Raw genomic sequence first — 58,760 nt, 5'->3', positions numbered from 1 at the left:
ATATGGTAGATAGGCAAGACGGAGGAGGGGAAAGGAAGGGAGAAGTTGTGGAAGACAGGTGGGCTAATGTTTTTAGGGGAAGGAAAATGAAGGCTAAGGATTCTCATCAGGGAGCGGGTTAAGAAATGTTGGTGAGGAATTGGTATGAGTCACTGCAGGTAGAACAGGAAAGGGAAGAAGGGTGGGGGTGAGTTTTACAAAAATGGGGCAAGGCAACGGGAAGAGAAACATAGAGGATAGGAAGAAAGAGGTAGAACAGGATCGTGAAAGAGAGAAAAAAGAAGTAAGTACATGCTGCAGCCATCAGAGAACTTAAGGATGATCAGGAGAGGAGGGGATCAGATCTTATGAGGTGGGTGGAGTTCAGGCTCTGGTCGTGACCAACTCTATTGTTAGGCATGTGGAGGAAAGGGAAGTTTAAAAGAGAATACTCCCGTCCCCTAGTTCTGAATCACCTGAAACTGGGAGAGAGTATTCATTTATTGCAATCCAATTTTTTGATACATGCATTTGATTTTCCATGTTACAAATATTTTGTATATTATACTTAAACCTAATAGTGTACATACCCATTATAAAAATTATATCAGAGGTTTTGTTATTTGTCCTAGGTGTTATACAGTGTTATGTACACTAGGACAAACATACCGTAATCTCCCTTCATTGATTAAGTTACTGCTTATTTTATTTTCTCTTATTTTTTTGCCACATGGATCAATTTTTTTTTTTTAATACAGAAAAATGTTGCTGTTCTTCCCAGTGCAATCCATTCTTTATTTAGTAATTTTACAGTTGTATGGAATTTTTTCTCTCTTCCTATTTTTGCTTTATATTCACTACCCAGATATTTAACCATAAGTGCATCAGTCTCCCTAAATACTCTCAATAGATGAGCCTCTTTCATTGTTTCTCCATCATGTTTCTTACTTTGACCCTTATTCTTATATATACCCAGCTTGTATATATATATATATATATATATATATATATATTCACATAGAATTCTAAATTCACTATTAGCTATACATTCTGGTAGTTCCATTATTATTATTATTTTTCAGAATTTGTTAGCTATTACATCTAGTTCTTTACTACCTTCTTGAATGACCCGTACTTCTGCCCCATATAATGCTCTGGATTTTACAAGTGCATTTAAAATATTTTTCAACTTGACACATCACTCTTCAAATATCTCATGCTAGATAGAGCAGCCAGCCCTTTCATTTTTAGCTCATGTTGTTTGTTCACTCCACTTTCCATTAGATGTTAGTATAATTTGTAAATATTTTATTGACTACTATTAATTCTACACCTTCTAACAACCACCTTTCTTTATTTTAAAATTTATTTCCCTATTCACATATCAGTACTTTTTCTTTCTTCATGTGCCCTGTGTCAGCAGATTTACCGACATGTAACAGAAAGTAAAAAATATTTTATTTTACTACTACCTATTCAATACAATTCAAAATGTTAACGTATGAATTAAAACATTGTTAAAATATAAGTTGAGACATGTTTTGCCCCTTCTTATGGGGCATCCTCAGTCAATATCAAAACCTCAATTTTACCAGGTACCTGGTTAAAAATTATTCTAAAGTATGCTGCAAAATAACATATGTTAAAGAAAAATTTACAGTTCATCACAAACAATGTTTCTAAATTAATTAAAACTCTAGTAAGATAATGAATACTTGTAAAAAATTCACTTGAAAAAGGTGGTGTCATGTGATTAAAAATAACAATATTGATGGTTTGAAGCCATAGTCGATGTTTGATATGGATAGAGAGGGTAAAAAACAAATGCAATGTTAAGTACAAAATGGTGAGGAAAAGCATTCCAATACTGTGCTGATGTCGTAGTATTTGACCTTGGCACGTTTTACTCGATACAGTCTATGTAAGATTAATCAACAAGTTCTAAAGTTTGTTTGTGATTAATGTCTAGCCCAGAAAAATGTTGCAGATTACTTATAGTTGGACCAATCTATTGAGTTTGCCGAAGTAACATTTAAACCATCCCTCGTTGTTGTGCATTTTCTTGAATAGACTATTGACAGTTCTCAAGAAAGATTTTAATGTTTACAGAAGAGATCTATTAATACTTCGACCATCGCATATCTGTTCAAATTTAATGTGAAACTTACGACCAATAATAGAACTCAAGACTCTCAAGATTCTTACTTGAATGCAAAGGTTTACGTTATAATTTTTTTTAAGTGTTGAGTGTTCTTCAAATAGTGGCTCACTAGACTTTTATCGTGTAATTATAAGAAGTTTTTCTTTTCTTATGGACGTCATAAACTCAATATCAAGAGTGTTTTAAAAGTGCAACGCTTTAATGAAATATGTTTTAATTCATTTATGTGTGATTGCCTGTTTTCATTAGTGGCTGAAGAAGACGCACATCAGCGTCGAAACTAGTCCCAAGTAAATGTTGTAAATTAATTAGTTCCAACGTTATTTTGTATTGAAAAGGTGGACTTTTTAATTTTAATTTTCTGTTATATTTCAAACTGATTGGCCTGTAATTATCCGCTTTATGTTTATTACCCTTCTTTCCCTTGGGCTACTATAGTAACTCTCCATTCATTTTGGTATAGCTCATTCATGCAAACAGTAGTCAAATAAATATAAGGTACTGTATAACAATGGGGTACACCCAAACCTTCAGGGCACATTCCTCACATGTAGAAGAAGAAAATATGTTATGTCGACATGGGTCTTCGTTAGCAACTTATTATACATTATTGTTATGCTTGTATGCATTCTTGGATCGCTTCAAACATTCTCTCCCATTCTGTCAATGCAGAATGAATGCGGTGCACTTAGTATAGAGCTTATTGTTTGCACATTCACCTTAGTTGCAGGATTGATTTCCTTTATTTATCATGTTGTCAGCAACTGATTACACCGGCCTGCGGAAAAAAGAAAGAAAAAAAAACACCTCTCCGGCAAAAGGTTGAAGAGGTGATTTACCCTAATTTAGGTGTGCTGATTTCAAATATGCAAGCCGTTTTTGCCTATCACGTACATTTTTTTTTTGCTATTTGAAATCCAAATTTGACATATTGCTGCTGTAATTTCGATAGAAAACACCATAATAGAGAATATATGTAATTTTAATGGGACGTTATCAAATCACAATGAATGTGCAAAAAAGTAACATGTTCATTGCTAGAATGTATGAATCTCACTACAAGAACACTATTGTTTGCAGCACTTTGATGTGAATGAACACCGTGTTGATTTGCATTTGTGTTCCTCAGTAGTGTTGTCTCGCACTAGACACCAACAGTAATCTGACATCATGGAGACGTCCCATCACGCCTGATACCTTTGTTCCATTTCTTTTAGATCCTGATGGAACCGCTCGCCATGTTCCTCGTTGAATGCTCCTAAATTTGCAGGAAAATAATCCAGATGACTGTGCAGGAAATGTAATTTTAAGCTCATGCAGCAACCAAATTTCTGAAAGTTGTACAAAATGGTTTCCACAATCTGTTGGTACCCATGAATTTGCTACAAACATCCTTGAATGATTCCTATGCCTGAAGCTGTTTTGTTCATCGTCGTACTGAATGTCAGATCCTTCATAAGCTTTCAAATTTGGGGGCCGTCAAAAACACCTTCCTTAATTTTGGCATCCGACAGTCCTGGAAATTTCCGACAGTGTTACCGAAAGCAGGGACTGCCTCTGTACAAACTCTTCATGTACTGCTTCATAATTCCCAATTTAATATTAAAGGGGGAAATAACACGCTTTGAGGATCAATTAATGGACGATTTACAATGTTTTATCTCCAGACACAAACTGTTTCCTCTTGAGCCACTCGGACACTAACCAGTGACGATCCCTGTCTCGAAAGTCCCACTCACACAGAAAACAGGGGAACTTTGTATATCGTCCTTGCTACCCTAATGTGATACCGCATACTTTTAAATCACAGCACAGTAACCATCTGTGTTCATTGTAGTTTAATTTCTGCAACACCATACATAAATTGTGATAGTTTTCATGAAGAGATGTTGAATGGGCGACTGGCACTGAAGCTAGTTTATTTCCATTGTACAGAACAATACCTTTGAGACTTCTTTTACTGGTATCAATAAATAGACACAAGTTATCTTCATGAACTGCCAGAATTCTTCCTCCCGATTTCGGTAACAATACAAATTTGTGCAAGGAAGTAAAAAATTTCTGTTTTAATCTCGATCCTAAAAGTTCACTCTTTTCCTTAGTGAGGCCTAGGTCATGCACCAAGTCATTTAAGTCACATTCATTATAAATGCGTGGAGTTTTATCCTCAACATCCGGTACAAAGGTATCATCATCACCATCCTCAGCACTTAAGATTACGAAAACACACTTTCTGGTAACTGCATTGGAGGTTTTAGGACAGGAATATCGGGTCCACGTGGTACGGGGGTTATGACAGATGGAAGGCAGGGATACACAATGTGCTTTTTGTTTTTCGTATTGAACCCGGGCACTTTACATACACAAAAATAACATTCGTCAAAATGATTTCTTTGTTCCCGCCAAGATATTGGGATTCCAAATGGCACTGATGGCAACAAGCCACTGTACCACCGCCACAGGTTTTCTACACGTTTTACACACAATATGGGGTGCGAAATTCTTGTCCTGATCACCTAACTTCATACTAAAATATGCTAAGTACAGGCTTTTTATAAATTGTGTAATATTTTGCTTCTGGCCTTTAATTGTATACTGGGCCGCATATATAACAGAAAGAGTTGGAATTGTTCACATCTTTTCACCTCCAAACATCACTCCTACTTGCCAATTTAACACAAACTAAATCACTTATTCACTCAACGACTTCAAGTGCACATTCTAACTTGTAGACAAAGGCGTGAGACACGTTCTCAGATTCTCCTCTCAGACTATGGAGAAACGTGATCTTTGTGTTTTGACCTTGTCTGACATTGCGCATGGGCGAACTGCAACTGTTCTTCTGGTGTTCCTGTATGATTACCTACTCCCCTCCAAAACAGAGCACATACAATATTTTCTCTCAGACATGTCCAAACCTCATTTACAACAACGAAGCTCCATTACCATAAACATAAGATGGACTTGTGACAAATCTGTACGTGATACGAAACAACTGGTATTATTTTTTACATAACAACACTAAATGTAACGTATACAATTACTTTTGCCGCAAAATCTTCGCAGGCCTGTGTTATCAGAACTATTCTCATCATGGTGTTCTATCCAAAGCTAACGTTAAAAAATATGACCTACTTGGAAGGTCAATAATAATAATAATAATGTTATTTGCTTTATGTCCCACTAATTACTTCTACGGTTTTCAGAGATGCCAAGGTGCCAAAATTTAGTCCTGCAGAAGTTCTTTTATGTGCCAGTAAATCTACCGACGCGAGGCTGTTGTGTTTGAGCCCCTTCAAATATCACCGGACTGAGCCAGGATCAAACCTACCAAGTTGGGGCCAGGAGGGCCAGCACCTCAACCGTATGAGTCTCGCGTCTAGTTAAATTTCAGAAAGCTATTCCCATATCAATTTTTAGTGAGGAGGTTATCATTTCTCCACATGCGTTTCAAATAGGTTTTCATGATGCATGTACAGTTAGGTTAGGTGACGCCGTTTGAAGAAGAGAACTGAAATGTTTGTTACAGAAGCCTCTGGACTGATACCGTATTTCTCCGAATCGAAGACGTTTTTTTCTCAGAATCTCATGTGAAAAATAAGGATCGTTTTGCATTCACGGCCTGATAGTAATGAACAACAATGGCAAGTAGTGCAGTAACCACGCTGTTTCTTTTCACCCCCCCCCCCCCCGCGCGCGCGCACACACACACAAAACTCGTTGACAAACGACCGCCTCTTTATCATACTTCGCTAGATGCGGCGACCGGTTGTACAGTGCCTATGTGTAATGTCACTGGATCTCAGGAAATAGTGAAGAGAGAATGACATTCTATTACCCTATTGTTCTCAAATCTGCAGAATGGCATCAAACCATGCGAGCCTTTCAATTCTTAGAAAGGCCACGGCTACTCAGTAGCAGAGTTATAACACGTCTGCTGTACCTGATCAATCAATCAATATTCTAAAGGCTAATGCCTTGTCGATGCAACCACTTTTTTCTTTCATTGGCTGTTCGTTTCAGTTCCATGTAGTTGACACAACCTAACCCCTCTTCTTGATGTCGTCCAAATACTTCATCCTAGGTCTTCCTCTCCTTTTCCTTCCCAGCACTTTCCCTTCAAGTATGTTAGTGATGAAAGTATTGTGTCTGATGACATGTCCAATAAATTTTAATTTCCTGTTTTCCATTTCGTTTAAAAATCTTCTCTCTTCTTTAATTTCCCTTAAGACTTCCAGGTTGGTTTTTCTTTCCATCCAGCTCGTTCTGGTCATTTTCCGCCATATCCACATTTCAGCAGCTTCAAGCCGATTCCTTTCTAATTTACCCGAGTCCAGCTCTCACTTCCATACTGAAGTGTACTCCATACAAATGATTTTGCAAAGGATTATCTGACATCTATATTCATGTATGTGCTGGATAAAATTGCTCATAAATGCCTGTTTTGCCAATGCTGTTCTTCTCTTTACTTCCAGGAAGCGTCTATTATCCTCTTATCATACTACCAACATAACAGAATTGTTTCACCTGATCAATCCTGACGTAATCAATTTTTATATTTCATATTTTTCCGTACTATCATTACTTTCGCTTTCCGTTTGTTTACTTTTAATTTCCATAGTTTAAGAGTGCCTGAGAGGACTTTCAGCATTCTATTCATTTATTTTTCTAAGTCTGCAATTAATATGATGTCATCTGCAAATCTGATACAATGTATCCTTTCACCATTGACTTTTATTCCCTTTGCCTTCTCCTTCATGATCTGAATAGCTTCCACAATGAACATATTAAATAAATACGGTGATAGGGGACAACCTTATCTAATTCCTTTCCTAATCCTGGCCTTTTCTTCTACCTGATTGATGATTATTTTTGTGCTTTGGTTCAGATACAGTTGATTAATCATTCTTCTGTCCCTCCAGTCCAGTCCTATTTTCCTCATAGCTCTAAACAGTAGTTCCCAGTTCACATTGTCAAAAGCTTTTTCTAAGTCAATGAAGGTAAGATAAGTCGTTCTATTTATTTCCACCCTTCTCTCCAATAACATGCATAAGGCCAGAATTGCTTCTCTTGTTCCTCTGCCTTCTCTGAATCCAAATTAGTCTTTAGTCTTCTCCAACATACTAATCTACTTTTCCTTTTATTCTGTTCTTAACTATGTTAAGGAGTATCTTGCTTTTTTTTTTGCTAGTTGCTTTACGTCGCACCGACACACAGATAGGTCTTATGGCAACGATGGGACAGGGAAGGGCTAGGAGTGGGAAGGAAGCGGCCGTGGCCTTAATTAAGGTACAGCCCCAGCATTTGCCTGGTGTGAAAATGGGAAACCACGGAAAACCATTTTCAGGGCTGCCGACAGTGGGGTTTGAACCTACTATCTCCCGAATACTGGATACTGACCGCACTTAAGCGACTGCAGCTATCGAGCTCGGTAGGGAGTATCTTGGAGGCATGTGTTAATATTGATAGTGTTCTATAATTGGTGCAGTCAACTGCCCTTTCTATTTTAGGTATGGTAATGGTTCTGCATTGTGTGAAGTCTTCTGGCACGATTCCTCTTTCGTAGCATTCATTTATTGCTCTGAATAACTGTTCTTTCATGTTGATACCTAAATTAGTAATTCTGCTGGGACATCATCTACACTGGTTGCTTTTCCTTCTTTCAGACTCTGAAGGGCATGTTCAAATTCATCTCTCATGATTGGAGGACCTTGAATTTCTCTTCCACACTCATTGATGTCTTCAATTAGCTTATTATCATTCTTGAAGTCCTTATCATCGCACAGTTCTTCTATGTATTCTTTCCATCATATCTTATCGTTGTCTATCAGCAACATTCCTTCTTTGTTCTTTACTACTGCAGATTTGGTTCTATTTTTGTACTGAAGGGCACTGATCTTATAAACTTGATCCTATTTTCCCTTTTTTATATCTTCTATCTCTTCAGCAATGTTTTTGGTTCATTTCTCTTTTTCTTCTCTGCATTTGCTTGTGATCTGATTTTTAATCCTTTTGTAGTCATCTACATTGTTTTCCTTCCTGAGCTTATTCCTTTCTGTACCTGATGCTTAGTAAAATCAAGTTTTATAGACAGCAGGAATATTTTTGTGATGGATCATCGTATTGTAAAGATACGTGGAACAGGTATTGCCGGCAAATTTTCAACGAGTTCTCACCAATGTTATGATGCCAATTTAATGGCTATTAAACACTTGGAAATGTATAATAATTGTGCAGCCGCAATAAAATACAGCATAGGCCTAACTAAAGCCAATATTCGGCATTACCGTGAAGATAAAGATAGCTTCAAAATGCATACTGCACAAAAAATGAATTCAGTGGCCCGCAACGAGGACGCTTTAAAGAAGTCGAAGATGAAATTGCGAGTTATGTGCACAAAAATGCAAGGGCAGAATTGCCATACCACGGCGCAATAAACTAGTTCGTTGACTTTCAAAGTCCGATTAAGGTCTATACATCGCTAGCCGCTGAAGTTGGCCGAATCCGGCAAGAAAGATGTGCGTGTAGCGGCAGCCTGTTATATCTCACGCTGAGTGAAAGTAACAGTTTTATAGTAAACAAGAATATTTTCCTGATGGATCGTCGTATTGTAGAGATACGTTGAATGTGTATTGCCGGCATATTTTTAACGAGTTCCCTTCGATATTATGATGCCAATTTTAAGTTAATGGCTATTAAACCCCCTGAAATAAAGCATAATTTTCCAGCCGCAAAAAAAATATGGCATAACTAAAGCCAATGTTCGGCGTCTACAAATAGTCTAAAAATGATTTTACAAAGCACTTTTTAAGCATGATTAACATTTTTAGAAGGAAAAATCGGGGGTCGTCTTGGATTCGGAGAAATGCGGTATTATATTTTTTCAGAATGAAATATAACACACACTTTCACGTAGTATCGGATTTCGAAAAAACAAACAAGTAAGCCGTAGTGTGGATATTACATGTTATGATTCTCATATTTTGGTCCGTATTGAAATGTACAATAAAGTCAAATAAATATGAAAGTTTATTTGTTCCACGTTTTCAGTACATAATACATATATCCTAGAAGAGCAATATATGTAAATTTGGCAACCAAAATCGCAATAAATACTTCAAGAGTCACGCACACAGTATTTACAATGAAACGGAGTTTAGCACTTTGCCGCCAAAACAAGGACAAAAGAACTTGCATACTTACATGGAAGTCTGATCATGTGACGAACAAAGACAACAACTCCGCCTCACAGGTGCCTATTTTTTTCGGTACTGGAAGCACACACTACATTCAGCGCGCGAGAAATCGAAATATTCTTAAACGAGGGACGGGAAAGGGGTATAAATGATTACTGAGAAATCTGAAAGTAATATTCTGATAAGTCCTTTTGGTCACTTCATATACTTCAACACAATCAACGGAAAATTGTAATTTGTTGCGTGTGATTCGTAAAGGAGTAATTATGATGGGCAATTCGTAATTATTACGATTGAATCGTAATACTTGGCATCTCTGATAATGCCTGGAAAATAAAGTTTGTAGTTTTGTTTCCTAGGGTTTGAAGAGTTACATCACATTCAAAGCAGTACTGTCGTGAAACTAGTTGTGATCCAAACCAAACCCCATGGCGCAACAACCCCGAAGGGTCTTGTGCTATGAAGAGACCGCTGCTCAGCCTGAAGGCCTGCAGATTATGAGGTGTCATGTGGTCAGCACGACGAATTCTCTCGGCCATTATTCTTGACCTTCTAGACTGGAACTAACTGTGATACAATAATCAAGTTCAGTCAGGTTTTTAACTAAATGCAAGGGGGGGGGGGGGGGGAAATCATTGTTACATTTCTCTCGAGACTGGTGATACTGAATAGATTGACAAATCTGAAGTGTTTTGCTCTCTCTGTTGTTCAGTTTCAGAGGTGAACTGATGTTGTTATTGATCGGTAACACTGATCTACACCTTTTACAGACAAACTTGCATGAAATATGTGTGTATATTACTCTTTGCATTCTAATGGGATTATAATAGAAGCCTACAGTTCACAGTTACTGGTGGAAAGACGTAAGTTCCACTTTGTCTGGAACATTTCCAGCCATAATACACACCAAAGGACTTCTAACGTAAGACTGTGGAAAATTTGAAGATTTTATACAATGTTTCATGTTTTAATTCTACTTATTGTTCAGTTAGTGTATTGGGATGAATTGTGTGGCATTTCTGAATAATATAAAATAGGTGCCATGATAATATTCACAGTAGATCACCCACAGTACTGTTTTAACTTAAAGCATGTAACACCAAGGCTGCATACTTGAAAGATGGTGGATTCCTAGGAATGTCAGTGTACATGACAGTTGGGTGCATGCGAGTTAAATATCAAGAACAGAAGGAATTTTTGCCAGTCTGTAGTGACGGCCAACATAACTGTGCAGCAAGGTTTTCTTGCACTTGTTTGCATTATGACATTGGGCACTCCCTTTTCACAGATTGTGGTGTTCCCTGGCATATCAAAGAAAATCAGCGTTTGGTCTGCATTCCCAATTTGCAAAAGCAGAAGGTTGTGTGGCATATAATATACTGGTGAAATTCGACAGCTTTTTGGGTATGGTCCTTCTGTAATCGCTGCCATAGAGATGCCTTCCTTCAGAACGAAATGTCATTCCTCTTTGTGAATCTACACAGTCCTCTCTGCTTGCTCTAAACTGTGATACCTCTAATTGCTTTTCTTTGTAATCTCCAGCATCTTTTAACTGTAACATTTCTTGCAAAACCAAGTCATATTTTGACAGTTCTTTTCCTATTTCTGGATACTAGCCAGATTTTGGTCCCAAAAATGATAAGGCATGCCACTTGCATACATGAGGCGGTTCTACCAAAAAACTCACAAGCTGCAGCACAATTGCCATTAATTTCTGTGAATGCAATCACTGTTAATTTAAATTATGTATTGTAGTTCCTGTTTTTCTTACCCTTCGCTAACCACTGTTCACTTGTGTACTATATGTAAAAACAATTTGCAGGGTAACTGGTATATTTTACAGAGCAAGTGTGCATCATTCATGTGGTTACTACAAGCATACTAGTGATGCATGCATAACGTAGGTTGCCGAGTGATCCCATTATTGCAGTGTTGCCACTTGCGCTCCTCTGTAGCCACCTACAAACTGATAATACACACATTTTGCAAATAAAAATAAAAGTAAAAATAGAAGATTATGGGCCATGATCCATTCATCTGCATTTGGACCCCAAGGACAGCTTTGTACTGCGATACTGCACAATATCTTCTAAAGTGTCTTACCACAACTTATTACACACTATGAAGTGCATATTCCTGAAAACTAGTACCGAGAGATCATATCTTTTAACAACAAAAATTACCATTAAGAGAAGTCACCGATGTTTAAAGATGCCCATAAACTTTTCACAACTGCACGAAAGCACAGATGATGGAAAACTTCACATAATCATGGTGGGAAAATGAGAATTTTCACTTTCCCCCAAATTCCCATTTCAAAATTAAGGATGGAAAATAATTAAAAGGGGAAAATTATGAAGGTGAATGTGGACAGTATGAAAGAGGGAGGGGTGTTTGTGTGTGTGATAATTTTTCTCGAGACAGATGACATTGAGTGGATTGATCAACAAATATCCAAAGTATTTTCTATTCCTGATCGTTATGGAAAACATTTACAAAAAAATGCCTTACTAAGAATTTAAATATTTTACAAGTTGCTTTACGTCGCAATGACACAGATAGGTTGTGTGGCAACGATGGGATAGGAATGGGAAGGAAGTGGCCGTGGCTGTTGTAAAAATGGGAAACCACAGAAAACCATCTTCAGGGCTGCCGAACATTGGGTCGAACCCACTATCTCCCAAATGCAAGCTTACCGCGACCCTAACCGCACGGCCAACTAGCTTGGTAGGATTTAAATAATGGATGACAGACGTTTTATTAGGTTTGTAACCTAATGTATTTTTGGTTTGAATTTTTCCCAATTAAACCTTTTTAAGTACCTAACTTGCCTAGGGTTGGTGTAATTTGAGTTCATAAGAACTTTAAAGCACCTTTTACTTCAGTAATATATTATAACCAAATTAGTTAAATTTAGGGTTATTTTTAAGACAGGAAGAGGTCAATACACTTGAAGTTACAACAAAATTATTCTAGGTCACAGTGCAATGTATAAAAACCTGATTGGAAAATATTACCCATGGCAACAAGTTATGGGTCTCTGAACTTATAAAAGGCTGTTTTTACATATAAATTACCCCAGTCCACCCAATATGATTTTAATTCACTGATATTTCCACAAAAATTTAGTAGTGGTATACCTACACAATAGTCATGGAAAAATAGTTTCTTAAACATCAGTGCAAATTATTAATTTCAATTGACACAAGTAAACAGAACTCTCGTTTTACATCCAGTTTGTTTATATCATCTTACAGATGACTAACAAGTACAGATCTAACAAATGTGCCACCAGGAAGATAAAATGTATGTTGGATTTTGTTATATAAGCAAGTAATTTTAAAAGATCAGTTTCACCATTACTTTCTAGGCATCTCCCTTGACTTCACTTGATTTACAAGGCGAATGTCTTATGAGATAAGGAACTTTGCTGTCAAGTTAATCTGAAAACTGGTAGAGAGAGATCATATCTCTTAACAACAAAAATAACCATTAAAAGAAAGTCACTAAAGATACTGAATGGTAGTGAACAGCTAATGGCAATATTTAAACTAAATACAAATTGCAAGTTAGTAGTTTCAGAAAAAACTGCAGCATGTACTCTATATAAAATAAAAACATTTTACACACAGCAAGTTATAGATAAAATATGCTGTACATAACATAATGATACAGAATCACACACACATGCCTTCTGCGGAAATCAAAGGTCCATTTAAAACAATGCTATACACATCTGTATGAATTCAAACTGTGTCCAAAGGCTATTTTAACAAAATACACTGCACATGTACTTTTTGTCCATTTTATGATTTAAAAACAGTCTTTTTTGAAGTACATAACACAGTTAGTCTCCATCATGAAGAAGCAAGCTGTCATCATCAAGATCATCGTAACTAAATGAACCCGATTCAGATGAGCCTGGGGTTCTCTTCACACGCACAACACGTGCTGATGTTGAGATGTCTGTTCCCACAGATATGTCGGGAAGAGACAACCTAAAATGTCAAGAGAGAATGTTGTTACAAAAAACACGTATTATATTCAGGAAATAAACAATGAATAGTGGAGTAAATTGAAAGCATGTAAACAATGTGGGCCATTAAGTCACCATACCTCTACACATGTGAGCTGTGCAATTGGAAGTCTCCAGGTCTTTAACAAAAGAGTCTATCTACCTGTCAAACATTTCTGTTCATGAAAGTGGATTTTATGTTGCACAAAGTGGGTGGGTCTATAGCAACTGAAAGAATACTACACCAAATTATTATTTAGCAACATTCTTTTTGTATGGGCAAGAACAGGTCATGTAATGGAGTTCCAGATGAGATCTGGGAAGTCTACAGCAATATAAGCACAAACTTAGCTTGAGAGAATCGAGTGTTTTCAAAGACAGTTATACAGTCTTAGAATGGAAATCTTTTCTTATAAACAACTAAAGAACAGGGGCCTCAATAATGAATCGGCATCCTGTCTTAAGAACCTTCCCAGAACAAAACTTTTTAATGCAATTTTCCTGTATGGCCATTTTTTGACCTGGAAAATTGCTGAAGTAATTAAGTCCCTAAAAGACAAAAAGTTCCCACAGAACTATAGGTCAGTTTCCCTTCTTCCCATAATTTTCAAGTCCTTTGAGATCCTATTCCTAACCCAACTGAATATTATCATAATCATTAAAAATTTCATTGCGATTTGTTTTGACGGTTTACAGTTACAAAATAAAATGTTAATTAAGTTCAACCTAATCAATACTTACATTACTCGTGATTAGTTACAATTGATCAGTACATGTTTCAGCTTGTTTCAAGCTATCATGAGCTGACAAACAATGGTAAAGAATAATCACTCTCTCTCATAACTAAAAGTCATACATAAAATATAGATTTAAAACATATGAAAACAATGAACAGTTCAGCTTTAGGCAGGGCTATTCCACTACCCATCAGCCAACTTGCTTAATGAAGGAAATAAGGATGGATTTTAATCGCTGTTGGCGAACAGGAGCCTGTTTTCTTGACATTTCGCACGCGCACAATAAGGTTTGATACATAGGTCTGATTTTTAAATTAAAGAGATTAGGCTTCCCCTCGTTCGTTCTACCTGGCAGACAGTAAATTTCAGGTTCAGGTTGGCAAGACTCGGCCAGACCCGTGCTCTATAAAGGTGGATGTCCCGTCGAGGCAATGTGATCTCACCAAAAATTTTCATCCATATACGACCGACATGCCAAAATCTATGCACGCAGAATCATATTTGTACATGGACGACACAGCAATATCTGTAAATTACAGAAAAGTCCCACCTATACAAGTTCATACTCTCAAACCCTGGTTAGAGAAGTTGAGAATTAAAATTAACATCTAAAAAAGTACCGCTATGCTCTTTACAAACACCATCCTGCCGACCCCATGTCCCTGATGTTTTTCGGCAAATGCATTAGGTGGACTAAGAAAAAAAATCTAGGTGTCACCCTGGACACAGGAATAAAATTTGCCGATCATATCAGATGTATTACAGCACAAGTAAATGTCCGCCTCTTCAAATGAATGCCAATGATAAGTACCACAAATTATAAACTTCATATTTTGTCTGTACTGTCAACCTTAACGGGCTTATACAATATTAAATAGAAGGAAGGATCCACCTTTCAATACTCTGTTATTAAGTTGAACAAAATAGAAGTTACAACCTGTTCATTTGGGACCGGTTTCAACACATTTGAAGTGTCATCATCAGCCAATTAGCAAAGCAGTGCAAAAATTACGTCATAAAGATCTAAAAACACATAACTCAATGATCACAGACAAAAAGAGTACGTAGAAAAATTAACTCTTTCGTGCCGAAGCAATTCCAGTTGATGTTCATAACACAATGATCACAGTCAAAAGAGTAAAAAGATCAACACTATTTTGTGCCGAAACAAATCCAGTTGAAGCTCATAAGCAGGCCTCGTAAATCTTGTTGTACCGCATTCACATATGAAGACGTATGAAAATGTTGTATATGAGGTTAATAACGAGTTAAAGGACGTGATCTAAAATGAAAACTTGAAGGATAACTCGTTATGAAATTGAACTTGTGATATGCAGTTATGTATAGTTGTTAGGTGTTGTAGGCATTTGTTTCTCCGGCCGAAGAGTAAAAAGCAACGTAATTGAAGTAATTCAAAGCAGATATATAAATCTTAAAAAGAATTTAAATCGTTACAGAGAATAAAACCAAATAAAAATATTTTTAATGAATTAAAATATGAGGCTCAACTCGAACACCTTGCCATGGTGATTGATAAATGAATGGGAGACGATAAAAGAGAAAAGGGTGAGGAATAATGAGCGCTTATTAGAGGGTGGGAGGGGAAGGAAAAATTGGGGGGGGATATCTAAGGAGGATCATGGGGGCGTTGCAGAAGGGGCAAGTAGCATGAGAGGGTATCGTGTAAATTGTGAAAGACTGATTGCTAGGGACCTGAAAAAAATTGCATTTGCGATAAATGCGAATTTTTGAATCTTATACTCAATCCAACCCTATGGTAATTCTAATGTGGAATAAAATAATTTTTACGCATAAATAGAAGTGCGACAAAATGCTAAGTTAGTATGAATATGCAATTTTGGTGCGAATTCTGTGAAAATGTGCTATTTTACTGGCGAAAACAACATATTTCAGCAAATCGTAAGAAATACTCAAAATATGATGCATAAATCTTTTGACCGTTCCGATCGATGAAGAAAAGTAGCCGATCGTTTGCTGCTTGCTGACTTTAATCGATACTTACAATAGGAATAGCAAGGGGAATAAGATCTCTATCGATAATTATCGAAAAGTAAACAGTGTCACGGAAATAACGAGATAGACGCAGCGCATGGCTTTCACCACAGAATTCGTCACCAACGAGGTTATCATCATGCTTCAACCCACTGTTCCTGTACACTCTGCGGCTTATATTGCCCTCAGTACCACTTGATTGATTGTAAGGAGAGATAAATTCCCTGAATTTCTATGCAAACAATGATAACTTTCAAGGGACCTTATAACCATTCTTTGTTAAAAGTACACAGTGTGTTTAATAAATCTACCGATTTGATTGTGATTAGTGATGGGAAGAATTGAATATAATGCATTTAAGAAATTTTGAGAATCGATACTTATATTCAAAATCATATTCTCGAGTTCAACATAACCTTTAAAAATCAATGTAGGCCTACCTGACGCCGTAGAAGATTTCCGTAACTGACTACAAACAATATATTGGTGACCAAATTACAACGGAAGATTTAAAAAAAGGGAATTCGCCATCATGTTGGATGCTTTTGTATCAAATGTACTTTATTTAATCAGATTAGAGAATTAAAAACTACTTGTGGCCGATTGTTGTTTGGTTTGGTGTTACAGGTATTAAGATTTTTCAGAGTTTGGCCGATCAAAGCTGCAGAACTGAATGAAGTCTTCACGGGAAACTGATCAAGTTTCCCCAGTAAAACTGAATGTAAAATTTCGAGATTGTTATGTCGCGTAACAGTAATTAACGTTTGAAACCGGCCCCACGGTTGAACTTGCCTGCCTCTCATCTGGAAAGCCCGGATTTGATTCCCGGCCAGGTCAGGCATTTTTATCTGGATATACCGTATTTCACGGCATAATCGTCGCACTTTTTATACCAAAATTTTCGAAAAAAATTGTAGGGTGCGACCATTATACGATGAATATTTAATACCAGTATTTGTATTACTCAAAAAATGTATTTATAACTAAATTGTATTTGATACAAATTTAAGATGCACGTAATACTCGCGTTTATACATCAAAATAATTAAAATAGTCTAAAACAAAATTAATAATTTTTCGCAACAATTCGGCGAACGTTTTTCCAACCTGAAAATAAAAATGAACGTATTAAGTTAATTTGTCATTAATTTGAGTATTAAAGTTAAAATATTACTCTTGCAAAAAATTATCGCTTTGTTGTGAAATGCGGACTTACCGGTACGCAATTTATTCCAAATCTTCGGTGTCGCTATCGCAGGTTTCGCTATCTGATGCGCCGTCCTCGCCTCTGTTAATACCAGTATCAGATTCTTCGTCTCCCTGCCACACTGCGTCATCTTCGGAACCGTCTAGTGCATTCGAAATCCCAGTCCTTTTGAAGCTCTTGGAGACTAGTTCAGGTGGTATAAGATCCCAACTCTTCTTCACCCACGAGCATAACAAGTCCAAGGGTGAACGCCTGATATTTTCGGCGGGCGTCAATTGCTGATCGCCGCTCATCATCCACTCGTAAAATCGACGTAAGTGGTCTTTAAAGGGTTTATTAACACATACGTCTAGTGGCTGCAAAGCAGATGTTAGGCCACCAGGAATGACTATCTGTCGTGTCTTATTTGTAGTGAGAATTTACTTAACTTCGTTCACGAGGTGACCTCGGAAACTATCTAAAACAAGCAGAGCTGGTTGTTTTAGTAGTGCACCAGGTCTTCTATTCCACACAGTTTTAACCCAGTCCAGCATGAGTTCTACGTCCATCCAACCCTTTGGTTGCACTCGTACATGAATTCCACGGGGAAACTGTATATTCTTAGGCATCGTTTTCCTCTTGAAAATGATGTAAGGCGGCAACTTTCTCCCGTCAGCTGTAATGGCTAGCATTGCCGTGCATCGCAACTTCTCACTACCGCTGGTTTTCATTAATACACTCCGTGATCCTTTTAGCGCAATAGTGCTGTTGCGAGGCATATCAAAAAAGATTGGAGTCTGATCGGCATTACCGATTTGAGAAAGCAAGTACGAAGTTTCCTCGCGCAAACGTATGACAAATCGGTGAAAATTTACAATCTTGTCCGTGTAATTAGCAGGCAACTTTTGGAGTGTTGTTCTCCTTCGCACTGACAGATTGTGTCGTCGCATGAACCCCTTAATCCACCCACGAGTCGCTTTAAACTGAGTTACCGGTATGTTGTGTTTGCGCGCTACCTCCTGTCCCTTAATTTGTAACATTTCATATGATACACTGCAGCCATTGTTACGTATTTCACTGACGTACCTAAACACTTCTTCGTCAATTATAGGAAACTTCCCTGTTTTAGGACCTCTAAACGCGCGTCTAGAAGGGTTTGTGCTTTTTAGCTTGTTTTTTACTTTCCGCCAGTCACGCACCAACTTTTCACTCACTGAAAATTTTCTTTCTGCAGCTCTGTTCCCGTGCTGTTCAGCGAAGGCAATTACGCTTAGCTCGAAGCCCGCAGAATAGTTTCTATATTTACCCATAATCGCTTATAAATGCTTCACACGTTAATGTTTTGCGATATAAATGACTTTCCGTAATTGTTCACTATTAAAACAAATTATTTCTGCAAACACCCAAAACACAAATTAAAAACTTAAATTCTCACGCACACATGTCTACAGTAATCACGTAAATCTGAAACAAATAAATGCATCTGTGATCTGTCCATTCCAGAGCAGCCAATACTGTTAGGCAGCAAGGAAGCATGCAACAATTTATCAGTTTAGCTCGTTGGTTGCGACACACTACTGCGCTTGCGCAAAGCTCGCAAACCGGAGCTCTAGCTAGCGCGGTGTAGATCTACTGTATAGTTGACTGTATTCCGAGACGTCAGTAACAAACATTCATTTTTTTCAATTTCTTTTAAACATACGGTAATTAGGTTAATATTTCTTCCCAGTTATTGATGATTTTACATTACATTACTGTCGAGTTTATAAAATAAAACTTTAATAGCATTGGATAATAATTATCTTGACTGCTTGGATAAAAGTTTTCATCCCATGCCCGGACACTTATGACGTAGTAGTAAGATAAGAGTCTAGCGATGACAACTGAGACATCGTAAATAATTCGGCTGAATAATTCCGTGGACATCTGCGTTATCGTCTTGGATTTCACTTCGTGCGCAATAACACAGGAGCCGGCCCCATGGTGTAGGGGTAGCGTGCTGGCCTCTTACACGGAGGCCTCGGGTTCAATTCACGGCCGGGTCAGGGAATTTTACCTGTATCTGAGGGCTGGTTCGAGGTCCATTCAACCTACCTAGCCGGTATTTCCTGGCGACGTTGCCGATAAGCGATAACTTACAGCCTTACGTATTTCAAATGGGAACTCATAATATGTAGGTGGTGAATAAATAGTACACTGTCTCGCGACCACGTTGTCAAACTGCCGATAGCCTACCGGTAAGCATAATATGTAGGTGGTGAATAAATAGTACACTGTCTCGCGACCACGTCGTCAAACTGCCGATAGTCTACCGGTAAGCCATGCGTCGTACATATACCGGTATTATTTATTTATATGTTGTGCAACATGTCGCAAACGTGACTGTGTTGCCAAATTGCCCATAAACCATACACGTATTTAAATTGCGCATTCATGTGCAACTTACGTTGCAGTTCCATTTACCTTTTAACCAGATTAGTGAACAAAATTTGGACGTGCGACGATTATGTAATTAAAGGTTTAAAGTCCGATTTTTGTATTGAAAATAAAGGATGCGACGATTACGCGGTGGCGACGATTATGCCGTGAAATACGGTAAGTTCCAGATTCACTCATTCTACGATTACCTTTAACTGAGGAGCTGTCTAATGGGGAGATGGTGACCCTGGTCTAAAGAGCCCGGATTAGCGGCTGAGAGGATTCGGGACACTAACCATGTGTCACCTCGTAATCTGCAAGCCTTCGGGTTGAGCAGCGTCGCTTGGTAGGCGGAAGTTCCATTGGGGCTTTAGTTTGGTTAAGGAGTGTTTGTAAGGTTATAATTATACATATTTCATGTTTAGCCAAATTCTTTACGGTTCATTCATTCCCGGATTTTCCGCCTTCACGTGTTGTATGGTTTTATTCCGGGGTCCCTCCAAAAATGGAGAATCGAGGTTCCACTGTATGACCTTTCTTTGTTTTATTCAATTGTTCAAGTTTATTAAATATAGACTGCTAGATAATACAAATGTAGAACAGAGTGAACTCAGAACATTTCATTGGAGCATAATTTCATTACACCTAGAATTTCACTTGCTTTATAAATGTCTACATTTGTGGATCTATTCAGTACTTAATATAATCCTCAGCCTTATAACAATGATGCATACCCACGCATCCCATGCCGTTCCATGTACTCAATCCCTGCATATATCACACACCAAAAATGTTCACACTTATTTTTGGTCAAGAAAGTGCTAGTTATATGCAAGCAAATATAGTGTATAGTATTTTCTCACTACCTGTAATGCAAAGTGTTACAATATCTTCTAATTTGTGGTTTCGTTGACACCAACCATACCGACTACCTAATAGTATATCCTCCTGGTATCCATTGCTAACAGACATCTCTGTACGCTGCATCACCACTTCCTTCCAACCACTAGATCACCTTCCACAAAGGACACTGCTCACTATACCACAAGCTCTCATGACTCTCCCAGAAGCTACAATATTTTATAAAGGCCCATCGGTACATTATCAGACTTGATGGGTCTTATTCGTTAACTAGGTTTCTCATTTCTGACAGTTCCCTTGTAGGTCCTACAAATTGCTTTGGAATTTAGCAAGAAGTCTGATTTTCCATTTCCCTCAACCATACCATGCTTTATCAAGCCCATTCAGCTCAAAGAAGACCCCTTACAATTTTGCTATATAAATAAGAATAGTTGTTTTAAGGAGCCAAACATTAACATCATCAGCACTAGCTAGTCTATTTCTTCATTCTGAGCCTGTATACGAGCAATGGAGCATGCTCAACAATCTGCAAATTGTCAGTCCCTCTTTTCACATTAAAACACACAGGTTGTGCTAAATTCTTTAACACTCTCCAGCCTAAATTTATTTGACACATGAATTTTTTTTAAATCCCCTTCAAATAGTTAAGAATAAAGTTTCTGTGCAAAAATCCATACAATTTTAGGAAAAATAAAGAAAACAGAACAGCGATTCCAAATGGAATATGAAAGAGCTACTTACGAAATTCACAGAAAACATGAAAGTTAGTGATTCCAATTGGAAATTACAGGCCTGGAGAGGGAAGTTAAACTCTGAATTGAGTCTTTGTAGAAGAGTATTGTTCATAGAGATAATACAATATATTAAAACATCAACGTGGTATATGTACAAAATGAAAAATTAACTTACTCATTTTCTGAGTTGGGTGGATCCCAACCATGAAGTTTCTGTCTCCAAATCTTCACCATCCCATCCCATGCTCTTCGGCTGTACTTCAAATGCTTTGGTGGAGTCTTTGGATGTGTCTTTGACCTCTTGTCTCTGAAATAATATTTTTATTCAATGTAAATATTGAAATTTCAATTAAATTTAGTATATTATGCCACTGAAAATAAATGCAAAGCAAAATTTTTCATTCAACTTCATTATGAGTAAGTATTATTTTGTCCAAACTATTGATCTCTACGCCTCGGCTCGGCTATTGGAGAAACAAATACATAGTCTAGTTTATATGAATAGCCGCTATATGTCAGTAGGTGGAACATTCACAGATGGTATCGACAGTTTGTAGATACAGGATGTGTATGTAAAGGAAAGAGTCCTGGCTGCCCTCGTGTTCCTGAAGATGTTGCACGAATTGAAACTGCTTTCCAACGTAGTCCTTCAAAATCAACTCGTTGTGCCCGTCGGGAGTTACAACTGCCTACAACAATAATTTGGCATGTTTTGAGATGTCGGTTGGTTATGAAGCCGTACAAGTTACAGCTGTTAGAAGCGCTGTGTCCTGATGACAAACGCAAACGTGTGGCATTTTGTAACAAGATTCTTGATGCTATTGACAATAACACTTTCGCACAATGCAGTGTGTTCAGTGATGAAGCGACTTTCAACGTTAGCGGTCAGGTGAGCAAACACAATGTTCAAATTTTGGGCCTACAGAACCCACATGCAGTCACTGAACATGTACGAGATTCGCCCAAAGTCAATGTGTTTCGTGCGATATCCCAACCATCTGTTTACGGCCCATTCTTCTTTGATGGAAACACGGTTAATGCTCAGCAGTATCTCGCTATGTTACAAAAGTGGTTGTTTCAGAGGCTCCACAAAGACAACTTCATTCTTCAACAACATGGGGCACCCCTTCACTGGAGTCGTCAAGTGCGTGAATATCTGAATGAAACTTTACCGAACCGTTGGATTGGTCGCCATGTCTCAGCTGGGCTCCACGGTCACCGGATTTGATACCCTGTGACTTCTTCCTGTGGGGTTTCGTTAATGACAACGTTTATGTACCACCATTCCCACAGAACCTGGAAGAGATGAAAAACCGGATCCGTACTGCCATAACATCAGTGACGAAGGACATGCTTGCCCCAGTATGGGAGGAATTTGAGCATCGATGTGATATTGTTCGTGTCGCGGATGGAGGACATATTGAACATCTGTAATCTGAACTTGAGAGGTTCGTAAATATGTTTGTACAGTTTCATATTCGTATGTCTTACAGTTTAATAAATATATGCATTCAAAATACGTATATTCTTTTTGAAACACCCTGTATAATACTGCACAGTCCGTTCAAAAACATATTATCATCCTCTGACATGCTCATAATTTATGATAACCATCAGAGGAAAAAAATACAGTATTGAAAAAAGTCTATTTTTACTTAACTACAGCCAAAACTGGTTAGGTCGTTTTTGTGGGGACCGAAAAAAATAACATCCTATTTATTTATTGAACTGAGCGGTCATTAGGAGCTTTTGACCTGGATTATAGTAAGGTTGACTACCGAAATCACAAGACGGGCGAGGGAAGAATGAATCGCCTGTGAAAGACCAGGGTTCAGATGTCATATCACCGAGAGGGAAGAAAACAAAATATGATGGCCTAAAATGATGCATGCCAACAATTCTGTGGCTTGGTTCTAGAAGGGCCAATGTCATTTTTTATCGAAATTGAGATATTAACTGATACAAACGCGTTTTATCCTGGCTTGCAACATGTTAAAAGGGCCAATGTCTCTGTTAAGTACTAAATGAACAGTTAAAGTTTTATTAAATAAGCCCTTGCCAATAATGTTAGATTACCAATAAAGATTAGAGACCTGGCAATTTTTAAAGAATACGATAGAAAAAATTAGCGTTTAATCAAGTGACTTCCACAAAGAAAGTATAAAGTTATTTGTTGAAAAAAAAAAAAACAGCTGGAAAACTATAATCAAAACTTCAAATGCTCATAGCTCAAAAACAGGTTTTTTGACATTGGCCCTTTTAAAACCAAGCCACAGAATTAAGATAACTGACTGACTAGCGTTGTTAGTTGAGGTTTTTCTGTCTCTTCTGCTGCTTTTCGTATCCGCTAGATGGCATTACTAATGCAAATACAAAACATTAACCCAACAACAAGGGGTACACAAGAGTTAGCGTTTATAAAAGTCATTCGACAAGCCTAGCATAATTCTGACAAGTGTGATTGTAATGATTAAATCCAACAAAACAATTACGCTGTTAAATTTAAGGCTAGGTTTGAACGTAAAAATAATTACGATGAAAACAAAGAAACAAGTGTTTACAATTATAATTAATGAAATAAATAATGAAATAATACATTTTAAGAACACCAACACAGCAAAACATCAAGGAAGTTCATAGAGACGCGAACTATACACGTCCCTTACAATTATGTTTAAGGTTATCCAACATCTAGGCGATTTGCACACGTTTCATGTGTGGATTAGCATCCGCTTTCTCAATAAACTTTAATTTTTCATCATTTGTAAACTGTTAAGCTTTCTTCTTCTCCATAACTGAATGTCCTGCAAAACACTATGCGTAAGTACAGTAGGCCTAATTTATGTATGTTGTTACACAATTTACTCCTCTCTCTATATAGTCATCAGCTGTGAGGCTAGTTGGCAGCAGCTCTCCATTCTTCATGTTTCTCTGTTTTCTTTTTCAGTTCGTAGTAGAAGTCACATCTCATGTCATCTAATATTTCCGTCATGTACTCTGATCGTCATCTATAATTTTTCCCCCTTCTTCAATAACCCAACATGTCTAAGTATATGGCCTGTTAGATGATCCTGCTGTCTTTTTATTTGTGTCTAAGTATATGGCATACAGAAAATATTTCAAAAGTCTAAGAGATAAGGACAAAGAACTTTATAAGTTGGCAAAAAAAATAATCTAAGCAGGTTGTCAGAGCAGAAAGAGAAAAATGGTTGAATGAATGGAGTGATAAACTAAATGAAGATGTAGATGGCAACAGAAAAATGTTGTATCGAATAATGAAGAATAGGAGGGACCAAAAACAGACTAATTATCTGACTAGTGATAGTGGGTATCTCATTACAGATTATTATTATTATTTATTTTCCACCAATTGTAGGTACAATTTATGGATGGTGAAGATGAGCTGTTCAATGTGAATATCACAAACATTCCATTAGATAGATTAGTTAATGATAGAGGACACTATAACAAATCTGACATGGAATGATATAGAATACGCATGTCAATACATCAAAACAGGAAAATCAATAGGCACTGATGAAGTGTGTGGTGAAATGATCAGATCTCTGGGTGATGCAGGAAAGCAGTGGATGTATAAACATTTCACAAGATATGGAAGGATGGGCAGATACCAGCAGATTGGAAAAAAGGTATCTTCATTCCACTCTTTAAGAAAGGTGACAGGAAGAAATGTTCCAATTACAGAGGAATTACATTAACTTCCCAAGTGAGAAAGCTGTATGAAAGGATTTTAGAAAGGAAAATAAGACCAATGATAGAATTAAAGTTATCAGAGGAACAATACAGATTCCGGAAAGACAGATCAACAGTTGATTAATATCTGGTCTGCGTCAGCTAAGAGAGAAGTATTATGAACATAATAAGGTCCTTTGGCTGGCCTTCCTGGATATCAAAAAGGCCTTTGATGCTGTAAGCAGGGACAAAGTCTGCGAAGTGCTGAGAAACGGTGGAATCAATAATGACATAATAAAACGAATTGAGAATTTATATGAAGACATCAGTAGTCGCGTCAAAACACCATCAGGAATGACGGAACCCTTTTTTTTTGCTAGGGGTTTTACGTCGCACCGACACAGATAGGTCTTATGACGGAACCCTTTAGAATAACTACGGGTCTAAGACAAGGTGGAGTTCTGGCACCTCTTCTCTTCATTACTGTGATGAATGAGATTCAACAAGTATGCCAAAACATTGGTGACAACAAAATGAAAGTCATGTTATTTGCTGATGACATCCGTATATGGAGAGATTCCAAGGAGGAACTTCAGGATCAGATCAATGCATGGACAGTAACAGCTAAAGGGTACGGCCTAAGATTCAGTCAGGAAAAAAAGTGAAGTTTTGGTTATGCAGAGAAATGGTCAACCTGACGGTTACACTGAAATAGAGGGTAAACAACTCAAGATGTCCAACAAATTGAAATATCTAGGAAGCATGATATCAGCAACAGGCTCCATTGAAGAGGAACTTAGCAGCAGGATTCAAGCTGGAGGAACATTTTATTGAGTTGTCCGAGACCTAATATGGAACCCAAAAGTACCATTGAAATGCAAGCGAGCAATTTATCTGACTTATTACGTGCCAATTTTGACATATGGGAGTGAGACCTGGACCGTGAGTAAAAAGAATGAAGCAAGGATTCAGGCAGCTGAAATGAGATTCGTCCAAGCGATGGTTGGCAAAACAAGATGAGATAAAATTCGTAATGAGAACATCAGGGACATGGCTCAGGTTTGCAGAATGCAGGATAACATAATTCTGCCTAGACTCAAATGGTATGGTCACATGTGAAGGATGGATCCTGATCGCATAACCAGAAAAAGGTATGATCTGCAATTAAATATTCAAGACTAAGAGGGAGGCCAAGAATGCGATATAGACATGGTGAAAAACAACATTCAGCAACGAGGAGGGGACTGGGACAACACTGAAGAAGGAGAAAAGTGGAGGGGCTTCATTCGCCGACCAATATCGTACCTGGAACGATGTGGGATATGTATGTACAAGTTAATGATCTGGGTTAAATGAAGTATGGTATTGAATTAGAGAGTATCTATTAAGATGTTATTTATAATGATATAAAACATAATCTTAAGGGTGAGAACTAATTTAAAGAGTAAATGTTAACCAGATGTTAAGTAGAGAGAAGAGGTGGAGAACTTTTTAAATGTGTATGGTCATTTAGGTTGGTTTTATTCGCTTTTTTTGCAATGTAGCTTTCAATTGTTTCCTTAATATTCACGGATTTACTTTTATTTTCTGTGTGTATAATTTTTAGATCTGTGTTGATGTCTGTGAAATGGTGTGGCCTGTCATATATGTGCTCTTCAAAGACTAAATGCCGATTGTATCCGATTGCGTATCTTGCGTGGAAACTACATCGTGTTTGGCCTGTATATGTGGCATTGCAGTTAGGCTCTTGGCACTTTGAGCTCATAGACTCCTGACTTGGAGAAAGGGTCTTTTTTGTTTAGGTTGCATTTGCTGATGTGTCTCTGCAGTGTATTGTTCGTTCTAAGAGTCTGTACTACGACAGCCAGAGAAAAGTGCGATTTATCTGGAAGTATGGTTTAAAACGCATACTAGGACTTTCGTTTATGTGCAATCTGGGAGAATATTCTTGAGTTTAGCTATGCCAAAGTTCGAGGCAGTTAGCGCTCTTATCTGGGACTTTGCTCCCACCGGGGATGCTACTGTAAGAATTAAGATGGCTGCACATAAAGATGAATCTACATCTGCATGATGCTATATGAAAAATAAGTTGTTATAAAGTAATTTATGTATATATTTATAAGAAACAGGGTCTTTTTTAGCTTGTTCCGCAGCACCACTCAAAGCACGCCACGGCTGGCACAATGACACACCGTCGCTAGCCAGTATGATGAGCGCTTTTCTTCCCCACTACTCACGGCAATTCACACTTGTAGAAATCCATTTCTAGTGAAACTATTAGTCTAAAACCTACCTAGCATTACATTTGGTGTTGAAAATGTTGTCCCTCAGCTGCCAAACACGTCTGACACCTCGTAAATAGGTTTGCAGACACTCAGCAAATCTCAGCCCGTATGATGTTCAAAATAACTTATGTAATGTTCTCGTGTAGTTCTTCTCTTGTGTGAGGGTTGTTCACATACACTTTTCCCTTCGGTATCCCCCACGGGTAATAATCACAGGGATTTAAATCAGGAGATCTAGGGGATAATTAACCACACAATCTTTGAAAACTTCCCTGTTACCTCCATAAACCGATCAGCAGTGTGTGCCGTCACATTATCTTGCATGAAATAACCATTACTCCTTTCTTCTTCAGTCAGCTCTTGAAAGAATGGTCTGAGAATGAGGTCTATATATCGATCAGCATTTATTGTTTCACAGAAAAATATAGGCCCTATAAATCTCTGAGCACTTTACCTTTAGCTTCTCAACACGCTGTCCAAGGCTGATTCAAATCCTTCCGATTGAACTGAGAAATGTTAGTTCACCTGTACTACATCAGAAGAGAAGATGGAAGGACAACTTATTACCATTAACCGTTTCTTACCTTATAATTTTATTAATACATCAATGTATCATTTTAACGAACACAACAAGCCTTCAAGACAACGTGTGTAATGAGATATACTAACGCACAGTTCTACACATTCTTTACACGAACAACTAAAATTACATTTTTACTTTGACAACATCTGAATAACAAGTGTCTCAACGGACTGACAAATTATCACCAAAGATTCAAATGCAACCGTAAATATGACGTGATGATTTGAATATTAGCACATAAACAGATCAACAAAAACAGGGTATCAAATGATTGCCTATAACTATTTTATTTAGCACACAGTGTAAATAAGCATTTCAAAAAGACTTTTATACGATGACGTGTCAAAATATTTAATTAATCTTTTATTGTTAAAAAACTGTGTATGTATTAATGTGTCACAATGTCAATTTTAATTATCATGTCCTTTCTCAATTGTGTGATTAAATGTTGAAACCGGCACCATTATTAAATCAATGATGTAAATAATATCTTATACAACTCGTAATTTGTATTGAAAAGGTTGAACCTTAAAAAAACTTATCTCTGTGATCTCACTTCAATACACAAACAAAAATGAAGTTTATATCTTTGAATAACCGTACCTCTGTTGACTGCTGATGCTCCATAAACTGCACATAAATGTTTGTGAATTTTTCCATTTCTTGCTCTGCAGTGAGAAATTCAATGACAACATGCTGCTTGTAACGTACATCACTTACAGACGGCATGTTGAACCACTGCTGCAAGTACACTATCTGTCAGAAGAGACAGAAAATTTGAGCATGCTCTCCAAAAACTTCAAAAAATTCCCATCTAAAGTTTTGCATTCGTATCATTGTTGGAGGCTGAGAATGCGGTGCATTATTTTCTGGATCACCTTCGTACATTTTTCAACATTCTTGAGTAATGTTGTAGTAAAAATCACTGACAGTTTTCATCCTGTCACCACTATGAGCTACAAAAGTAAAAGGGTTAAGGGTATGAAACTTATCCACCACATCTGCTTCAATGACAGATTGGTATACCATCACCAAAATACACTGCCTGTAATTTCTGAAGATCACGAATTGAGATAAATCATTTTGAAAGAAAGAAGAATTCACTGTCTTGCCTCATCAAGCACAGGAAAACAGACAAGATGTTGCTAAATAACATTCACTGTCTAGACTAATCAAAACCATTTTGATATGAAAACCCTGTCACAAATTCACACATTAAAAAAAAATATATATATATATATATATATACTGAAAGAGTTCTAAATAATGTTAGAATTTTCATCAAGATTACATACTTTGGTACTAGTTTTATGTAGCGGTCATAGCCCACAGTATTCTTGCCATAATCTATTTGTTTCTGCCGCCGTGCCAGTACAGCTTCATCTGTTTCCAAAGGAAGCTTCTTGTAGTCTGCAGATCTCTTTCTGCCCTTCTTATTTTCATTACTTCTTTCACTGAGAGAGCTACTGGTACTGCTGCTTGTAGAAGAATCCCTATAACAAACCAAGTCATATCATGTTTAATTTTTGATGTGTTCTTCACATTTTCTTCTGAATATCAGAAGAAAAATGAGGAAATTATTACAACAGAAACGATTTTGTATACTATAAAACCTCTATTAACATGAATTAACCAGATTTGAGGTGGAAAAAGACATGGTGAAGAAGCTACTGTGGAGCAGTTATCTGTTTATGCACGTAATTCAAAGAGAAAAGCTACAGAGGGCACAATGGCTTGGTAGATAGATAAAGTAATCGCCACGTAAGGCAATACCCCAGAAAGTAAATATTGCCGCCCGATGCTCTTCTTTTCTCTTTTTGTAATGGCTGATCACTGCTGCCAACCTGCCTGGTTACATATTAAAATCACCAGACATAACCATAACAAACTAACCTCAATGTAAACACCGATAATGAATGTTTCCCTACCCTAGTAAATGATAAAAGTTAAGATGAAATAAATCAAGATATTCATAATTAAGTCGATTTCCACGCTCAATGAGGAATTAAGGAAAAAAACACACTTTCTCACTCAAATTAATGTTACATATATCTGTCTTTATTTTGATATACAGCAGGCGTACTATAACCATATTCTTGAAAAGAAGGGCGTGTTAAACGATGCAAAGTCTTTGCAGTGTGATTTTCAAAAGTTCCAGACATCCAATGACTTCCCTTTCTTTTGCACGAACATTTCCTTCTCTCTTCAATACCGGTAACCAGTAAGGAGAGAGATTATTGGGCATATTTTCAGCCTGCAGGCTGGTCATATCTTCAACCTTATCAGGAAACATATAGGAATACTAATGTGCCAAGCTCCGTGAACGGAAATTAGGTCAGCTTTCAAGTTCACTGCGGATTTGAAAATAATAATGTTATAAGTTCTACTGCCAAAATTTCGTCCCGCAAGAGTTATTTCATGTACCGGTAGATCTAGACAAGAGACTGGCGTATTTGAGCACTTTCATCATTTCACACAAACTATGTTATTAAATTCATTATCCGAACATGCCACAATTCTACTTACCTGGTATTAGCCAAATAGATTTAAAATCCCACAGAAAAAGAAAATATGCTTTAAATATTACCGCAAATGTATCACTAGTGACTTTAACGGCAATGCGGTGGCAACACGCAATTCACGCTAGAACAGTGATTGAACGTTGCCAACGTGCCAGATTAACGGTAAATGTAAGACGTCGTATCGGCAAGTAGGGTCCCTAAACTGTATGGTTACCAACACTGAAAAAGACCCAACAGCAAGAAAAGTAACTATAAATCAATATCTTAATATTACAGGGGAGAAAGGGTAAGGTTGCACCCTTAGGGTACGTCCTTACACGGAGACTACTATAGATAATGACATTATCTGTGGCGAAGTTAGGGCTCAAAGTCATCTCTAAAGTCTTAAAATCCAAACCAAACCCCATGGTGCAACAGGCCTGAAGGGCCAGGGCCTACCAAGTGACCGCTGCTCAGCCCAAAGACCTGCAGATTATGAGGTGTGGTATGGTCAGCACGACAAATTCTCACAGCCGTTATTCTTGGCTTTCTACATCAGGGCCGCCATTTCACTGTCAGGTAGCTCCTCAATTGTAATCACGTAGGCTGAGTGAACCTCGAACCAGCCCTCAGGTCCAAGTAAAAATCCCTGACCTGGCCGGGAATCGAACCCGGGGCCTCTGGGTAAGAGGTAGGCACGCAACCCCTACACCGCGGAGCCGGCTCTAAAAACTTAACCACTGTAAAATATAAATCTATATATGATCAACAATTATACAAAAAGTCAATGGGATCCAATCAATAAGTGCTAATGGTAAGTCATTTTAAACATGATGGGAAGTAACAATCCTAACATTTGTATGTAAGGAATTCCATGACCTGGGCGCTACTATTTATAAAAGAGTGGTTGTATACAGTAGTATGGCGTGTATTGTGGTCATGATAGGACAAGACGTAAGAGAATGGTGAAGAGAGATAGTTGAGAATATTTGTGGAAAGAAATTCTTATAGAAGAGAACATGTGATTCACAGCACCGTTCTACTCCAGTCACGACATCTCCTTATAATATGGTGATATACCATATGTGCATCAAATCAGAGATTAAAAGACATATTTTATGAAATTTTTCAGTTTCCAGTTAATGTGTTATTTCAGTAACACGTATTGTCCCCATATTGCCACCAAAAATCTGGTGATGCCCAAACTAGCCAGTCACTCAAGCGTGTCCGATCCTAACTCTCTAAGCAAAGTCTAAATTTTACCGCTAATACAGATTTTGGGGAACATATACTTCGACAGACGAACACTGTATAACAGATGAAGCTATCTACTAGGCAATGGGCAACAGTTGGTGAAAACAAATTCCTAATTTATTCAAAATATCCACAAACATAGTAAGGCAAAGAAATCAATAAAAAAACTGCAGATTAAAAATCATGAATACAATAACTTTCAATCAAATTTGAATGTGTTTGTAACGTCCAGAGTTCTTTACTTCAATCAACATGAAAGTTACCTCTAAATTCTTGGCTTTAACATACGTGCTGTTGTATTTTATTTCTCATTGAACACATGAGTAGCTAATTCCATATCCACAAAACATTGTGGTGAAATCCTAACCAACCTCTACGTGAATATTTAGGGGATTACTAATAATTAAACTCTAATACTCGGTTACATGAATCGCTTTAAGTTACTCATTATGCACAACACATTTATCTTAAAATCATATATAAAATCCCTCACATGGATTTCAATTCACCATGGACACAAGTTATTTACAACACAAATTAAATCAACAAATAATAAATAATGCACTCACAATACCTGTAAACACAATGTCAGTCTCACTTACAGACTAAAATACACAACACTGACATCGGCCATTAAACACTCCTCGCCTGTCATGCATGTCGACGATGATTAACACTGATATGAACCTGGAATATACCCTTCCCGGGTCTCAAACAGCGAAAACTTTCCCACGCGCTGCCCGTCTTTTGACGGGATCATGTTCGTCACACCCCCCAAGTTATTAAATGATTGTGCGGACAATTTCTACGCATAGGCCTACATTCATGACAATCCTTGGGATTTTAATTATTACCTCGCCAGACAATACATTAGTCCTGACGGCATTACTCACTACGAGATCACACATGCTCCCTACTCTCATTAATACATTTGACAATGCTATCTTACACACATGAATGACTATGGCCATCCAAGCCATCTCTATAACTTGAAGAACTCAATTCTCAATATCACATTCATTTATTCATATTGAAGGTTTCTATGCACTCCGCCACATTAAATATTTCAATCTTATTCCTCACAATTACTGTAGCGCCGAATGAAGACTCTATCCTCATCTATCTGTAACGTTCTACTTAATATGACGACCCCTTACCATGTCTACTTAATTTGATGACCCCTTACCATGTTAAACACTCCTTCGACGATATCACCTATTTACTGAATTTCTATCTCACTGCTAGGTTCCTTTCTTGATAACACAAAATAATTATCAGCACACATGACAACCGAACACATTATCTGGGTTAATTTAATACACCCTATGAAATTCACTTGACGATTCTCCTACCGATTAATATCGAAAACTGACAACTTGGACATAACCAATTTCATTCTCTAACATACGGAGAATTTTCACAAAATTTCCATGCATATTACTTGATTACACTAGATCTGACATAGCATTTGAGGCTTGTCTGCACATTTATTAATCAAACTTTCTCCGAGCGATACACAATTGTAAACAATAATCTTCCCTTATTTACATTTATTTCAAAATGACCTGCATCTTTACGTTATTCTTCCCCTGCATAGCAGGTGAAATGACATGAAATGGATCCAATTCATTAACCAATTTTATATTTTTGACCCTTTGGGGAAGATATGGAAGCTAATGGGAATGGGAAGCGTTTGCTGGACTTCTGTGCTAGTATGGGTTTAGCTGTTACGAATACATTCTTCAAGCATAAGGCTATTCACCGCTACACATGGGAGGCTAGGGGTACCAGATCCATAATAGACTATATCTTAACAGACTTTGAATTCAGGAAATCTGTTAGGAATGTACGAGTTTTTCGCGGATTTTTCAATGATACAGACCACTATCTGATCTGTAGTGAACTAAGTATCTCTAGGCCTAGGGTAGAGAAAGTGAAATCTGTCTGCAAACGAATAAGGGTAGAAAATCTCCAGGACGAGGAAATTAGACAGAAGTACATGGATATGATTAGTGAGAAGTTTCGAACAGTAGACAGTAAGCAGGCTCAGGATATAGAAAGTGAATGGGTGGCATACAGGGATGCATGTAGTAGAAACAGCAAGGGAATGCCTACGAACAACAGTGTGTAAAGATGGGAAAAGGCGAACATCTTGGTGGAATGATGAAGTGAGAGCAACCTGTAAACGTAAAAGAAGGCTTATCAGAAATGGCTCCAAACAAGGGCCGAGGCAGACAGGGATTGGTAAGTAGATGAAAGAAACAGAGCGAACAAAAATAGTTCTTGAATCCAAAAAGAAGTCATGGGAAGATTTTGGTAATAACCTGGAAAGGCTAGGTCAAGCAGCAGGGAAACCTTCCTGGACAGTAATAAAGAACCTTAGGAAGGGAGGGAAAAAGGAAATAAACAGTGTTTTGAGTAATTCAGGTGAACTCATAATAGATCCCAGGGAATCACTGGAGAGGTGGAGGTAATATTTTGAACATCTTCTCAATGTAAAAGGAAATCACCATGGTGGTGTTGCAAACAGCCAAGCCCATGGGGAGGAGGAAAATGATGTTGGTGAAATAATGCTTGAGGAAGTGGAAAGGATAGTAAATAAACTCCATTGTCATAAGGCAGCAGGAATAGATGAAATTAGACCTGAAATGGTGAAGTATAGTAGGAAGGCAGGGATGAAATGGCTTCATAGAGTAGTAAAATTAGCGTGGAGTGTTGGTAAGGTACCTTCAGATTGGACAAAAGCAGTCATTGCACCTATCTATAAGCAAGGGAACAGGAAGGATTGCAATAACTATCGAGGTATCTCATTGATTAGTATACCAGGCAAAGTATTCACTTGCATCTTGGAAGGGAGGGTGCGATCAGTCGTTGAGAGGAAGTTGGATGAAAACCAGTGTGGTTTCAGACCACAGAGAGGCTGTCAGGATCAGATTTTCAGTATGCGCCAGGTAATTGAAAAATGCTACGAGAGGAATAGGCAGTTGTGTTTATGTTTCGTAGATCTAGTGAAAGCATATTACAGGGTACCGAGGGAAAAGATGTTCGCTATACTGGGGGACTATGGAATTAAAGGTAGATTATTAAAATCAATCAAAAGCATTTATGTTGACAATTGGGCTTCAGTGAGAATTGATGGTAGAATGAGTTCTTGGTTCAGGGTACTTACAGGAGTTAGACAAGGCTGTAATCTTTCACCTTTGCTGTTTGTAGTTTACATGGATCATATGCTGAAAGGTATAAAATGGCAGGGAGGGATTCAGTTAGGTGGAAATGTAGTAAGCAGTTTGACCTATGCTGACGACTTGGTCTTAATGGCAGACTGTGCCGAAAGCCTGCAGTCTAATATCTTGGAACTTGAAAATAGGTGCAATGAGTATGGTATGAAAATTAGCCACTCGAAGACTAAATTGATGTCAGTAGGTAAGAAATCCAACAGAATTGAATGTCAGATTGGTGATACAATGCTAGAACAGGTCGATAATTTCAAGTATTTAGGTTGTGTGTTTTCCCAGGATGGTAATATAGTACGTGAGATTGAATCAAGGTGTAGTAAAGCTAATGCAGTGAGCTCGCAGTTGCGATCAGCAGTATTCTGTAAGAAGGAAGTCAGCTCCCAGACGAAACTATCTTTACATCGGTCTGTTTTCAGACCAACTTTGCTTTACGGGAGCGAAAGCTGGGTGGACTCAGGATATCTTATTCATAAGTTAGAAGTAACAGACATGAAAGTAGCAAGAATTATTGCTTTTACAAACAGGTGGGAACAATGGCAGGAGTGAACTCAGAATGAGGAGATAAAGGCTAATTTAGGAATGAACTCGATGGATGAAGCTGTACGCATAAACCGGCTTCGGTGGTGGGGTCATGTGAGGTGAATGGAGGAGGATAGGTTACCTAGGAGAATAATGGACTCTGTTATGGAGGGTAAGAGAAGTAGAGGGAGACCAAGATGACGATGGTTAGACTCTGTTTCTAACGATTTAAAGATAAGAGGTATAGAACTAAATGAGGCCACAACACTAGTTGCAAATCGAGGATTGTGACGGCGTTTAGTAAATTCTCAGAGGCTTGCAGACTGAACACTGAAAGGCATAACAGTTTATAATGATAATGAATGAATGAATGTTACTGGCAGTTGGCTCTTAGAAATGAAAATTCAAACAAACTAAGAATACTCTTTACAAAACCCTTCTAAATATCTACGTAGAGTATGGTATTTGCTACTCAGCCTTCAGGTTATGCCTCGCCTTAGGTCGGAAGGCACCATCCTTTTTACATGACCATGGTGACTGACGTAGGATATCCAGGAATCAGGTCCAGTTGATACTGTCCATCGGCTGGGTTCTCATACTGGATCTGATGATTCTGCGGCTGGGTCAGCTGGTCCACTTGTACAGCGGTGCCTCGGTGGTAGCCTGGTAACACTTCGTAACTGTTGTTACCTACTGAGCTATCTATGGTTTAGCTACTAAGCTTATGGCTACTATAGCATCCTAAATTATGTATTGGCATTAATCTAGGTGCTATCACAATCTGTCTCCGTCTGCTCACAGTTTATGGGTTTATCAGTCGATTGGCGCCGTGGTCGTCCGATATAATCTTTCCTGCACTACTTATAGACACTGTTCTGTACTCTCAGAATACGATCTCGGCACCTCGACGTTGGCCAAACACGCGTACTGTCGCACCACTAGGCGAATTGCAATTTCCACTGACTAACATGTTTCGCACGGCTCAGTTGTGAAATGAGACCTTTATCTGTGACTGACTGTCTATCTGAATGGTATTCTATTTCAAATCTAACTCGTAATGATGCTCAGAGTAATTACGTGCAGCGACACGGTTAGACCTAAAGTATTTGAAAAGTTCAAGTGTAGAAATGTCCACACCAAGCACAAATGTTCAAGATAAAACTGCTTCATGAGCACAAGTTCGAACAAGTGCGTTCATAAGCAAGTAAAGTTAAGAGTGCCTAAGCAGCTCAATAACATGAAGTAAAAGAGTAAAGAATGTCTCAGTACAAGCAAAATGTAAGAATGTCAAAATCCCAAACTAATGTCAGAATGTCTCTCCATGCTCTGTACGGCTAAATTTATCATCTCGGTCACCTCCTTTATGACTACTCTTCACTTCGGTTTTTCTCGGTCTCCTCCAATCACCAAGTAGTAATTAATATGACGCTTCCTCTCACTGGCTGGCAAGTTGTGCATCCTCTCCTGGGTTCAATTCCTCCCCTGCTCACGTAGGCCAGGGTTAGAGACTTTCTACCTTTTTGTTCGAGCTTTGCATTTTCCTTGACCAAAAATCTATATGTCCCCTCAACTTTGGTTATGTTTGTTGTGATTTGATAACTGGGCTCAATTGCATTTCTTTACAAATTTTATTTAATGTTTTCATCAAACTTTTTGGCCATCGTGGTCCTGGATATCGAGTGTACTGTTTCCCAGTCTTTCGTCTTGCAGAGCGCCAACCTTTTCTCGCCGTTTTCTAAGGAAAATTTATGACTGGGATGTCATTTTTACCAGCCCGCTTGTTGCAGGACTCAGCGCATGTCCTTGCTTAAGCTGGCGGTGGGCCAACCCTCGGCTCTCTCTTGATGATGATGATGATAATATAATAGTAATAATAATTGTATGGCCTCAGCTACCGTGTGCAGACATTTCAATTTGACGCCATCTGGCTGCCTGCTTGTCAATTTCGAAGTTCAGTTTTACTCTAGGCCCACTAGATGGCAGACCGAATAAACCGAAACTTTCTTGGGCGTCTATGGCTGAGGTCACCAGAGATCTTTTACATGCCAACATCGTACGACATGGAGTGTCAAACGGACTTTTTTCTGCCCTTCAAAAATCCGACTACCTCTGCCAGGTTTGAACCCGTTATCTTGGGATCCGGAGGCCGACACTCTACCACTGATCCACAGAGGCAGCTTACTTGATGATGATGCTTGTTGTTTAAAGGGGCCTAACATCTAGGCCATCGGCCCCTGATGGTATGAAAATGATAAGAAATGTAATGCCAAATTCAAAGTCCGAAATCCTCCACTGACCACAATTCAAAACGTGAGGACGAAGACTGAATGGATGTATATGAATTTAAAACAATCAGCGGATGCGAACCGCAATGCCTCACATTCACAGAAAATGACATAAAACAATAGTATTACTGATCAAAGGATTGCTTTTATAGCATAATACTGAATCGATGATGCTTGTAGTATAAAGGAGTCCAAAATCCAAGTCATTGGCCCCTCATAATGGTACTTATCGCTAGGAACGTAGAACCATGGTATTTGTCGTGTTGCAGTACTAATCAAAAGTAGTGTAGACTCGCAGTATTCCACACATTATGGTACTAATCACAGGTGATGAAATTCGCACATGTAATAGAGACCTGTGGTGTTTCGCACATTGCAGCACCATTTACAGGCAACGTAAACCTATGGTGTTCATCACATTAAGTGTACTAACCTCAGGTACTCGCACTATCCTGTGGTGTTCCTCATATAGAAGGTACTAATCATAGGCAAGCTAGAACCATGGTGTCGCTCCTAAAGTGGTACTAATCACAGGTACTGTAAAAGCTGGCAACGCACTCTGTTGCTACTAATCACAAACCTATTTTGTACCTAACATAGTCATACTCTGCGCAAATAAAAGCAACCCATGGTGTTCCCTGCATGGTGGTACAAATCACAAGGAGTTTCATGGTTCTAATACAATCATCCCCTGGTCGCCTCTTATGACAGGCAGGGGATACCATGGGTATATTTTTCGTCTGCGTCCCCCACCCACAGGGGGTTGTGTGTTTGGTCCGTGAGAGGTATTTTATTTCCCTCGAGTCCGCTGGCAAGCCGGTTAGGACCCCCCATCCACCACCTTGGACGCGCCACGTGGAAGTACCACCTCTCCCCCTGCTACGCCAGCCCAGTAGATTCGTGGTGGCTCTCTCTTACCTTGCTATACAAGTTTTATTTCATTGTCCAACTTTATGGAATAAATATAATTGATACCAAGATACTATTTCAATGAGGTCGTATTGATACGGGGTCAGTATATGGAACAGAGTTCATACCTTCTGATGAGTCAGTTTTGCTATCATAAGAACAGTAATAAAAACTGTTCCGGGGTTTTCGTGGAGAAGAAAGAGGTGAAAGAAAGTGCTGGTGTTGAATGGGTCTAACTACGATACCAAAATTAATTTAAAACTTTAAATAAAGGTTTCTTTTAGAATCTCAAACTTAACAAATTTTTCACTTGAAATAATAAGGTTACAGGTACAATGACAATTTCAAGAATTGAAAAACCCAAAACTCTGAACTTTAACAATTTCTGGGCTTCAAGCCCATAGTTTACAAATTTACAATTTCGCAAATGAGGTATTATTTAGACAAGGACAGAAATCCCTCAATTCAAGAGCACTTTGCTCCAAAGGTTACAAATCTATAGCCTTTCCGAGGCTATTACCGGGAATTCACGATCTCAGAAAAGAGCTTACATGTTCTCCAACATAACGAATTTCTTACAGCCTCCAACAGCTCATTCCAAACAAGCGCAAGGTTCTTTGGGTTCCGACTGAATTGAGACTTCCTTTAAACACAGCATTTGCTTAAGCTACATAGAACAAGTCCAGCTTTCTCAATTTGTCAAGTCTATATTGGTCATATTGGACAATTCCCTCCGCGCCATCATGGAACTTGCCCCCAGAACTTTCCAGAAAACTAAGATTTCACTTGAATTTAAATGTGCAACACGAGTCCAACCGTCAACCTAGACTTTGGCATCAAGAAATTTTAAACGACATCACAATTATTTTATTAATTTGTTAATTTTAACATATACTGATCATATTTATTGTAACTTATGTATAAGGTTTTTACTTGTATGTCATTCTACTTCCATCAATCCTCTTGTTCATCCATATTAATTTAGTTTATGTCTTTTGTTTGCAATTTCGGTTAAGCTGATGATGGTCCAAAAATGGACCGAAACTAGTACCTGACACTATCATATGTTAATGTTTTGTTAAACGTTAAATATTGAGAAGGTGGAGCAATAAATTCTTGTATTCATTTTAAGTTAATCTATTACCCAACCTACCGGGCCTTCGTGGAAAAAGAACAAGTTAAATTAATGGCCCGAACACAAACTGAATGGAGGTGTACCCTTACGCTCCTAGATAATGAAGTATAAAATCCTAACGGGGCTCTCAGCCCGATGATACAGGGGCTAATCCCAACCTACTGAGGTGACTCGATTGAAGGTTAATTTAATGCATTACAGGAATGAAAAACAGTTACAAAGTTGTAGTCACCTCAAACCAAGCTGAAGGGGAACTTGAGAGGGTAACGCACTCTCTATCCCCGATTTACAGTTTGAAGAGTTCATGAAATTTTACATTAGCCAAAAAAAGTTTTTACATTTTAGAAAACAGGAAGTTACCTAATTAGAAATTTGAACCTACCCCTCGCGTAAGTCTGTGGAGGTAGCTACAGAAAAATAAGACTGATGGTCATTACCTTGGCTGATGGACTGCCTTGCGAAGAATGACCCAGATAAGTCGCAGCTTATATACGCAAGGGGGCGGTTCTAGAGAGTTCTGGATTAATCCGAATACACCCTCTCAATTATATTGGCAGAATCAAAAAGTTACACCCCAAAACCAACAGGAAGCCTGTGATAGGCTGAAAAATGATTACAGAAAAATAGTGACTGGTCAAATTCAAAAACTGGTGGAATGAGAGAGAAGTGTTGCAAACCTAGAAATATATATTAAAAAAAAACAAATGAAGAATAATTTAGTTGGAAAACATAAGAACACAAAACTTCTTTAAATCACTAATTCCGCTGGACTGAGTGGCTCAGACGGTTAAGGCGCTGGCCTTCTAACCCCAACCTGGCAGGTTCGATCCTGACTCAGTCCGGTGGTATTTGAAGGTGCTCAAATACGACAGCCTCGTGTCGGTAGATTTACTGGGATGTAAAAGAACTCCTGCGGGACTAAATTCCGACACATCGGCGTCTCCGAAGACCGTAAAAATAGTTAGTGGGACGTAAAGCAAGTAACATTATTATTATTAATCACTAATTCTTCCGTCTTGCACCAGAGTGCATGATCACAGTCTTTTGTAGAAGCTTCTCCAATACAAAAAGTCCTCTTAGTTTTGGTTACTGCATTGTTGGGATGAAAGTTCCTTATGGGGATCACTGTAAAGTACTTCGGTGTCAATAAAATGAATGACTTTTATTCGCGTAATCACATAAATGGGATTGTAAATAAATGGTACAGATCTCTACACATGGTTGTCTGAATATGGAGAGGAAAGTGTTGGGACAAACAAATACACCCAATCCCCGAGCCAGAAGAATTAATCATACTCGATTAAAATTCCCGACCCGGCCGGGAATCGAACCTCAGGCCCTGAATGCTGACCATTTAGCCAAAGAGGCAGACAATAGTCACTTTTACTATCCATAATATACTGATCGAGCGGCTGCATGGTGAGGGTCATGTAGCTAGAGATCGGGCTAGCTAGGAAGACGTCTGGTCGTGCCTGCGTACTTAGGACAATCCAGCGTAGTGCATCCCCTCCTTCCCAGTACAAAGACAGTTCAGTGCATAAGTTTACACTCAGTTGTCGAGCGCTGTTTTCTAATTTCTCGTTGTGTAGTAACTGTGGTTAGTGGTTGTGTACGTTAGGCCTATCTGTGACAGTATGGAAGACGTTAAAAGTAACCTGCATCGTAAGATGCCCAAGAGTCAGGCGGTGCAGCAATCTCGAACGTTATAGACCTTTGGAAAGGGAGGCAATTGAAGAGAAGTTTGTGATAAATTGTAAGAAAGTTCAGGAAAGAGTAGCAGCTGCTGCTGGAGTGTCAGAAAGTTCTGTGGCACAGATTAAGAGCATAAAACGAAAAGCGATAGAATTAGAAAAATGTATGTATAGTCTGTGTGAAACACCAAACAAAAAAAGAATGTTCATGGAGAATGTTACTATACTCCGTACGGCTCTACTTCTAAATTGACGTTTTAGCAGATTTTGGCTCTGTCTGGTGGTTATGCACTGAAGCATAGATATCCAGCCAATCCAAAGCTGCCATTCATATCGATTTATATCGGCAGAGCACAGTCTCGAAACTTAGTTGCCAACTCTAATATTTACATTCGCCACGTGGTTAACCTATCTCGCTCAGCGTGTATGGTATTCGGTACGGTTTACGATCTTTTGCATTTTCCTTCAATATTTAGTGTTTTTCATATTGTTGGAGGGTTCCAGTGACTCTGAGATCAGTAGAGTGTTCCCTTTGTAGGCCATAACCTCCTTTCTGTGCCAGCCATTAGTCGTTAGTGATGTGTTATTTCCTCATTCTCTTTTATTGTTAATAATATATTCTCTTTTAGTGCCAGATATTGTTAGAAAGTGTAGTTCTTGTGAATTTGTTTTCAATCCATATTCATTCGTTTTTCTGTGTACTGTTTTACAATTTACAAGGGCTGTTTACCGCGGTCATATTGCATCAGCTGTTCTCGCAGGCGTAGCGCGCTGGCAACAGAGGGAAAGCGATGCTCATTTGTTTTGCGAAACTTCAATTTAGAAGTAAGGCCGTGCGGAGTATAGACTGGACGACTTTGACGAAGGTTACATGTAATGTAACTATTCTTATGTTTAGACCCGTATTGAAATTTGCTATAGTTTGCATACATATTTTTATTTTTTAATTTTCTCTTCCACCTATTCAATACAATTGATTTTGTGTTGTCAGAAATTCATTTTACTACAACACTACATTAAAAGGTACATGTTTCGCTCGGTTTCCGAGCATCCTTAGCCTTTGTAACTTACTTCAAGGTTAAGACCTGTCATAGTTAATTTGCTTATAACTAACTTGTACTTAATTATGATCCTAAAAACTAAGTGGTAAAATATGCAAACATAGGCATTTGTAAACACAATGGACAGTTTAACAATTTAAAATTACAGTGCTAAAATAGGATAGACATTGATTCTAATAACACTGACGTCCAAAACACAGTAATGATATTTGGCCAAGATTCCCAAGTTCTTCGTTTTTTAAAAACAATTGTTAGTTGACTTATATATTATTATTATTACTATTATTATTATGTTGGTGACTGCTACTGCAAATCTAAGCTGAATTCTACTGCATGTAAGTAAGTATTTCAGTTGTTTTCTTATATGGTACTTTGATAAATAGTTTTCCATGTTTGATTGCAGGTTAGCTGCTCAACTGCAGCACTCTGCATCTTAACCAGGATATAACTGTCTTTTGTTGTTAGAAGTTTAGGTACTTCCCACAACTGTTGCCAAATATTCAAAGTGACTGAAGAACTCATTCTTTATGGGCCTGGGCACATCTTGACTATTACTCTGCAACTAACAAAAGAACCTGCGCAAAGCTCACTTCTCCGCGCATTCTCTCCGAGTGGATGTCTGACATCATAGGGAGTAGTGGAGGGGGTCACATGCTGTCTGGCCACTGTACTGCACACACTGTGAAGCGCGATTACACAAGAGTTTCGCTGTCACTTCTGTATCCGTTTCAGCGCTCTTGTTGTTTTGTCAGTTTTATTCACATTTATTTCTTTAGTTGTAGTAATTGTAGTCCTATAATTCCTTCGCGTGTAGCGTGTACTGTATTGGTAAATGTTTTTATGTATATAGTGTTGAACAGTGTTACCTAGCGACCTTCAAGGGTCATTACTCATTACGGAGCACATTAACCAGGTGAATAAACTAAATTCTTGACTGTGTAAAAAACAGAATTAGAAGTATCGGCAGTTGCGCAACTGGTATGCCAACACACATACACACACACACACACACATCTAAAGCCGCTCAGCAGCGGAATAATTGACGGCAGCCCAGTCTTTCAGCTATATAGTATTCTAGTGAGAGTGTCATTTGAGTGTACAGTAGCTGCTACTTCGAAGTCTGGTAGCAAATCTGGACGGCCTGTAAGGGGACACGCCAGAGAAATAGTATATAACGTAGCTGCTCACCTACGAGAACAGAAAACAGCTCATAAACTGAATTATAATGTAGTGGCTTCAACAAGTGAAGCAACAGGGGTTTCTAAGTCACTGGTGAAACGTATTTTAGCGGAAGGGAAGACATCTATGGCCAAGGGTCGTTTGCATTTTCCTACACCTGATGGCAAGAAAACAGTCCACAAGAAAAGGATCGAAACAGACGACTTCACAAAAGGTGTGATACGTCGGAAAGTAAGCGAATTTTACGTGGTGAAAAAAACTGTACCTGCCCTGGACAAATTGAAGTGTGTTAAAATCGGAAAAGATACTTGACTGTAGCAGAGAGTATCTTCGACGTTTATTGAAGGAGATGGGGTTCCGGTGGACTAGGTGCCGTAGTTCTCGAACGTTGTTGATAGAGAAACCTGACATTGTGGCATGGAGGGGAAGGTACCTCAGACAAATTCGTCAGTACAGAGAGAATGGTCGGAAAATAGTGTATTTAGATGAGACATTCGTTCATTCTACTCACTCTGTCCCATCATGCTGGCAATCTGATACAGAGGTGGAAAAATTACAAGCTATAGGGAAAGGTCCTCGCATTATTGTTGTGCACGCTGGGGGAGAGGAAGGCTTTGTAAACAACGCCTTATTGATATTCAAATCAAAACAAAAAACAGGGGACTACCATGATGACATGAACTTTACCAATTTCTCAACCTGGGTGGAAAGGCAACTGCTACCGAACTTAAGTCCAAACAGTGTGATAGTATTAGACAATGCTAGTTATCACAGCGTACAAGAGAATAGGAAGCCAACACTGTCATCGCTCAAAAAAAGACATCGTTTATTGGCTTACGCGCAACAACATCCAATTTAAAGGAAGTTTGACCAAAGCGGAATTGATGATGTTCGTAAAAAATGTTCCCAGTGAGAAGACCTACAAAATTGATAAAATGTTGGCCAATGCCGGTCACAGTGTTTTACGTCTGCCACCCTATCACGCAGATCTCAATCCTGTTGAGTTGGTGTGGTCAGACATCAAGGGAAGAGTGGGTGAATCTGTGTCAGACTCTCTAGAAGTGAAGCGAAGACTTTGCGAACAAGCAATTTCTGAATATTCAGTGTCCAAATGGAAAAACTGTTGCAAGCACGTACGCGACATAGAAGATAAATATTGGTCCAAAGATGCCCTCATTGATGACGCCATTGATAGCTTCATTATTTCTGTGAATGATGGCAGCCCCTCTGAATATGAATCAGAGTCCGAGGATGAAAGCAGTAATCAGGAAGACGATGGTGAGATGGCAGATGAGATATGAGAATGACAGGTATGTCACACTGCCTCGTATGACTTAATCCTTTTCCTTCATAAGCGTGCATGAATTATTTTTTGTTGTTCATATTATGTCCTCTGTGTGTACGCTTATTGGAACAGTATATTTTTATTTATTTTTTTATTTTTAAAAATATGGTTTACAGCTTGGGTATCGTAAATATTTAACTCAATGCTTAATACTTTTGGCCACTTTACATTTACTTTCGTTCTTTTAATTGCCTTGCGTTTCCGGCTTTAATGAAAGAATAATCTCAATCGAAGAGCCTGTCTGCAGCTACTTGCAGTATGTGTTAACGTCAGTTTGACAGCCGGCATGCCTGTCAGCCAGCTGCCCGTATGCTTGTCCTTGATTCGTCGGGTAACATCGGGGTGAACCGAAAACAAGCTGCGCGAACCGAAGTAGCCGAGGGTTCTTTTGTTTGTTGTCGGTTAATAGTGACAAAACCCATGGGTCTAACACACATCAGGGATGCATACCATACAGCCTCTCGAAGGGAGTATTTCCCCGTAGAGAGGGGGCACTGTTTTGTGTCAGATTGTTGGCCGAACAGCAAAACATGTTTAGGAATTGATATTGAGCAGTAGCTGGTAACGAAATGTGTTGAATTCTGAAAGTGATGCAATCAGGTGCAGATCCTCCTTGAATTCAACGCATGCACTAGCTCAGCTCTTTATTCCATCCGTTAAAACCAAGGAACAGAAAAACTGATTAAAACCTGCTCTAATTCCCACACAAACAAGAGTCTATGGTGCAGCGAAGTTTCAACTTGTGGCACTGGGGTATTCTCACCAGTTTCACATGACATCACTTGCCCTTCTCCAGCTTGTCCTCTATTCTCCTGCTGGGTGAATAGCATGGGAAAAAGAGCTGATGCATGAAGTTCAAATTTGTATGCAGAACAAGAGATGCCAACATACAAAGTGGTTGTCCACGGTGGCAGTGTCTGCTGCAGATAAGGGAAGGTTGTGTTCAACCCAGACAAGTGAGAAATAATATTCAGACAGTGAAACACTATTATTGTCACTTTTTGTAGTGTCTTGCAATGCCCTTCGATGTATCCACACACTTCATATTTTAGCTTCCGCATGGAGTGGACAGTCATTGCATCATCCGTGTTTAACTGAAAACTCACACAGACAATTCACAAAAAACATGCCATGGTAAAATTTCAATGGTTCTAGACGTGAAAACCTTTCTGTGAACTACTCTCGGGAGTACCGATTCGTTGCAGATGGTTTTTGTCCACAGTCACTTTGTTCTTCATTGTATTTACTTTTACACATCTTGCTATTTTATTTAATGTTGCTCTTCACTTCGCTGGAATAAATGTTTGCACAATAATAAGAAACTTTCAAACTTCACGGCCCTCTTTAGTCTTTTTTTTTTTTTATATTTTGTAGTAGTTGGTAATGTCGGCCAATGCCCATGATCCTTGGCAGAAGCAATGGATAATGGCACCTGGACCCCCACTACTTCAGGTTATAAAAGTAAATATACTTCTAAGGGCAGGTGGGTTGGACCCTAGCAGGCATAATGAACACATCTCTCCTCCAGAATCACTTCTAGGTAAGAATAGCAGCATTGAAACTAACCTATTATGTAATAATCCACTTCAATTGGCTGAGATACAATCATATGAAGTCATTTCCTCCAGTCAAGTGAAATACATTCCGTTACCAATCCATGCACAGTAAAAACACAACTAAATGCAATCTCTCAATGCTACAGTGTGCTTAAGCAATGAATAATGACATGTGCTAAATTCAATTAACGGTAGGTTATACAAGAAATCGTCATTCTGCAAGATGGCGGGTGGCTCCTTGGCTGTTGCAGTAAACACACCTATCCTCTACAAGGTAGAATGTTGATGATAATCCGTTACCAATCGCAGCACAATAAAAGCGCAAGTAAATGTAACATGTGAAGAAAACAATGTACAATACAGAACAACAATAAAGATATGTGAAACTTTACCAGAATGTAGAGGAGGGTAGAGAGTTGCTGCAGCATTGAGGAATTCGTGCACCCGGGCATTTACGGGGAACGAGCTCTTACAATAAGGGAGATTCGGCAAGATAACTATGGAAAAATCGTTTTCTCCTACCGAATCCCGGAACCAAGTAGCTCCTGTGTTGAGATAACGCCACCGGTTTTCAATATTCTCAGTGTGCACGGCAGGGCGATTGATGGGCAACACCCTCCTGTTCTCCCTATTGACGTGACCACTCTTCTTAGTGACTACAAACTGAAGAGTGTGGTTCACGTGGAGGTGCACGAATCCCTCGACCTCCAAGCAGTCCGATATGATTATTGTGCCCGGGAGGATCCAGTCTTTAATAACGGCAAGTAACGTGGCTTCATCCCTTTTTTCGACAGAGAGTACGAAAAAGTTTCTGAAGTTCTCAGTCTCCACGCCTCTGAAGAGCCACTGCCCTTCTATCCGCCTGGCCAGCTACGAGCACAGCCATTGGCTGACAAGGTATCATTTCCAGAATTCCTAACTCGCTGATTCCGTTACCAACCAGCGCAAAATAAAAACCTGGCAAAAGGCTCTGTTAGTAGTAGTAGTAGTAGTAGTAGTAATAGTAGTAGTAGCAGCAGCAGCTGTAACCTTGCATGGCAAGAAAAGAAATGTAATTTAGTATCTGTAACCTATCTTTGCAGGTATAACTTTACATCCCGCAGCCCAACGTTTATAACATTACAAGGAAGTGAAAATAATGCAAATCTTACTTGGAATTCCTTTTAGAGGAGAGATGTGTTCATTGCGATGTCTACCATCCTGCACCCAGAAGTATATTTACTTTTATAACCTAATGAAAAACAGCACCCGCCATCGGCCATGCTAAAGTAGCTACTTGCATTATCAATGGTCAACGTGAACAGAATGTGACATCATTGCAATCAATGCTGATGAATACATTGCGTTACCAACCCTTGCTGAATAAAAGCACAAACACAATGTAAAGGAAATAATGTGGGACAATGTGAAATACACAAGAGCAGTAATTAAATACTTACGTTAATGTAGAGGAGGACATAGGGCTGCGGCAGTTTTGAAGAATTCGTGCACTCTTGTGTTTAGGGGGAAGGTGCTCTTGAATAGGGATTCGGCAAGATATCCCACAAAATACTCTTTCCTCCTGCCGAACCGTGGAACAGAATAGCTGCCGTGCTTGAAATGCCGCCACCGATTTTCGATATTTTGCGTGCGCACGACAGGGCGATTGTTGGGCATCGCCCTCCTGTTCCCCCTATGGATGTGATGACTCTTTATCGTGCCCACAAACTCAACAGAATGATTGACGCGGAGATGTACGAATCCCTCGTGCTCCTAGCAATCATACGCCTTCCAGCAATCGGATATTATAATGCTTCCAGGCAGTATCCAGTCCTTTATCACTTCGAGCAAAGTGACATTGTTCCTTCTCTCCGCAGGTACAACCAAAAAAGTTTTTATGGTTCTCCCTCTCCACCCCTCCAAAACACCACTCTCCATCCACACGTCTGCCCCTATTATACTTCCTTTTACCAAATTTACTTTCATTACAAGATATTAGAATCATTCTGTATTGACGGTTTTCACTTTACAATGGCGAAAAATGCGAGTATCCTCCTATTCAATACATCATATATTCCGTCATTAGACGGAGCAAACAAATTCAAACATGTTTTGGCTCGCTTGAGCCATCTTCAGTGAAAAAATTAAGAGGGTTGGAATAATTTACATAATATAAGTTGAAAAAATGCTAAAAAACATAAAGAGCAAATGAAAAAACAAACAAAAGAGAGCCTAGACGGAAACAAATTTTTTTTTTTGCTAGTTGCTTTACGTCGCACCGACACAGACAGGTCTTATGGCGACGATGGGACAGGAAAGGGCTAGGAGTGGGAAGGAAGCGGCCGTGGCCTTAATTAAGGTACAGCCCCAGCATTTGCCTGGTGTGAAAATGGGAAACCGTGGAAAACCATTTTCAGGGCTGCCGACAGTGGGTGGGGTTCGAACCTACTACCTCCCGAATACTGGATACTGGCCGCACTTAAACGACTGCAGCTTTCGAGCTCGGTAGGAAACAAAATTAGCACAAATATACAATATTTACATCAATATGCAGAGCAAAAAAACAATTTATTGCGACAAAATTCAGTGAAACAGGTGTAAATTTGAAATAATAATTGAAACTTAAAAAAACAACTGTGTTAACCTAAGAAACAAGGGAATGAGAAAACAAATGATGCAGATGGAAATGAATAATAATAGTGGACAATGTGAAATACACAAGAGCAGTAATTAAATACGTTAATGTAGAGGAGGACATAGGGCTGCGGCAGTTTTGAAGAATTCATGCACTCTCGCGTTTAGGGGGAAGGTGCTCTTGAATAGGGATTCGGCAAGATATGAAACAATGAAGAAAGGGACCGCTAGATTGAGAAGATATTGAGAATGCTGCTATTTCTAAAGCCTTAAATTTCATTGGTGTTTTTTCTCCTTGTCACAGGCTTTTCGCCTGCAGGTTATATCAGGCTTGGTTTCTCATAAATGTTTGCTCCCGCTCTCCTCCTGACCAATTTGATGTGATGGGTTTCCACTAGGATGATTTTGACAGCAATTTCAAACTGTTTTGTCATTTTTACTAAACCAATAATTTGTAAACTATGAGGTCCACAACCTCACCATGTGCTACTATTATACATTTCCATCTGCATCATTTGTTTTCTCATTCCCTTGTTTCTTAGGTTAACGCAGTTTTTAGTTTCAATTATTATTTTAAATTAACACCTGTTTCACTGAATTTTGTTGCAATAAGTTGTTTTTTGCTCTGCATATTGATGTAAATATTGTATATTTGTGCTAATTTTGTTTCCGTCTAGGCTCTCTTTTTTTTTTGTTTTTTCATTTGCTCTTTCTTTATGTTTTTTAGCATTTTTTCAACTTGTATGTGTTTAGTCCTCAGCCCAAAGGCTGGTTGGATTCTCAACAGCTCCGCCATCAGCTGTCATAAATGGCCTAGGCATCACTGAAGAGGTGTACGAGAGAAATGAGGAGTGAGGTAGTTTCCCGTTGCTTTCCTCACCGAGCCAGTAGTTGCTATTACATATCAGTCTGCCAAGCCCACTGAAATGCATGCACCAACTGACCCTATGAGCAATATTTTCACATCATTCATAGCAGGGACTGGCTGCATAAGGAATGGCATTGCTAGCATCACTCATACCTCAGTCACTTTCATCTTGTCAAAGCCAAGGATAAAGTTGAGACAGATCAATGAAAGTAACAATATTGCTCTAGCCCATACCAGAAGACATAGTGCACTGTAAACACCTGCCAGCAAAGGCATTTTTTTCAACTTTTTTATAATTTACAACTTATATTATGTAAATTATTCCAACCCCCCTAATTTTTTCACTGAAGATGGCTCAAGCGAGCCGAAACATGTTTGAATTTGTTTGCTCCGTCTAATGACGGAATATATGATGTATTGAATAGGAGGATACTCTCATTTTTCGCCATTGTAAATTTACTTTCGTCAATTTCGACAACAATGCCAGGCCCACCAATTTTTTTTAAATTTTTTTTATTGGCCACCACCCAGTCTACACACACCTCTCGACAGAAGCTGGACCAATCAACTACTGTTTTGCTAGAAAAACCCAACTCAAGCTTCACAATAGGACCCAGCGGCTTGGGTTGAATGCACCACAGGACGATGCAATATCGTATTTTGAAGAGCTTCAAAGAAAGTGTTTTTTCGTGCACTCACAAACCATCCGCACCTTACACCCCCTTCGAATCGACGACACGAAAAATTATACGAGTGCCATTCATCACACTCACAGTCAATTTAACTTCACGTCCACACTTTTCACACACTCGGTGATTAGGAAGTAAGCCGTATCTTTCATACAACTGCACTAAATCATTTACTTTTCCCTCATAATCACGCACAAAACCTCCTACATTAATTATACATCCATCGCAAGCAGCCATTTCCCAACACAGACTGCGCTCCTATCGCCCTACAGAATACCTCGGGGCTTCCCCAGACCCCCTTGACCAATCGTGTTTCCACACAAAACTAGATGCCTAGGGCCGCTTCGCGGCTTCTAAATGTCCAGATCCTATACTAACCGTCCGCACGGCAAGAACCAGTCCAGACCAATCGTGTAACAATAATCACTACCACCAGCTATCAAAACTAGACGCCTAAGGCCGCTTTGCGGCTTCTAACTGTGCAGACCAATGGTCTTGTCCAGATCCTATCCTAACCGTCCGCACAGCAAGAATCTTGTCCAGATCCTATCCTAACCATCCGCACGGCAAGAACCAGTCCAGACCAATCGTGTAACAATAACCACCACTACCAGCTATCGAAACTAGATGCATAAGGCCGCTTCACGGCTTTTAACCACCCAGACCAATGGTCTTGTCCAGATCCTATCCTAACCGTCGCACGGCAAGAACCAGTCCAAACCAATCGTGTAACAATAATCACCACCACCAGCTATCAAAACTAGATGCCTAAGGCCGCTTCGCGGCTCCTAACTGTCCAGACCAATGGTCTTGTCCGGATCCTATTCTAACCGTCCGTACGGCAAGAATCTTGTCCAGATCCTATCCTAACCGTCCGCACGGCAAGAACCAGTCCAGACCAATCGTGTAACAATAATCACCACCACCCGCTATCAAAGCACCTTACTCATTAGTTCCTAAGTACAGAGGTTGGCAGAACTGAGCACCAGTTTTGCGACTGTGTAAACAAACGATAGTCGCTCCGCACGCGGCTAAATGCAGCGAGTGCTGAGGTGCGAGAAGTAAAGCAATGACATCTTTGCAAATCTAGGCCAAGCTCTGCCATGAGAACAGTGACCCCCATTGGAGGCCACACTCCCTTGGAGAGGCGACGTAAAGCAACTAGCCAAAAAAAAAATCTCACTGTTCAATTGGATAATGTAAATTTACTGTATAGTTACCAACCATTGACAGTAATTTTTGTTACAAACATTGACGCCGAGCACTATACCCTTTCCCCCTGACTGTTATACTGTAAATAATTTTATAAACTTTATAATTTCCTATGAGTGCGTCAATTATTCTTCAGAGCACCACTGCTGAACTCTGCTCTAATTACCCAGTAATTTTAAGCATTGGTGCCGACGTCTTATTCTTTAAACTTATATTGTTTAACCATCACCATTGTACAAGAGTTTCTCATACTTAATTTGTGCATGTTAAATACTAATCAGGTACCTGATTTTTGCCTTGAGGAGGTAATTTGACTGATGATGCACTCAATGAAGAGTGATACATGTCTCAAGCGGAATTAATAATAAATTCCTAAATGTAAAATTTATATGTATTGAATAGGTGACAAAATAAACCATTTAGCATCCTACAGGCTCTTAACTATCGCCGTGGCACATACTGCCCACACAGCAAGAAAAAATGTAATTTAGTAGCTGTAACCTATCTTTGCAAATCCAGGCCAAGCTCTGCAATGAGACACACTCCCTTCGAGAGGCTCTTAACTATGGCCGCGTCGCATACTGCCCGCACAGCAAGAAAAAGTTAATTTAGTGGTTGTAACCTTTTCTCACATTTCGTTGGATATTTCCTTAACAGTTGGTAAAAATTGAGCATTCGTCGCCATAAGACCTATCTGTGTCGGTGCAACGTAAAGCAACTAGCAAGCAAAAAAAAAAAAAAAAAATTGAAAAGAGCATCACCAGTCGCCAGCCTCTGTGTACAGCGAACGGAGTACACTAGGCATCTACCGATTTGACCAAGGGACGTCAGATAGGATGGATAACATTGAGGAGATTGGCACAAGCAGAAGCAATGGCAAAACTCAGCTAAGGGCCCCAGGGGCCCCTTTAGGTCACCTCTCACAAGAGGCAGGGAACACCCATTGTGAACCAATGGTTTGGACCAATAACAATCAAAGATATATTGCAAACAAAGCATACCAGTAATGAACATTTTGAACCAGGTATTTCCATACACGTCTAAAATATCCAATGAACCCAAAGTTTATATGTAAGTGGGCACTTTGTGCTAGTAATACAAACAGCAACTTTCCAATACATACCGATGATGAATTTTTTCTCGAGGAAGATCTTTACACGGTGTCCTCATTCTCTTTCTGCTGGCAGTCTTCTTGGGAGGTAGCAACATCCTAAGATCTTGTACATTAGTAGTATCTGAAATACCTATATCACCATTAGAATTTTCCTCTTTTACAACAGCAGAAGTCGAACATGTTCCACCCTCAAGCTTTTCCTTCTTTACTGAACAGTTAGTCAAGCCACTGTTGTGCACCTCTTCTAAATTGGGTTCTTTTTCCACATTCACTTCTTTCTTAATTAACGATTCATTACGATTAGAAATATAATTTTCTTCACTTCTCACATTCCGAATAGTTTCATAAACTGGTTCTTTCTTAATCTTTGTACAACTGTTAATTTCAGCTAGGTCAACTTTTTCTTCCTTTATCTGCTGCACCCATTCCTTCTCAAGTTCATCAAATTCAGATTTTATTCTCAAATCTTCATTCTCGATGTCCTCCTTTTCTTTCTTTATTGATACTTCAGGTATGACAGATTTAATTTCCGAATCCTTATTTAAAGTAGCGTCTGAATCCCTATCATTGATATCCTCTTTCACATTCACTTTCGAAATATTGGTCTCACTTTCACACACACTATTACTCAGTTTTTCGCACTGAGATTCCTCTTCGTCCATCAGCTCAACCCAGCTTTTATGCGCGGAAGTATCCATTTTCCAAGACAATTCAGCTGCCCCGGACGAATTCAGACTCCCTCTAGACTTCAACGACCTGAAATAGTAACAAGTCAAGATATGTATCATTTAAGTGGATGAACTAGCCAATAAATTTAAGACAAATGTCCTTCAATTAAAAACTTTGTCCTAAGCCAACATTGTTATTACACAATTACAAATCAGTCATCACCTTATACCATCCATTTCCTCATATCTCCAACAGTTATATCTGCGTAAATTCCCCTTCAACACTTCCTTCTTAAACTGTTAACATACTAATATTGCACACGACTCTAAATGATAACATCGACACATTCAGAGGACACCAACACAACCTAAATCCAACAAACACAAATAGCGCGGGAAAACTGCACAGTGCAAAGAGAATGGCACAGTGGACACAGCTGCACACTAATGGCGCGTATATGATCCCAGAGATTATAGTAGAAAGATTCAAAATACTCCTCCAAGCTGCATTACATTGACACAAGACAAGTAAATGAATAAAATAGTTCCATCAATCACCAATAGGATCGCGTTGTATCACACTAGGTATATTATTAGCGCCAGTTTAACTCAACAGTGGCATTCCAAAATGTGTGGTTGTTTTAAAGAATATGTTAGTTTACTGCTATATTCCGTGTGCAAATCCATTTAATTTCATACGTTTCCCGTTAACACAGAAATAATAAATAAGTGAATTCCAGCTATTTCTCGACAAAATGAAAAACAAGGTAGACCTAATGTACGGACACTTTCGGAAAGGTCAAAGGGTTTTTAGTAGGCATTTTAGAAAAGACTATTATAGTGAGAGCACAACTTCTGCCAAATCCCATTCCTTCAGCATTCACATACAGTACTTTCCTCAGCACAAACAAGTGACAGCCACAGCTAGTAGACCTCCGAAACGACGACAGCCTCGAACACATCTTTGCTTTGAAGGTAAATGATTAACTAACACATTTGTTTCCATTGCAATATGTTTTCTTAACTAAAAAGGAGTATTTTTAACATGTTGGTTTTGTTTCACAGTCTCTAGCTACTATATTCAACATAATGATAGCAATGGTAGCAAGCTACCTAGGGTGCTATTCCGTACATGCCAGCCGACGACGTTGGAATATTTCTTGGGAGGGGGGGGGCGTATTCCGCTCCCCCCACGTGGCAAACGACACTATCATGTACAAGTCATAAGCCTATTCCTCGCTGGTACAGTTATTCAGGAGATCAGTCATTATGGGCACTGCTGTGGCTAGTGCGGTCCTTGCCGGTTGCGATCCATGCGGCAATAACCACTAGGGCCTGTTGCACCTCCCGACTACCTTGGGGTCCCTCGTACTGTACCAGTAAAAGAGTCCGACTTTAAGATTTTAATTTTAACGTAAGCATGAAATAGTTCTCAGGGCGAAACTGGATAGACACTAGCTAGGGCTTGGTACAGGAGGCAGGGTCCTATCTACAAGAAAAATTTTAATCAGATTGAATAAGAGTTTAATCAGATTGAATAAGAGTTTATTCATGAAATGCATATCAAATTGCACATCACCTCATTGTAGATAGGGGTTGTCTTCAACATCGTCCTTTTAATGGTCCGGGTCTCCAGCTCACCGGGCCGAACAGGCTGGAACACGTTCCGAAAGATGCCAAATACTCTGTTAAGATGAGGCCGGAGCACCCAGGTTGGTCGTGTATGAGTAAGTCTCGAACTTCCGATGTTCTGGATGATCTCCGATGGTCTCTGACGATGTTGCAGGTAATCACTCATCACCTAAGTCCAATGTGGCTGATGGACTCAATGTCCACAGAGACATCGAAAATGTGTTCCTCGTCACTCGCAGAATTTACAAGTCAAAGTTCACAAAGACCTTGAATAATTGGTTTCTCACCACTGGCAAAATCACAAGTCAATGTCCATAAAGACTTTAAGGAATTCGCGAAAATGACAAGTCCATGTTCATAAAGACTTTGAAGAATTTTAGAGTTCATCACTGGCAAAAGTTACAAGTCAATGTCCACAAAAGACTTTGAATAATTTTAGAGTTCATCACTGGCGAAAATTACAAGTCACTGTCTGTAAAGACTTTGAATAATCACTGGCAAAAATCACAAGTCAATGTCCATAAAGACTTTGAAGAATTTTAGAGTTCATCACTGGCAAAAGTTACAAGTCAATGTCCAAAAAAGACTTTGAATAATTTTAGAGTTCATCACTGGCGAAAATTACAAGTCACTGTCTGTAAAGACTTTGAATAAATTGTTCCTTAACACTCGCAAATATTACAAGTCCATGTTCATAAAGACCTTGAAGGATTTTAGAGTTCATCAATGGTAGAAATTGCAAGTCAATGTTCATAAAGACTTAGAATAATTTGTTCCTTAACACTCACAGATATTACAAGTCCATGTTCAGAAAGACTTTGAATAATTTTAGAGTTCATCACTGGCAAAAATTACACGTCAATGTCTGTAAAAACTTTAAATAATCACTGGCGAAAATTACAAGTCACTGTTCATAAAGACTTAGAATAATTTAGCCCTTAACACTCGCAGATATTACAAGTCCATGTTCATAAAGACTTTGAATAATTTTAGAGTTCACGCGCGCACAATTGATAAGTCCCATATGGCCGTGATGGTTTAAGTTCCGCATGAAGACTGTAACTACTCGAAGATAGCCTCTGACGACTACGGCAGCGTGTCGAGCCAGGCTGAATACTCAGCTGTGACTGACTGATCAGGCTAAAGTGAGCCCTCCTTATATTCGGTTTGGGGGCATCTACGTCATCATATAGCGTGATCACTTGAAGCTGGTTATCCCATGAATCCCTCGACGGATTTACTTGAGATTCACGCTTTGCGACGTTTATGTGATTCTCTTCAAAATGACATGTCGCTCAAGTCGCTACCATAATTATTAGAGGAGTTTTAAAATTTTATTAATCGAATGTTCGTGAAGGTGTGACGCTTGAACCCAGAACATACCAGGTCAGGCCAGCTACACTTGGCGTGTCAGGCGGGTGATCTACCTTGTCCCTGCCGCCACGTCACACACACAGCTGTCCTCGATTCGCTCGCTCGTTCCACCGAATGTAAACAAACCAAGCTTGCTCGGAATATTATGCGTGATGATTAAATGCAATTAACTATCAAAAAATACGCATGTACAGGCCGTAACCGGTACAGTACCCAGTCTTCGATCCCGGAGAATAAGGCCAAGCCCGCCGAGGCCCACCTGCTGGATGGATGCGGAACATGGCCCGGTATAGAGGGCAATTGCGATGAGAGGCCGGGTTTCCCCCCACGCGGTTGCCGCACACCGGCGCCTCCCTAAGTGTAGCGCAGGCCGTGTAATGATGATCAATCAATCAATACTGATCTGCATTTAGGGCAGTCGCCCAGGAGGCAGATTCCCTATCTGTTGTTTTCCTAGCCTTTTCGTACATGATTTCAAAGAAAATGGAAATTTATTGAACGTCTCCCTTGGTAAGTTATTCCAACCCTTAACTCCCCTTCCTATAAATTAATATTTGCCCCAGTTTGTCATCTTGAATTCCAACTTTATCTTCATACTAGCTGATGTACCCGTGCTTCGCTACGGAATTCTAAATTTTATACAGAACTCTAGGTTAGGTAGTGTAAACATTGTGAGCAAGATTGTATTAAGTTGCATAGCTCTTAACGATGCCCAAGAAACACGACGGGGAAGTCACCAACGTTTTTCCTCATATGAAGACTGGGTTAGGTAATTTTCATTGTTATGGTAGGCCAGCTTGCCTACCGTCAGTTACAATCAGGTTGGGGAGTTTTCATTATAATGGCAGACACTCGCTCTCTGCCTGCCTTTATAGATTCTCAGAAAGAGTCTCTTAGTGGTTTTCCCAACTGAAATGAACAAGGGTCATTACAATGACGTCAGTAGGAATGGCGCAATTCAAAGCAATGCTTTCACATGAAATACTCGATCAAATGAAAAACCACACATTTTCTCAATTTTAACGAACAGTACTATGCTGCCGAACTAACACTCCAAAGCTACAGAGCGGAATGACCAAAACGCAGACATCCGTGATCCTTGAACAATTTTCGTCCTTTTTCCGGCGGGGGGATTCGAATAGTGGATAGTTCCGGGGCAAAAACTATGCCCGTTTACTTATCTGTTTCCTGGGAGTACCGATGAGTCGGAAAATCTCAATTCACTACACTGGCGGGGGAAAGAACTATCTGACGTGGAGGCAATTTTTCCTCCAAGCCAGAGAAGAAACAACATCTTCGCTGCTAATTTGGAACAAAATTAATGTAGATTTAATAAAAGTGAAGAGGAAGAAGCTTTTCTTTATAAACGGCTCATTTCAGGGTTGAATTTTGAGTTATTTAGTGAATTGTGGTACTTCAATTTGGAAAAGGCCTAAATTGTAATTCTAGACCATTTCATACTATTACTCCTACTACTACTAACTGATCCTCTGACTTAAGTGCGTACACTGCTCATTCAAAACAGCGCGTCAGAGTAGGAATCGAATAGCTGGCATACTAGGATGAACCAGTGTGTTGCGTACCAGCAGTATCAAAAAATGTATGAACCAGAGGAAAGCATGCTAAAGAAGAAAGTTATCTAACACCTCAGCTATTTCCCGCCAATATTCAGTTAGGCTGTTATACTCGGTACGCAGCAGTAATACCATCTATCGGAGTTGAATGTCAGCATAAGAGGCATAGAACATTACAACAAACAACGGCCAGTGTAATGTTATTGTTGATCAATGTTACGCGCTTTCGATATTGTAGGCCTTCACATTATTGTCTTCCAGTTCTGCAATACCAATCTTATCATAGTCGGTACGGTAAAACTGAATAAAACATAAATGATCGGAAATTGTATTCTATATAACGTTTGTTACGTAGTACTTTTACATAGGACGAAGAACATGGATTTTAAAAAATTAAATTTTAGGTGCCTTCCCCTAAATTACCATTTGCCCAGGGTGAATAACATTGTTTATAGCTTAAACTGTAGATTCTTATTCCCCGACT

At 38.9% G+C, this 58,760-nt stretch overlaps 1 protein-coding gene across 1 annotated transcript; it reads right to left on the bottom strand.

Moving 5' to 3' along the window:
• Positions 1-11,807: 11,807 nt before the first annotated feature.
• Positions 11,808-54,108, bottom strand: Slbp (Stem-loop binding protein). Its single transcript, XM_067149911.2, has 5 exons — positions 53,920-54,108; positions 53,038-53,784; positions 29,157-29,354; positions 21,476-21,607; positions 11,808-13,334 (listed from the first exon to the last, which is right to left on the bottom strand). The coding sequence occupies exons 1-5, from the start codon at positions 53,931-53,933 to the stop codon at positions 13,184-13,186; spliced, it is 1,242 nt and encodes a 413-aa protein (XP_067006012.2). The 5' UTR covers positions 53,934-54,108; the 3' UTR covers positions 11,808-13,183.
• Between the last annotated feature and the right edge of the window lie 4,652 nt (positions 54,109-58,760).

The sequence above is a fragment of the Anabrus simplex genome, chromosome 1 (assembly GCF_040414725.1).
Source record: "Anabrus simplex isolate iqAnaSimp1 chromosome 1, ASM4041472v1, whole genome shotgun sequence".
Taxonomy (NCBI): Eukaryota; Metazoa; Arthropoda; class Insecta; order Orthoptera; family Tettigoniidae; genus Anabrus; species Anabrus simplex.
This window is presented reverse-complemented; position numbering and strand designations above follow the sequence as displayed.

Bases quoted from the DNA above. Each gene is read 5' to 3' on its own strand.
- Slbp (XM_067149911.2), bottom strand. The intron at 21,608-29,156 runs GTATGTAATCTT...ATATTATTTCAG, and splicing joins TACATAAAACTAGTACCAAA to AGACAAGAGGTCAAAGACAC. The intron at 13,335-21,475 runs GTAAGTTAATTT...TTGACATTTTAG, and splicing joins CCACCCAACTCAGAAAATGA to GTTGTCTCTTCCCGACATAT.